This window comes from Oryx dammah, unplaced genomic scaffold, assembly GCF_014754425.2.
Source record: "Oryx dammah isolate SB20612 unplaced genomic scaffold, SCBI_Odam_1.1 HiC_scaffold_21, whole genome shotgun sequence".
NCBI lineage: Eukaryota > Metazoa > Chordata > Mammalia > Artiodactyla > Bovidae > Oryx > Oryx dammah.
In genome coordinates, this window is record NW_024070205.1 from 20,907,932 (window position 1) to 20,980,020 (window position 72,089).

Genomic DNA, 72,089 nt, shown 5'->3' on the forward strand with positions numbered 1-72,089 from the left:
GTTTTCATTCCAATCCCAAAGAAATGCAATGCCAAAGAATATTTAAACTACTGCACAACTGCACTCATCTCACACGTTAGTAAAGTAATGCTCAAAATTCTCCAAACCAGGCTTCAGCAATACGTGACCTGTGAACTTCCAGATGTTCAAGCTGGTTTTAGAAAAGGCAGAGGAACCAGAGATCAAATGGCCAACATCTGCTGGATCATGGAAAAAGCAAGAGAGTTCCAGAGAAACATCTGCTTCTGCTTTATTGACTATGCCAAAGCCTTTGACTGTGTGGATCACAATAAACTGTGGAAAATTCTGAAAGAGATGGGAATAACAGACCACCTGACCTGCCTTCCAAGAAATCTGTATGCAGGTCAGGAAGCAACACTTAGAACTGGACATGGAACAACAGACTGGTTTCCAATAGGAAAAGGAGTATGTCAAGGCTGTATATTGTCACCCTGCTTATTTAACTAATATGCAGAGTCCATCATGAGAAACACTGGGTTGGTAGAAGCACAAGCTGGAATCAAGATTGCCAGGAGAAATGTCAATAACCTCAGATATGCAGATGACACCACCCTTATGGCAGAAAGTGAAGAGGAACTAAAGAGCCTCTTGATGAAAGTGAAAGAGGAGAGGGAAAAAGTTGGCTTAAATCTCAACATCCAGAAAACTAAGATCATGGCATCCGGTCCCATCACTTCATGGGATATAGATGGGGAAACAATGGAAACAGTGTCAGACTTTATTTTTCTGGGCTCCAAAATCACTGCAGATGGTGATTGCAGCCATGAAATTAAAAGATGCTTACTCTTTGGAAGAAAAGTTATGACCAACCTACATAGCATATTGAAAAGCAGAGATATTATTTTGCCAACAAAGGTCCATCTAGTCAAGGCTATGGTTTTCCCAGTGGTCATGTATAGATGTGAGAGTTGGACTGTGAAGAAAGCTGAGTGCCGAAGAATTGATGCTTTTGAACTGTGGTGTTGGAGAAAACTCTTGAGAGTCCCTTGGACTGCAAGGAGACCCAACCAGTCCATTCTAAAGGAGATCAGTCCTGGGTGTTCACTGGAAGGACTGATGCTAAAGCTGAATCTCCAATACTTTGGCCACCTCATGCGAAGAGTTGACTGATTGGAAAAGACCCTGATGCTGGGAGGGATTGGGGGCAGGAGCAGAAGGGGACGACAGAGGATGAGATGGCTGGATGGCATCACCGACTCGATGGACGTGAATTTGAGTGAACTCCAGGAGTTGGTGACGGACAGGGAGGCCTGGCGTGCTGTGATTCATGGGGTCGCAAAGAGTCGGAGACGACTGAGCGACTGAACTGAACTGAACAATCACTTGGTTCTTCAGGGTCATTCTTGCACTCCTTGCTCTGGGGACTGCTATTATAAATAAGATTTTGCTAGAGCACTAAGAACAGTGATCTTGATGCATTCATGTTGCAGGATCTACAGGTGCTTCTGCTGGGTGAAGTGCCAGTAGGTGCATTTTTTCAAAAAGGACTCCCTGAAATAAAGAAATTCTGATTTGTAGTCTTTTGTATTTTTCAATTATGGTTGGTTTCAAGCTATCAGTGTGACATCACCAAACACAGTTGGGAAGAGAAACACAGCAGCACACCAGGTTATGGTATTTCTACCAAACAGGTACCCAAATAGTCTCGGAAGAACCAATATTATACTTTAGTTTTTAAAAATAAGTATAAGAAGAAAAAATAAAAATAAGTATAAGTAATTAGGAAGTGAGATGTTTTCAGCATTTATTACATTTGATTTTAAAATAAATTAATTGTGAGTTTATATACTTTAATTTGTAATAATGGTTGCTTTTAACACGTCAGCGTCACAAATTTCTGAAATTTAAGGATAACCTCTCATGACATGCTAGGAGCCAACTCCAGTATGTCACTGGTTCTGATTAACATAATTAAAAGCCAAGGAAAAATCAGTACCAGTACAAGAGGAAAAAAGTACCAATCAGTGGTCATTACTGAAAAGTCTGTGTTGGACTGAGCCCCAATGGCATTTTTTTTTTTTTTTAATTGAAAACCTCCTGGAAAGGAGTCACCTTTCCGTTTATTTATTTTTATAAATTCTTTTTTAAAAGTTTCTTAATCTATTTGATTGTGTTAGGTCTTAGCCGTAGCACGTGGGATCTTTGTTGCATCATGCAGGGTCTTCTGTTGTGGCGCAAAGACCCTCTAGTTGTGGCACGTGGACTTTACTGCCCTGTGGCCATGTGGGATCTTAGTTCCATGACCAGGGACCCAGCCCCTGTCACTTGCATTGCAGGACAGGTTCTTAACCACTGGATCACCAGGGAAGTCCCCCAACCCTGCCAATTTTGGGGAAAAGATCCTAATGTTTTAATGAGCTATCCAGCCATCTCAACAGGCCTATGATTTTAAGAGAACAGAGGATTTGCCTTTTGGTAAAAAATAGGATAATTTCTACTTTCAACCAATCCATCAGTCAGAACCTAGTGACAACTGTGACAAAGACAACAAACGGTTTGACATTTGACGTCAACTTGAATCTTGAGCATCCCTTGTGGCGCAGCTGGTAAAGAATCCACCTGCAATGCGGGTGACTTGGGTTCGATCCCTGGGTTGGGAAGATCCCCTGGAGAAGGGAAAGGCTATCCATTCCAGTATTCTGGCCTGGAGAACTCCATGGACTGTGTAGTCCATGGGGTTGCAAAGAGTCGGACACAACTGAGCAACTTTCACTTCAGTTGAGTCTTGAGCAGTTTGCTGTGTTTCAGGACATGGTGGCTGATTGGGCTGAGGATCAACTGTGCACCCAGAGGGGAGGAAAGAGAGGCCCAGCGAAGAAGGCGAGAGGGAGACCAGAGCGGAAGGCTGCAGCAGAGTCCGAATGGATCCCCTCCTATGCTCATCAGGCCAGAGGCCGAAAGCAAAGCGTCAGTAACCGCCCCAGAAAGAAAAACCTGGAAATGTTTTCATCTCATTTTCAAGGAGGACTTTTTACCCTAAAGACAGTCAGCAAATGGAGATGGTGGTATTAGAACAACAAACTAGCATTTTGTTCTTTTTAAAAAGAAACACGATTGTTTTGTCTCTGACTTACTCATGTGCAGTGCGGAAAGAGGTGTGTTTGGAGTCAGCACTTCCTCTGAGCAACTTTGCCAAGCCACCTAACCTCTGTTCCCTCCTGTGCAAAACCTGTGGGCTAAAGGGCGTTCTCTGTGTGTGTGAGGTCAGATGAGAGTGTGTGTGTGAAAGCCCCTTGTGCACTTTAAGGCACTTGCCTTTAAAACCACTATGCTGCCTTTGCAAACAGATTAAAAAAAATTGTGTGTGTTTTAAACATTTTTCCTGCAAGGGTGTAATGGATTATGGAAACAGAAACTTGCCTTTCAGTCCCTACTCTCCCCACTCTGTTAGCTCACTGCATGTCCTGCTAAGAACAGCCGTTTCTCTGAAATGCAGCTTTCTGAACACCGATATGGGAGGAGGACCGCTAACCTCTGTTAACATTCTAAAATCCCCTTCACTCTTTCTTTCAGCTCCTCTTACTACAGCCTTTATATATGATTTGACTTAAAAGGTAACTCAGTTCTTTCCATGTCTGCGAGGCCCCATTGCTTAGAAGAGGCCCTCTTCACAGGGGTAACATTTCTATCTTTGTTCTCAGACCTTGAGTGAGGACAAAGAGGGTGATTCTGTTTTCTCCCGTAAGTTTCTGAGTCAAACCAAGGAAAACAAACACAAAAGATCCCAAATCACAGTGGGTTGTAGATACCTTAATATGGTAAAGACCCTGAAAATGACCTGGGGTTCTTCCATCAGTTTGGTCTATTTGCTGAGTTCAAGGTTATTTTGGGTTCAGCAGAACGTCATGCTGTTTTTCCAGCCTTTGGACAGAGAGAGAATGCAAAGCACATTTTGTAGTTAGGTTTTACACACACAGAGTTCCAAGATAAATTCAATACATATGTTCTGATTCATTCACACTTTACTCACTAAATAACTATTTGATATCTAAGAAGCCTTTGGGGTGTTAATGAAAAATCTCTTCAAAGTATTCTTTCCTTTGAACTCAGCAGTTATATTTTCCTAAGAACAAGAATGAATAATAGCCAGTAGAGTTTGTGGGTATTTGAAACACTGCCAAAATCCCTCTTTTCTTAACTTCAGGGTTCTTTCAAGATGGATAGTGTATAATCATAATTTTTTAAAAATTCATGCACGTGGTATGCGTGTGTCAACTATGTGGGTATGTGCCAGAAATTTTGCTTAGCACTCTACACACATTGTCACTAATGTTTGAACAGTGTTTAAAGGTAGGTATTACTTCTCTTATTTATAGCCTCAGAAGATTTTACAGTTTCCTCAAGGCCAGAGCTGACAAGTCACTATGCCAAGATTCTATTGAACTCTCTCTGTTTGAATCTTCTTAGTTAATTTTGTTCCATTCAGCAAATATTTATCAAGTGCCTCTGTGTGCCAGGTGCTGTCCCAAGCCTAAGAGGAAAAACAAGGAAAGACCTTGAGATGCTCCCAGTGAAGGTCTTCTTACTTTTATCCATCAGCATGTGATTGGAGATGGAACGTCACTGGGGGCTTATGGGGTTATGTCAATTAGGATGTGTTTGTAAATAACAGGAAACTCCATCCAAACTGCTTTAAATAGTAAGGAAGACATACAATGGCTGAGAATGCTAGTTATCCCCAAAGATTCATCGCCCCCTTATACCAGGGGAAGAACTCACAACTTTTAGCCAGGCATATATGACCTCCCAAAACAAAGACATTTTTTCAGCCACATCTAAAACTAGTTATAGGTCACATAACTAAGTTCTGGCATCTAAACAGTGTTATATGTGTCTTCTGAGAACTGACTTTCACTTTACTCTTTCTTGCTGACTGGACTTGGGTGTGATGGCAGAGCTACCAGATGAAAGATATACTATCACAGGACTATCTCCTTGGACTTTTTTTAAACCTGAGAAAGAAATGACCCTTTAACTTGTTTGCTGCTAAGTCACTTCAGTCATGGCCAACTCTGTGCGACCCCATAGACGGCAGCCCACCAGGCTCCCCCGTCCCTGGGATTCTCCAGGCAAGAACACTGGAGTGGATTGCCATTTCCTTCTCCAATGCATGAAAGTGAAAAGTCAAAGTGAAGTCGCTCAGTCGTGTCCGACCCTCAACGACCCCATGGACTATAGCCTACCAGGCTCCTCCGTCCATGGGATTTTCCAGGCAGGAGTACTGGAGTGGGGTGCCATTGTTTATGCCACTGTTATTAGAGTTTACAGTTATTTGCAACTGAACCTAATCATAACTAATATTCCCATAGCTCAAAGTCCAGCATTAGGGTAGGCTTCAGTGTTAATCTGATTCAGCAGCTCCATGATAATCAAAGAATCAGTTTTGTTCTGGGCCTTTGTTTTGCCTTGGGTGTCAATTTCATCCTATGACTGAGGCAAGATGACTGCTAACAAAAAGACTGGTATGTGCTTCCTTATCAATTTTCAGAGAGAGAGAGAAAGACATCTGGAAGTATTCCGATAAAAACAATGAAGTTCCTTTCCCAGAAACCCTCTGATATCTTCTTGCTTTCCTTTGCCCTTAATTAGGTCAAATGCAGCCAGGGGAATGCTGAGTGAACTGATAGGCTTAGTTCTAATAAAACCAATCACTGTGGCAAGGGAGTGGGCTTACAATAATTGATTTAAACTAATTAGGGTCCACAGCTGGAGGTGGGGTAGTTTTCTTTTTAAATTCAGGATAACATTAATCTAGGGTCAGAACAGTTGATTCTTTGCATTGATGAATTTAACCTTCACAGTTTATACTGTCCTTGAAGGGACTCAATGGTCCATTGTGTAAGGAGTTTAGCATAACACCTTTCTTGTGTGGTTGCTAAGAGGAGTCAATGAAATATTGTTGTTCAGTAGCTAAGGTGTGTCTGACTCTTTGAGACCTCATGGACTACTGCACGCCAAGCTTCCCAGTCCCACTATCTCCTGGAGTTTGCTTAAATTCATGTCCATTGAGTCAATGTTGCCCAGGTCATGCTAGTGGCAAAGTATCCTGCTAATGCAGGAGACATAGGGGACTCAGGTTTGATTCCTGGGTTGGGAAGATCCTCTGGAGAAGGAAATGGCAACCCACTCCAGTATTCTTTCCTGGAGAATCCCATGGACAGAAGAGCCTATCGGGCTACAGTCTATAGGGTTGCAAAGAGTCACACATGACTGAAGCCACTTAGCACAAACCATCTCATCCTCTGTGGCCCCCTTCTCCTTTATTTCAGGAAATAGAGGCTGGTGAGGTAGAAGGAGCTGTCTTACTGCTAAGTCCAAACAATGGTACTAAGAAGTCCTCCACTCTGGACCTCTCCTCCAAAGCTACCTGTGCCTATAATTCCTGGACTTTGTATTCTTTGGGATGAAAATATCTTTCCAGAAGGTCCTCAGTTACCTAGGGGAAAGTAACATATTTAACCTCAACACAAATACACTGATTGATTAGAGTCTTATCCCTCCACCCCCAGCACTACCACTACCTCCTTTTATACCAGGGACACTGAGCCAAGGGGGCAGTTGGGGTGTTGTCATAGAAAAGAAAGAGTTCCCAGGTTCTAGTCAGAGAGAGCTCAGTGGGATATCAAAATGAGGGTCCTGTCCAGGGTAGGAGGCAGAGATAATAAGCATGATCAGGAATTGGAGATAGTGGGGAAACATCAAAGTCAATTTCAATGACTGAATAATTTAGCCCAGGGCTAGCCCTGTGCTATCTATTCTGAATGACAAAACAGCTATCGTTTGAGCCTGTGGCTGCTGAGAGACCACAGCTCTATTACTTCCCATCTTGGATGCCCCTGCGGTTGCCAGAATCTTTGAAGCTTTGTTTCTCCCTCAGCGCTCTGGCCTGAGGCATGCCCACACGGTTCATCAGACAGCCTTGTTAAAATGATGGGAATCCATTCCTCTCTCCCCAGACAGATGGAGGACATTCATTCAGTACAGAAATCTCGGCAGAGAAGAAGTGAAGCCAAGAAATACTGGCCTGGAAGTAGCATTAGAGGAAGCTAAGGTAGAGTGGAAAACAAAAGTCTTTCTCATTGTTTTCAACCAACTCTAAGAGCAATTCTACAATAAATATCTTTTTTTCTGGAGTGAATTCGTTTGAGCAACATATTCCAACTGAATATCAGCTCAATAGCTTATGTTAGTTTATCACTTAAAGCAAATAGATATCTGATTGTTGTCGTTTAGTCGATAAGTCATGTCCAACTGTAGTCCACCAGGCTCCTCTGTCCATGGTAATTTCTCAGGCAAGAATAGTGGAGTGGGTTGCCATTTCCTTCTCCAGGGGCAGGGGATCTTTCTGACCTAGGGATCAAACACATGTCTCCTGCATTGGCAGGTGGATTGATATTAATCCAAAACTGGCAGGACCTAACTTATTCTTCTGAGGAGCAATTCCTGAAGTTCTTCAGAAGTGTTTTATTTTACCCTTGAAAGTGAAAGTGAAGTCGCTCAGTCCAGTCCGACTCTTCTCGACCCCATGGACTGTAGCCCACCAAGCTCCTCCGTCCATGGGATTCTCCAGGCAAGAATACTGCAGTGGGTTGCCATTTCCTTCTCCAGGGGATCTTCCCGACCCAGGGATCGAACCCAGGTCTCCCACATTACAGGCAGACGCTTTAACCTCTGCACCACCAGGGAACATGAGTATTTCTCTAAGTGTCATCCTAGACCATTCATATGCAAATCATTCGGCAGGGGAAGGGTGGTGATGATGGGGGTTGAAGGATAAAAATGCAGATCTCCAAGTTCCACCCAGAATTTACTAAACTAGACTCTGGGAATAGAGCCTAGAAATGAGCATTTTAAACCAGTGAGTCATGTGATTTTAATATACTCTAGGGTTTAAGCATACTGATTCCTAGAGCATGCCAGTCATGATACCAGACAATTGATGGTGCTCTATGCTCTGCAAAGACTTTTGTATAATATCTCATTTGAGTCTCACCACAAGCCTCAGGGAAGAATATCAGAGCAGGTATTATCAGTTTCATTTAATGAAGATGAGCCCACAGTTCTGAGTGGTCAAATAACTTGCACATGGTCACATGCTTATAAGTGGGGTAGCCTGGACTGTAGATCAGTGTTCCTGCCATTACCCCGATGGTAACAACATTCCAATTGACTAAATGTGGAATTTCATCTTTGGCCACCGCCTAAAGGGAAGTAGTCTGAGCAGCCACAGGAAGGAGCATCATTTGTGGAAAGAAAAAATAAAACTGTAAAAACTTGGAAGATATCAACAACCAACATATCTAAGGTCGTTAATGGTCTAATCATAATGTTGAATTTTTTGAAATATAATAAATAATTATTTTAATTACATATTCAGGTGTGTTCTGGTTGACTCTATAATTGGTTTGAACAGGAACAATCACATTTTTATATAGTGATGAACCACATGATCGGAAATTCAAGTAAGCCACATTCGTTTACCTTTAGTGATAATGGTGTTGGAAGGTAGCTATGCTCACCACTATTCCACCGATACTGGTTTTTTTAGTGATAATTGTGCTGAACGAAAATCCATGTGACTCAAATCCGAGTCAAGGACGTTTGGGGAATTATTCATACCTATTTTCCTTTTGTTTGCAATCTACAATGTCACAGTTTCATTCTGAAATTTTAGTGGAATTAAATCTGAGGAACTCAAAAAACTTTATCATGAAGTTTGGTTCAATTACAATTATTAGCCAATCCAAGCCTGCTAATGAGACACACATGGGCAACTAGTTTCACAGCCATAGTGTTAGGCAGATGGGTAGTCCTTGCTGAACCCCTACATACATGGTGATGGGTAATTTTATGGGTCAACTTGACTGGGGCACTAGATATCTAGTTAAACATTATTTTGAGTGTGTCTGTAACAGTGTTTGCAGAAGAAATTAGTATTTGTATTAGTAAACTGAGTAGGCCTCCCTAACATAGGTGAGCGTCATCCATCCTGTTGAAGGCCTGAATAGAACAAAAAGGTAGAGGAAGGACCAGTTTGATCCCTGCCTGAACTTGTCTATTGGTACATTGATCTTCTCCTGTACTCAGATTGGGACTTACATCATTGACACTCCAGGTTCTTCAGACCTTCAGACTTGGACTGGAACTATATTAGTTTTTCTAGTTCTCTGACTTGCAAATAACTCATTGGGGGATTTCTCAGCCTCCATAATTGCATGAACCAATATCTTATAAGGTCAAAAATCTCTCTCTGGGGGGGGGGGGGCGGGGAGAGAGAAGTGTTGGTTTTGTTTTTCTGGAAAATCCTAATACTGTATGGTTTTTTTCACCTCGATGTCTCAGTGACTACACTGTGGGGTCATTTAGCTTTGACCCCTTGCCAGCCACTGAATTTCTAACATAATAAGAAGATCTGGGTTTTGTGTTGGGCCCATGTACGACTGAGCGACTTCACTTTCACCTTTCACTTTCATGCATTGGAGAAGGAAATGGCAACCCACTCCAGTGTTCTTGCCTGGAGAATCCCAGGGATGGGGGAGCCTGGAGGGCTGCTGTCTATGGGGTCGCACAGAGTTGGCCACGACTGAAGTGACTTAGCAGCAGCAGCAGCAGCAGCAGAACTGGTAGCTGAGCTTTGCCTCATGGCTTCAGGTTTGGCAGGCATTTCGTGGTGTGAGAGCATAAGTGGCTGGTTCATAGGATGGGAAAGCCCAGACCCCTTTCCAGCATCACTTCAAAAACATCCTTTGGCATGAGACACTGAAAAAACTGAGTAAGTCCTTTGTTAACTTGGAGTCTGCACGAATGTTTATGTCACATTTGGTGAAAAATGCAGATTACACTGCTAGGCTTACATCACTATAATTAAAACTTTTTGCTAACAGTCACTTATGGATTAATTATAGTCGATCCTGAGTTAGAATAAATCCAGGCCATTGGGGGCAATCTGGGTACACCATATGATTGTATTTCTCTAAGTGCCAGTTGGGTTGTATATTTTTCCATTACCCCTCGGTCTAATTTTCTTTTCTTTTCTTTTTTTTTTTTTTGGTATCCCAGAAATGTATCTGTCCTCTCCACTGGAAAAAATATATTAGTTTGTTTTCTAATTTTCAAAATAGTTTGTAGTCATTGTTTAATTATTCTTTGAATCACCTGGGTTTATCAAACCGTAGGATGTAACAGGTATGAACTGTTCCACGTACTTGAGGCGCAAGAAATATCATTTATTTTTCTAGCTCAGGATTTACTCTGTGATCCCAGTAGTAATTGTTTAGGAAAGGGAACTTTGTTCTCTCTTTTCCCTCCCTGAGTTTTACCAGATCCTCAGGACCTGCTCAGTCTAGGAGGATGGGAAAAGAGGCCTCTGTCATTAATCTACTTAGTCACCAGAGAAGATGCTCCTTGCCCAAGTGGGCACAGGCCTCCCCATGGTTGGGGGGCACTGTAGCTGTACTCTCTCCTTACCAGGCCAGATAGCAGGGGAGCTGTTCCCAAGCTGAGGGGCTGGTGACTGGCCTTGACAGCATTCCTGTAGCCATCCTCCACTCAAGGTCCCACCACCTTCTGGGCACTGTGTGTTCCCCTCTCCTTAGGGTCCTCAAACCAGAGAACAGACCACTCTCAGCCTGATGTCAAGCCTCTCTCCAGACACGTCATGACTCCCACCCCAACCTCTACCCCCTGCCTCTTCTTGCCTGGAAATCAGTGCTTCCAAACAAAGGCTTGATCCTAGAACGTAATATGTGTCCTTTGGGTGCTAGGAACACAAGAACACAAAGGTTGACTGCATTCTCTGAGAGGAGTAAGGGGAAAATTCCCTTTAGTCTTTGCTGATGAGTTCACAGTAGCAAAAAGAAAAAAAAAAAGCTTCCATAAAACCATAAACAACACACAAAAAAGGCAAGATACCAGATACTCTCAATATTTCACTCTCAGTATGACATATAAGTATATACAATTATTCTGTTTTTCCTATAATTTTGCTTAAATAATGTTTATCTACTGTTACAGTGCTTATTCTCCCCTCTCTCCCCCAATATATTTTGTCCCTAAGACTGAAGTTATTTCTGAAATATATTTTATTCAGTTAGTGATTTTTATCCCCTCTCACTGTTTTGATGTCAGTATCATACAATTTTCATAAAGATTTATTTGTTATATGTTGCAAATTTTACTTCAATAAATTAAAAAAAAAAGGATTATGATATCTTTGACTGCTTTTTCTTTTGGACTAATTTTACATTATTTGCCAAGCTGTATAAATTCATGCCCAACTCTGCAATCCCACAGACTGTAGTCACCAGGCTCCTCTGTCCATGGAAGTCTCTGTGGAGGAAGGCTGGAGTGGATTGCCATTCCCTTCTCTGGGGGATCTTCCCAACTCAGAGATCGAACCCAGGTATCCCTCATTGAAGGCAGATTCTTTACCAGTTGAGCCACCAGAGAAGCCCTAAATTGTCTTTGCTGCTGCTGCGGCTGAGTCGCTTTAGTCGTGTCCGACTCTGCGACCCCATAGATGGCAGCCCACCAGGCTCTGCCATCCCTGGGACTCTCCAGGCAAGAACACTGGAGTGGGTTGCCATTTCCTTCTCCAATGCATGAAAGTTAGTGAACTTTAATTGCCCTAACTTTGCACACTGATTTAAGATATATTATCTTTACTATATTCTCTTCTTAATCAGAAACAAGGAAAGGTTGCCATATTCTGGTCTCCCTTTACTTTTCCTATTATGGTGTTTTACATTTCTTTCAACATGATAAAATGTTTTTTATTCCAAGTTGAGTCAGCATTCAAGAATTTATGGTTTTTGTTACTCTTGTAGAATGGAATCTCTTTTTCTATGTGGACCACTACTATAAAGAATAACACCAGATTTTGTGGACTTGTCTTATACTCTGTAGCTCTTTGTCACTTCTCACCTCATGGGTTTTACAAGTATACAATAATAGCATCTCTCAATGATACTCTAATTGTTCCTTTCTTGTGTAGATGCTTCTGTTTCTTGCTCTTCTCAGAACATTATTGTCAGCCCTATAATATCATGTTGAGTGCAGTGATGGCAGAGAGCATTCCAACGCTGCTCTGGATTCTCCATTTTATATAATATTGGTTTGGAATTTTGGTTTCTTTAAGAAACTTTGACACAGAAACGCTCTTGTTAAGATATTTAGAGTTTTCAAAAGGGACAATTGTTGGTTTGAATTATTTCTTGGCATCTAGGGAGATGATGAAGTCATTTTACAAGTTTTTCCTATTAGCATGATGATATAAAACCTGTCCCTTGAACAAACTTATGGTCGCTGGGGGGAAGAATGGAAGGAAGGGATAGTTAGGAGTCTGGGATGGACATGTACACACTGCTACTTTTAAGATGGGTAAGCAACAAAGAGACCTACTGATAGCACAGAGAACTCTGCTCAAGGTTACATGGCAGCCTGGATGGGAGTGGAGTTTGAGAAAGAATGGATCTGTGTATGTGTATGGCTCAGTTCCTTCGCTATTTACCTGAAACTATCACAACATTGTTTTATCCCAATACAAAAATCATCTGACTCACAAAAATTCAGACAAAAATCCTGTCCCCTGAATGCATATGTGGACAATGCAGTCATATCTATATTTGGCTCATAACTCAAAGCTCAACAAACAAAGAAGCAAGCAAACAAGTAAACAGTAAACAAACCAACCAACCAACCCAGGAGCTCAGAAAGGCCTGCACTTCTTTATGAAGGAAGCACGGTTTATTTGGGAGCATTTATTCCCTGGAGACTGACCACTGTCAGTCCTTTGAAAGGTGCTCAGGTGATACCCAGATCACTTTTTGGCCCCTCTTGCTCACCCTTGCATTTAATTTTCCTGTGGATTGTGGTCAGGCCTCTGATGGACTTTGAGGATGTCCCTTTCTCATAGTCTTCAACTGAACTTTGCAACCACAGTGCATTCTTCTCAGTCATTCAGCCATAGAGATGAAAATTTTAGTTATTGCCTCATACAACAAACCATAGCAATTTTAGCCACACCATGAGTTTCATGGCCTACTATAAATAAAGTTGGGCTTTCATTGCTAGATATACACTGAAAATTAACAATAAATAGTTTTTAGTAAGTGTATATTGGGGTGAAGTTCTACAACTCTGAATTACATAATCTTGGTTAGAAGAGTTGTTTGATTATGTGATGTATTTTGGATTGTGACCAATAAATATACTCTAAATTGGTCAGTGATGGAAATTTTTTCTTTACAAGTATTTTGTTAAACAATCCTTTAAAAATACATATATCAAATTACCACAGACTGAAAAAATATTTAACCCATTATAAGTGAAGGTGAAGGTATTTGGCAATTCTGTCAAAATTGCAATTGTCCAACTCTTTGACACCTCATGGACTGTAGCCCACCAGGCTCCTCTGTCCATGGGATTCTCCAGGCAAGAATACTGGAGTGGGTTGCCATTTCCTTCTCCAGGGGATCTTCCTGACCCAGGGGTCGAACCCATGTTACCTGCATTGGCAGGCAGATTCTTTACCACTGAGCCAGCAGGGAAGCCCGGTAGTTATTGCTCATATGCAGTTAAATGTCTATGCAATGTATAAGGAAATAAACACAGTGTATTTAAATTTTATAATGTAAAAATATCTAGAAACATGTTAAATATGTCTTAAAATGGATTGATTAAATAAGTTGATCAATTCAATGGAATCCTGTGAAACTGCTAAAGAATAAGTAGTCACTACGGATGGTGACTGCAGTCATGAAATCAGAAAGCAATTGCTTCTTGGCAGAAAAGTGATGCCAAATCTAGACAGTGTGTTGAAAAGCGGAGACATAACTCTGCCGACAAATGTCCGTATAGTCAAGGCTATGGTCTTTCCAGTTGTCACGTACAGTTGTGAGAGCTGGATGGTCAAGAAGGCAGAACGCCAAAGAATTGATGTCTTCAAACTGTGGTGCTGGAGAAGACTCCTGAAAGTCCCTTGGACAGCAAGGAGATCCAACCAGTCAATCTTAAGGGAGATCAACCCTGAATATTTACTGGAAGGACTGATGCTGAAGCTAAAGTATATATTTTATATACTTTATATATTGTATATGTGTGTATGTATATATATATATATATAGAGAGAGAGAGAGAGAGAGAGAGACTATATAATTTTTATAATGGAAAGTTACTGTTTTCACTTAAAGGCAATACAATTCTGAGGTAGATATTTTAGAAGACATAGAAGGATATAAAGATAAAAATAAGAATTATCCAGGGACTTCCCTGGTGGCTCTATGAATAGGAATCTGCCTGCCAATGCAGGGGACATAGATTTGATCCCTGGTTCAGGAAAATCCCACATGCCTCAGAGTAACTAAGCCTGTGAGCCACATCTACTGAAGTCCTCGTACCTACAGCATGTGCTTTGCAATAAGACAAGCCACCACAATGAGAAGCCAGCCCACTGTATCAAAGAGTAGACTGTGCTCGCTGCAACTAGAGAAAGACTTTGTGCAAAGACCCAGTGCAGCCAAAAGTTAACTAATTACTTAAAACAAAAAATCATTAAAAAAAGAATTATCCAGATAAAAATAAAAAAATTACCCCAAAACAATTTGCTTTATTCCCTTTTGGTACTTTTTTCAGTTCATGTTTATACTTTTAAGAAGATTAGCACTACATGATCATATGGTATTATAGTTAACTTTTCTCCCAGTCAGTATCATATCATGAACATTTTTCCAAATCAGTAGTTAATACTGAAAATGTTTTCCCTGAATTATCCATTTCTTTATGTTCTAATGCAAGGTAGTTTTAGTTTGACCTGTTCATTGTGTGAAGCCTGCAACACTGAACAGAGAATGGACTTTAGAATTTGAAGATCTACTGCACAATAGCACTCATCTCACTCGCTAGTAAAGTAAGGCTCAAAATTCTCCAAGCCAGGCTTCAACAGTACGTGAACTGTGAAATTCCAGATGTTCAAGCTGGTTTTAGAAAAGGCAGAAGAACCAGAGATCAAATTGCCAACATCCGTTGGATCATCAAAAAAGCAAGAGAGTTCCAGAAAAACACCTATTTCTGCTTTATTGACTATGCCAAAGCCTTTGACTGTGTGGATCACAACAAAATGTGGAAAATTCTGAAAGAGATGGGAATACCAGACCATCTGACCTGCCTCTTGAGAAACCTGTATGCAGGTCAGGAAGCAACAGTTAGAACTGAACATGGAACAACAGACTGGTTCCAAATAGGAAAAGGAGTACGTCAAGGCTGTATATTGTCACCCTGCTTATTTAACTTCTATGCAGAGTACATCATGAGAAATGCTGGACTGGAAAAAGGACAAGCTGGAATCAAGATTGCCGGGAGAAATATCAATCACCTCAGATATGCAGATGACACCACCCTTATGGCAGAAAGTGAAGAGGAACTCAAAAGCCTCTTGATGAAAGTGAAAGTGGAGAGGGAAAAAGTTGGCTTAAAGCTCAACATTCAGAAAACTAAGATCATGCATTTGGTCCCGTCACTTCATGGCAAATAGATGGGGAAACAGTGGAAACAGTGACAGACTTTATTCTTGGGGGCTCCAAAATCACTGCAGATGGTGACTGTAGCCATGAAATTAAAAGACACTTACTCCCTGGAAGAAAAGTTATGACCAACCTAGACAGCATATTAAAAAGAGACATTACTTTGCCAACAAAGGTCCGTCTAGTCAAGGCTCTGGTTTTTCCAGTGGTCATGTATGGATGTGAGAGTTGGACTATAAATAAAGCTGAGTGCCAAAGAATTGATGCTTGTGAACTGTGATATTGGAGAAGACTCTTGAGAGTCCCTTGGACTACAAGGAGATCCAACCAGTCTATCCTAAAGGAAATCAGTTCTGAATATTCATTAGAAGGACTGATGCTGAAGCTGAAACTCCAATACTTTGGTCACTTCATGTGAAGAACTGACTCATTTGAAAAGACCCTGATGCTGGGAAACATTGAAGGTGGCAGGAGAAGGGGACAACAGAGGATAAGATGGTTGGACGGCATCACCAACTCAATGGACATGAGTCTGAGTAAACTCCGGGAGTTGGTGATGGACAGGGAGGCCTGGCGTGCTGCAGTCCACAGGGTCACAAAGAGTCAGACACGACTGAGCGACTGAGCTGAACTGAACATTCAAGTTATGCATCTGGTTAACTGTGTGATCTTAGGCAAGCTGCGTAACTGAATTGAAGCACATTTTCCTCTTCAGTAATGTGAATAAAATATAATAAAAGCCAGCCTTAGCTACATTATGATGATATTGTGAGGATTAGATGAGCTACCACAGTCAAATTGCTCTTTGAACTGTAAAGTCTGGTAGGAATCTACCTGTTACCCTAGTCAGACCCCCAGGACCTCTCTCCTGGTCTGCTCATACTGTTTCCTCCTTACTTTTGTGATTGAGATCTTCTCAGAGGAGTCCACCTCCTGAGTGGTGAAGACAACTCAGTCTGGCAAAGATTCTCACAATCTGGGTCAAACCCACATTTCTAGCCCCAGCCGCTGATCCCACCATCTTGACACCATTTTAGTTCCTTCCATTCACTTCTACATCGAATCATATTCTCCACAGTATCTTGCTGATATTGCCTTTACCCAGAATATCCCTTACTTTCTCTTGTGCCTGGAAAAATCCTACTTATCCTTCAAGGCTCAAGTTCAGTGTCAGTTTTCCTGTGAAGCCTTCCCAGATATCCAAGACTGAAATACTTGTTTCTTTCTCTGGCTCACTCAGCACTTGATCTAAACCCGTGTAACACAGGGTTCAGGAATCTTGACTCTTGGGGCAGAATTTTCACCTTTGGGGTGTCTGCCCATGCAATGATTCATCGCCAGTTTTTTAGACCCTCCCTTTCTGTGCAGCAGCCATAATTGGCCATAGCTGATGGGAACACTGGGAACTCCTTGGGCCAATAGAATTCTCTTTCCTAGGACTCTGGAATGGACATTTAGGATGCCAGTCAGTGTTGCCACAAGTGAAAACATGTACATTGAGGAGCTGAGCCTGCCTTTATGGAGTGGCCATTTGGGGCCCATCTGGCACATACAGGTAGAGAATGTTGTCTGCCAAGAAGATCCAGAAGCAATGAACAGACAGCAGAGGCCATATAACCCCAGTGAGACGGTGACTGAGAAGAAGTGCCTTGGTTCCAAGCAGCTTTCCAAATTCAGGGTCCCCATGATTGAGAGGCCAATCTACAGTATGAGCTGCTTTGGGCTCCATGAAGTAACCCTAAGGAAATAATCTCTCCCTTTTGCTTAAGGAAGATGGGTACATAAATCACCACAAAATAATGTGAATGTTCAGTAACAGAGGCACACCCAAGGTTTTATCGAGCACCAGGGAGTGAGGGAAGGTGCTGAGGTGATGCATCAGGCATGGGTTCCTGTAGAAGGTGATGCTGGGCCAATAAGGAGGGTGTTTCAGGTTCGGGAACAGATGAGCAATGGTGTGGTGGCGGGAATAAAGGCATGGAGATGCCAGGAGAGAGGCTGATGGGAGAGGTGGGCAAGGGCCCAGTCAAGAAAAGTCTTGGGTGCTGTGGGAAGGAGCTTGGACTTCATCCTGGTGGTCAGTGGTTCTCCACCCTTGCTGCACATCAGTTTCTAGGGAATCTCAAAAAGAAAGATGGATTCTTTGTTCCATCCTGTCAATCAAATCAGAATCTCTGGGGGTGGGAAGCTGGGCATTGACTTTTTTTTTTTTTTACCCTGCCCAGGTGACTCTAACATGCAAATAGTGTGGAGAGCCTGCCAGGAAAACTTGAAGGGTTTTAAGCTAGAAATAGATGTGGTTTTAAGCTAGAAATAGATGTGGTTTTAGAAAAATGGCCTTGGTAGTTGGGCTTAAGAGTATGAAAAGGTAGGCAGGGAGCCTGCCGGCAACTGTTAGAGTGAGCAGGTGAGGGCTGAAGAGAACCTGCGCACAGGCGTGTGAGTTCAGTCACGGCCAACTCTTTTCGAGCCCATGGACTGTAGCCCACCGGGTTCCTCTGTCCATGGGATCCTCCAGGCAAGAACCCTGGAGTGGGTTGCCATTTCCTCCTCCAGGGGATCTTCCCGACCCAGGGATTGAACCCAAATCTCTTGTGTCTCCTGCATTGGCAGACGGATTCTTTACCACTGTGCCACTTGGGAATCCCTGAAGAGAACAAGATGGAGAGCAAAGGCTGTGGGAATGGAGAGAAGTTTATGAACCCCTGTTCGGAGATAAAGTAGCTTGAACTTTATATCTAGTGACTGAAGAGGAGGAGGAGGTAGTCAGTGTTGACCTGAGGATTCTCACTTGGGAAACAGGATATGTCTCAGACAAGCAGACAGGAGGCAAGGGTCTGGGGGAAGCTGGTGAGTCCCACTTCAGACATGTGAAATGGGAGGTAGGATCTGAATGCCAGGTGGAGGTCAGGTCACTGGACAGACCAATCCAATGCTGGAGGCCCGACCAGGTAGAAACAATTTGCAGTTTGCTAGCTGATCGAGGGTCGCTTTATCTTTTTGTCATTTATTCAGAGTCACCTCCCCCAAAGTCACTTTTCTAGTTCTCAAAGGTGTTCTGGGTGTGAAGAACAAGGAGTGGGCCCCACCCCAGATCAGCTCCAGATATAGGGTGTGATGAGTATCTCATGAGTGCCTTGAAGTCAGGTGGCTTCTCAGAGTTCTAAAATTAGCAGAGCAGCTGTGCTTGGTGGGTGGCAATGCTGGGCTCACTCAGCCAAGACCTGGGCCTTCCTGTGATGGACTCTTTGTGTTAGTGGCTTGGGGTCAAGCAAGAACCTGTTTCTTTGAAGAATTCCCCCAGGAGCCCTGGGTCATGCCAGTGTGCTCTAAGGGGGACAGAAACGCCTTCTGTTGCCAAGTAGAAGGGAAAGGCAGGGAGAGATATACTAAAAGGAGACTCACAGAAGAGTGATTTTTCAAGAAAGTTCACTGCAGAAATGACACCCTTAAAAGCAAGTGAAGAGGCAGTTTGCATTGGAGGAATCAGAATTAGGTCTGAAACTGAAAACTTGCTGTGCTGCTCTGTGTTTTACACATCTGAGTGCTAGGCAAATGCTTCCTGGTTGTGGTTTTGACTCTGTGGAAGGGTTCAACTTGGCCTCTAGATTAGGGTTCTGCTGCCATTTCCATCAACTGGAGGATTTGCGGGGGCGGGGGTGGTGGTGGCCCAGGACGGGTGTGTGTGTGTGTGTGTATAAGATCTCAACTCTAGGTGGATAAATGGCTGGGGAGCCTCAGAGGGGAAGAGTAGTAAATGACAGAATATTTCACCCTGGTTCCATCATTTTGGATTTCTCCCTCCTTGAGCTTTGGTCTGTAGATGACATGCAGAGGAAGGAAGTCTGAGAAAATTAAAATTGACCCAGTAAAGGACTCACTACCTAACTGAAAAATGAATCAGTAACAAGCAGTAGGGAAATTATGAATCCAGAGGTATCAATTTATGTAGCATTATCTAGGGATGCTTTTTCTACAAGTACAGCCCTAATTCCAGATAATGCCAGAAGATATTTACTAGCAATATTGAAAAAGTAATCTCCACACATCCTTTGGGTTAATGTCCTTCATTTGCACAAGGAGTCTCCATTCCCTATCCAGAGTGGTGAGAATGCCAGGAGGGGCGGTGAGGAGGGAAGGGTACAAAAGGGGAAGGCAGGTGGGATGTGAAAGGAGAAATACATAAGAACCAAAATGGAGGATTTTTCTGCTGGGTCTCCTGGTTTAGGATAGAGTTGGAGAAAAGAAACTTCCCCAGAACTTCTGACTGTGTGTGCCCAGATGTATATTATCCTAGGCTGAGCTGTATCTGTGCTTTGATAACCCTTCCCATGGTTGGAATATTCCCTTCTGTAATCTTGGGTGTGTTTCTTTGAATGAATTTAGGGGGAGCTTCCAAAGCCAGGCGAGTAAGAGCGCGGCAAGCTCCTCCATGAGGGAAGGCAGAGAGAGGCCCAGTGGAGAGAACTGCAGGTGAAGGTGAGTTTGTAAGGTGAGGGCTTTGGGAGGAGGGAGCTGGAGGCATCGGGGGTTGGAGATGCCATACAAACCCTCCTTTCTCTTTATATTTTCCACCTTGGACTTTCTTAATTTTATTGAATACTCAATATTCAACTCATTTACTTTCCTTCTTATAGCTGGCAAAGACCTTTATAAATCTCCTCCAGGGGGCCAAGAGAAACCGCCTTGCTGGTGTATTCTGTGTCTCTGCCTCCCATTTAATGAAACAGGCCGGGGAACCCCCACCACCACTCCCCACACACACAGGCCCCAACCCCAGAGCCGGTGGCTCCCCTGCTTCCCAGTTTCCTCTCCTCCAGCCCCTGAGCTGGGGGCCTGGCGGCCACTCTCTCCCTTTCTGCAGCCCACTTCTCGCATAGCCAGGTTTCCAGGAGTGGTGTGTTTCCAGTGGTTGTTTACACGGCGAAGCTGCTCCAGGACAGCTTGAGCCAATCTCAGGCTACTTTCCAGGTAGAGGAGAGGAATTTCCAAACATGCAGCTGACTTCATGGATCATCTAAGGGAGCTACTTATTGTAGGGGGTAGGGGGCTCCACGGAGAACCTACTGCCCACCTTTCTCTGTGCTCACTTTTCATGCATTCCAATACGGAGGCTAAACCACAAAATCCAATATAACAGCGGATTGGAAAGCATTTCTTGCATAGATTACATACAACATTCCTTTTCCCTCTACCAACTGAGAGCAAATCTGCCCTTATTTGAGGACACAGGAATGGCTCAGGCAGTATGTGTCTTATGTGGTATTTCAGGCTCAGTTTATAAAGCTCATCAAAGTGGTGAAGCAGGATATTTGGGTGATGACTTGTTAAAGGAACACCTGAAATAACTATGATGAAGCCTGATGACCTAGACTCTGGGATCCCATCCCTTCTTGCTCCTGTTGATTGACCATATGGAGATGTTCTCAGGATCTTCCTTTGCTTCTGAATAAATGTTAAAGGAAACCACCAGTTAATGAGTAACCAGTTCTGTGTATAGTGCTAAATGCTTCATACAGATACATCTGTGTAATTTAATCCTTGAAACAAGTCTGTGAGAAAGGCAGCTATGATCCCACATTACAGATGAAAACTCTGAGTCACCATGAGGGGAAATAACTTGCCAGAAGTCTTAAGGCTTCTAATCCAGCTTCTCTGGTGTCAAGGTCTATATACTTTCTTGACGTTATGTTACCTCCCAGTAAAGAATTAAATCCCTCTTTTTATCTAGTTTGAAAGAATGAATAAGGAACTACATAAGACAGCTTTGATAACTGCAAATTCAAGTATCTGTAAGTCTTAGCTTCTTAAGTATGATGAAAAGAAAATGGAAAGGGATCAGTTAAAATCTCATGAATTCATAATGTGTTGCTGTGATTATCATAATGTATTTCCTCAAAATTAGAAATTGTAGATAAAAACAGGGATCTTAAGCCTTTTCATTCAGAGGTAAGAAGCTACTGTGGCTCAGTGTGACTACAGGTTCCAAACTGGTTAATATGTATGTTCACATCGACAGAACAACTTCCCAAGTTAGAAGAGCTTGAGGTCATCAAAAGATGAAGGGCTTATGATGACCACAGTTTTTTTTCCTAATTTTATTTATTTAGCTCTGGCTGTGCTGGGTCTTCACTGCTGTGCTGGCTTTTCCCTAATTGTGGAGATTGGGGGCTACTCTTTAGCTGCAGTACACAGGCTTCTCTTGCTATGGGGTATGGGCTCTAGGGTGAGCAGGCTTCAGTAGTTGCTACTGGTGGGCTCAGCAGTCATGGCTCCTGGGCTCTCGAGCACAGGCTCAGTGGTTGTGGCACATGGACTTTGCTGCTTCACCGCATGTGGGATCTTCCCGGATCAGGAATCAAACCCATGTCTCCTGCACTGGCAGGTGGATTCTTTACCACTGACCCCCCAGCGAAGCCTGATGACCACAATTTTAAAGAGGGCTATTAATAAAGGAAATATGGACCTCTGATAGATTAAAACAGATTTTTAAAAAGAATCCATGACCGCTTTACAAAGTGCCTGTGTGACGGACAAAGACAGCAACATTAATTCAAGTTAACCTAACAGTCCTCAGGATTTGGAGACCCTAAGTCATTCTCCAGATCTGAGCCAGTCCAATGTATAACATGTACAGGCTTAGATGTCTGAAGAAGGTCACATCATTCCAAAGGAAATGTGAACACCTCACACAGGCTCTGGGGATAATCCATGACACGGATTGCTTTGTAAAGAAAGCAAAACTCAGAAGTGGCCTTTGAGTTGTGATGCTCCTCCTAGCAGTGCAAGAACCTCAAATCAACCTAGGTTCTCTGAATAGATTGGTCTCAGTGTACTTGGTTCTGAAGTGCTTTAAATAAAGATATATTTCCCCTTTTATTCTAAAAATATATCTGGTCTACCAGAAGAGCCCTATAATGGAGGATGCCACCAAAACAGAGAAAATCCAATGTCTTCTTTTCATAGTCTAACTCTTTCAGATAAGATAATTTTCCTATTTGACTACATTTTTCATGATGGTTAACTCTAGTTGAAGAATATGTCAGAGCCCATTTGAGCACTTGGCTGAGAAGTTGGGTCTGTAAATAGAATATGTAGCCCCTTTCTGGGGGAGAGAGAGGGAGTATTCATAGAATCTGAGCTAGGAGGGGCCTTGGAGAGAATGTGTGGTAGGCAGCCACTAAAATAGTTCCAGTGAGCCCTGCCTCCTGTATTCACGCTCTTGCATACTCCCCTCCCTTGATTGTTGGGCTGGGTTTAGTGAGTCAATTCTACAGAACAGAATGTAACAAAGAGATGGGACATCACAAAGACTCTGATCCATTTTGCTAACCCTCTCTGGCTCATAACAGCCAGCCACCATGCTGTGAACTGTTCTGTGGAGAGACCTGTGCAGCAAGAGATGAAGGGAGGCCCCCAGCCAGCGACCAGAGAGGAACTGAGGCTTTTATTTTACCAGTGTGACTCTTAGTCTAGAAGGAATTGAATCCTGCCAACAACCTCTTGGGTGAGCTAGAAAGCAGATCCTCCCCACGTTGAACCCTGAGATGATGGCAGCCCCAGCTGACACTTAATTGCGGCTTCAGAGAGACCCTAAGTCAGAGGAGTTGACTACACAGTACGTGGACTCCTGACCCACAGAATCTGTGAAATAATAAGTTTATTGTCTTAGGCTGCTAAGGTTTGGGTTGAATTTGTATCATCTTGGATAACCTGATGGTTCAGTGAGTAAAGAATCCACCTGCAATGTTAGAGATGTAGGTTTGATTCCTGGGTTGGAAAGATCCCTTGGAGGAAGAAGTAGCAACCCACTCCATTATTCTTGTCTGGAAAATTCCATGGACAGAGAAACGTGGTGGACTATACAGTTCAAAGGGTCGCAAAAAGTCAGACATGACTGAGCAACTGAGCATGTATGCAGATAACTAATACTTCTTCTAATCCAACTTCTGTATTCTCAGTGAACTGATGGATATCTGGAGAGGTTTGGTACTTTGCCTAAACTTTCACAGACTCAGACCAAACCAGAAGTTATGCCCTTAAATTCTCAGGTGGGGTTCTCTTACAATTTACAATGCCTCTTTGCAATTTGGTGTTATGGAAATTTGCCTGGCATGGCCTTATGTAACCCTCCTTTAAATGAGCCCCCACTTTTTCCTAATAGGGTATTTCTGTTTCCAGCTGGCCAGTAAGAGAAAGGGGCAAAGTCTGGAAGCCAGATCTTGAAGCCAATTGGTCCCTTTTATGGCCCCTCAGCAGGCCTCCCTAGTCCCAGCCAAACCCTATTCCAGACACTGAGCTTTTCCATCCACAGTTGGCCCTTTGTATCTGCAGTTTCCACACCCACAGATTCAATCAAACTCATATAAAAAGTATTTGAAAAAAATTTCAGAAAAGTTCCAAAAGCAAAACTTGAATATGCTGCATGCTGGAAGCTATTTACATATCATCTACATTTTATTTACAACTATTTACATAAATCACATTGTATTAGATATTATAAATAATCTAGAGATGATTTAAGGTATATGAAGGGAGTGTGTGCATATCGTTGTACTGTTGTTGTTGCTTAATTGCTCAGTCATGTCCGACTCTTTGTGACCCCATGGACGGCAGCACTAGGCTTCCCTGTCCTTCACTAGCTCCCAGAGTTTGCTCAAACTCTTGTCCATTGAGTCAGTGATGCCACCATCCATCTTGTCCTCTGTTGTCCCCTTCTCCTGCCTTCAATCTTTCCCAGCATCAGGGTCTTTTCCAATGAGTCAGCTCTTTGCACCAGGTGGACAAAGTATTCGAGCTTCAGCTCAGTCCTTCCAATGAATATTCAGGGCTGATCTCCTTTAAAACTGACTGGTTTGATCTCCTTGCTGTCCAAGGGACTCTATACCATTCTATATAAGGGACTTGAACATCTGTGATTACTGGTATCCTGGGGGGTGAAGGTCCTAGAATCAATCTCCTGCAGATACCAAGGAGTGACTGTACTCTGAAAAACCTTGAAGTTTCCAAATCTTTCTAGATAATAGATTCAAGCATTTTACAGCCTTTCTCTCTCCTTCTACAATTTGGAACTATCTCATCTTGTTAATTCCTAGTGAAAGGAGGAGTCTCTCCTGGTCCCATTCCCCTCAAGTCACAGATTTATGTTGTGTGCGGCCTCTAACCCTGGGCCTTCTGAGGAGAGGAAGTGAGGTGTCTCTGGGAGGGCAGGGCAGTCCCGGCAGCACAGTTTGAGTGTCTGGATAGAGGATGGAGAAAATATGGTGGGGTGAGCCTGGGTGAGCCTGGAGCAGAGGGTACGGCTGGGCCAGGGGCATCTGGGCCAAGGCAGAGGTGGAGACAGACAGACAGTCTGTGTCGGGTAAGGGGTCAATCGGGGTTGTGAGCAACGGTCTAATGGTCAGAACCAGACTCAGGGTCAGGAGGAGCTCATAGCCTCAGAGACAGGATAGCTAAGAGCCAATAAAGGGCAAGGCCAGGCAGGGGATCAGGCACTTAGGCCTCAAATGCAGGTATCAGCATCAAGTAGACCTGGATGATACTCCATCCTGGGCCTTCATGTGAAAACAGCTGTCTGCCCAGGTGGCTCCCAATTACAGCAGAGACCAACCCCCCTGGGCATGAATATCCTTCATCTTCAGTGACTTTCCACCTCATACCAAGTGCCCTCAAGCTCAGAGAAAGGAGGAAGCAGGGTCAGGGCCATGACCCTTCCATGCTGCACACGTTCCTCCCCAGTGGCTCTTGGGGTGGGGATGGGGTGCCAGGCAGCGGTGGAGGTGGATTGTGGCAGGGCGGGCTGTGTGTTTTCTGGCTTATCTGTGTCCAATAATGATAGGGAAAGAGAGAGGTAGTCTCCTCAGTGTTTTGTTGCTTTAAGATTTGGGGAGCAGTGGTTGGTGAGGCCAAGGGGACAGCTGCTTTTTATTTTTTGATTTTTATTTTATTAAAAAGAATTTTTTTTTTAATGTAGACTATTTGAATCTGTTACAATATTGCTTCTGTTTTAAGTTCTGGTTTTGCAGCTACAAGGCATGTGGGATTTTAGCTCCCTGACCAGGGTCTGAACCTGTAGCCCCTGCATTGGAAGCACAGGGGCTTAACCACTGGACCACCAGCAAAATCCCACAGCTTTTTTTAAGATTCAGATGCATCAACCCTGGAAAGGTTGGCAAGCAGGAAAAATCGTCTGCTTCTTCCTGCCACCTGGTGGATGCTCCAGCTATTTTATAGACCATTTCTAAGCACCTTGCTCCTGAAATGACCTTTGTAAAGAATGGAGCAGGGGTCACAAAATGGCAGCCTGCTGAGTCCTACCCTTAGTTAAATTTTATTTGATTCAGCTCAGTACTTTAACGGAGAAGGCAATGGCACCCAACTCCAGTACTCTTGCCTGGAAAATCTCATGGATGGAGGAGCCTGGTAGGCTGCAGTCCATGGGGTCGCTAAGAGTCAGACAGGACTGAGTGACTTCACTTTCCCTTTTCACTTTCATGCATTGGAGCAGGAAATGGCAACCCCCTCCAGTGTTCTTGCCTGGAGAATCCCAGGGACAGGGGAGCCTGGTGGGCTGCCGTCTATGGGGTTGCACAGAGTCAGACACGACTGAAGCGACTTAGCAGCAGCAGCAGCAGCAGTACTTTAAAAAAAAAAATTAGAGCCACTTAAAAATCAGGAAACTTGGACTTCCCTAGTGGTCCAGTGATTGAGAGTCTGCCTGTTGGTGTAGGGGACACAGTTTTGTTAGGTAAGTAGAACAGGGAAAAGGAGTCCAAAATGGTGGTGGCTACAAGACAAGGAAGGGAAAAGCCTGCGAAATGAAAGAAAAGAAGGTCCGTGGACTGGAGTGAGGACCTCAGGTAAAACAAACAACACTCCTGGCTGGCCCAATTTACATGGGACAGGCCCAGGGAGAGATAAACATATAAATAGAGGAGCCAAAGCTAGCTCGCTCTCTCTCTCTCTCCCACGTGCTGGGGCGCTCTTATCCTCAAGTCTTTGGATGGATGTGCCCTCACACCTCGAAGATGGATTTTCCTGCTATCTTCTAAATAAAATAGAGCTGTAACACTGAGCTGTAACACTGATTTGTCTAAGAGCTATAACATGGCCCATTCGAAACCTGAGAGCTATAACACGGTCTATCCAAGACCTGAGAGCTGTGACACGCCAAGGGGGCTTTAATGTCCATCACTCCAAATCTTTGCTGTGATGAGACAAAGAACCGAGGAGCATACACTCACGTGACAGGTTTGATCCCTGGTCTGGGAAGACTTCACATGTCGTAGGGCAACTAAGCCCATGTACCACGACTACTGAAGCCTGCACGCCTTAGAGCCCGTGCTCTGCAACAGGAGAAGCCACTGCAATGAGAAGGCCACGCACTGCTTCTAAAGAGTAGCCCCCACTCGCTGCACACGGAGCAATGAAGACCCAACACAGCCTAAATAAATAAATAAATATTTTTTTAAAAAGGACACTTCACTCAAGTCCAGACCAAGCCTCATTCTTTTACACTGGATGTCATGGCAAGGAGGCTGCTAGCCTCCTTCAGAGGGAACAAGCACTCTCTTGGGGTTCTTGGCTTCTCTGGGCCTCACGTGACACAGATGCAGTACATGAATCCTGTCTGTTTTACTCATTTCCCTTGTCTTCCTGGCCCACATACACATCTGAGATTTTACACCATGAAGGGAGTAATTTGGTCCAGAAAAGGATGCAGGCATCATAAAACAAAGATCAAAATTCCTATACCTCAAATATATTTTTGATACCTCGGAGAGGATTTCCATCATCTCCCTAATTACATGTCTGCTCTATTTCATTCTTTCTTCTGTGTTGTACTTTCAAGGGCTCTCATAATAGAAATTGTCTGAAAGAGCCAACTGCACTTATATAATTAGCATAATATTAATATTGGTCAAAGATAAATTAGCTCTGCACAAACATGAGATGAATAGACAGAACCAGTTCCCATTAACTGAAAGAGGTCAGTGGAGAACATATTCAGAGATGCTAGCTTGGTCGAAAGTAATCTGCTCTGATTAAGATAGAAAGTAGCTGAATTGTAATAACAGAGCAGCTGCTAAATTCACTGTTGATTTCATCAGGCAATTGGGGATGACTGATGATGATTCCTGAGACTCATCCAAAAAGAGGCACAATGGAGTAATTTTCCTATCTAGTGTCAAATTATTAGCTATTCAAATGAATATTCCTAGTTAATTTTAATAGATAAATTGGATTATTTGCTTCTGCTGCACTGCTTTTAATGTGCATCTTACATGATCGCACTTAACTACGGCCACACAAAACACATCCCTACACTCCACTACTCAACATATTCTAATTTAATTTGAAAATGTGCCCCTCAAAATGATTACTCTGAATGAATGGATTCTAGTTTCTAGTTTGGCTTAATTGCTATTGTGCTCTATAATATTGAACAGGTGATTTTTCTCCTGCCCTCCCCCCGTTTTCTCCCACATCTCTCTCTCTAGGAGTCACGGACAGAGAGAGAGGGTTTGGGTTTGAGGTCTGTAACAAAGGCCTTTTGTATGAAGGCTAAGGAAGCAGAAGAGAGACTGAGAGGGTTTGTGGCCTGGAAGGCCTTTTAAAAGTATTGAGGACTTCCCTGATGATACAGTGGTTAAGAATCTACCTGCCAATGCAGGGGACACAGGTTCGATCCCTGCTCTGGGGAGGTTCCACATGCCATGGGGCAACTAAGCCCATGTGCCACAAATACTGAACTTGAACTTGTGCTCTAGAGCCCATGCTCCACAAAAGAGAAACCACCACAGCGAGAAGCCTGTGCATCAGAACCAGAGAGGACTCCCTGCTGGAGGCCATGAGAGAAAGCCTGAGTGCAGCCAAAATAAATTAATTAATTTAAAATAAATAAATAAAAACAAAAAGTTGATCAAGCTTATAAAACTACATGTCAAGCAGCCCAATCAAAAATCAGGCAGAAGACCTAAACAGACATGTCTCCAAAGAAGACATGCAGATGGCCAAAAGGCACATGAAATGATGCTCAACATCCCTAATTATTAGAAAATACAAATCAAAACTACAGTGAGATATCACACTTCACACCAGTCAAAATGGCCATCATCAGAAAGTCTGCAAGTAACAAATGCTGGAGACGGTGTGTAACTCTCTTACACTATTGGTGGGGATGTAAATTGGTACAGCCATTATGGAGAACAATATGGAGGCTCCTTAAAAAACTGAAAATAAAGCTACCATGATCCTACAATTCCACCCCTGGGCACATATCTGGAGGACACCATAACTCAAAAAGATACATGCACCCCAATGTTGATAGCAGCAGTGTTTATAATAGCCAAGACATGGAAGAAACCTAAATGTCCATTGACAGAGGAATGGATAAAGGAGATGTGGTATTTATACACAACAGAATACTACTCAGCCATAAATAAGAATGAAATAATGCCATTTACAGCAATTTGGATGGACCTAGAGATTATTATACAAAGTAAACCAGATAGAGGTAAATACACATAGCTGGTTCTCTGTGCTATATACCTGAAACTAAGTTATAAATCAACTATACTTCAATAAAAACAAAACCAAAAAAACTGTATGTATCACAGTATAAGGAAAGAACATAAATTGATGCAGTGTTTCCAATCAGAAGGAGGAATTAGGTCTAAAAAGGATTCAACTGAGAAACTAGGACTTATTTTGCTCCTCAAACATATACCCTATAGCGCTCTCTATCGGTAGGCAACTGGTTCTATGGCACGATTACCACCTAACAAGTGCCCCTAAGGAAAGGAATAAAATCCATTTCCACTTGCTATTCGGGTGCCCTACATTAGTTTAATCAAAAGGCATGTACAGAGCCTCCACAATACAGAGTGAGTGAGTGGGTGAGTGAAGTCGCTCAGTCGTGTCTGACTCTTTGCGACCCCATGGACTGTAGCCTACCAGGCTCCTTGGTCCATGGAGTTCTCCACAATACAGAAGACCCTGACTAATAAATATTGATAACTGAACAACGTCCCACTCTCAGTTTGAATTTTCCTCTATTTAATGTGTCTCTTACCTGCCTACCATAGGGACTGAAATCTTATTAGAGATGCATTTCAAGCTGTATATATGTGTGAGGTTGGCAAGCACACCGAAAACCGAACATCTCTACTTGTGTAAAGACCACCAACACGATGATACAGAGCTCCTGTTTATACGCATGTGTACATCACACTCTCCTTTTGCGGTTGAGCAATAATTTTCTCTCTAAACTCACCCGGGAACATTTCATGCAAAGATGGGCTCGATAAAGGACAAAAATGGTAGGGATCTAAAAGAAGCAGAAGACATTAAGAAGAGGTGGCAAGAATACACTGAAGAACTGTACAAAAAAGATCTTCACGACCCAGATAATCATGATGGTGTGATCACTCACCTAGAGCCAGACATCCTGGAATGTGAAGTCAAGTGGGCCTTAGGAAGCAGCACTACCAACAAAGCTAGTGGAGGTGATGGAATTCCAGTGGAGCTGTTTCAAATCCTGAAAGATGATGCTGTGAAAGTGCTGCACTCAATATGCCAGCAAATGTGGAAAACTCAGCAGTGGCCACAGGGCTAGAAAATGTCAGTTTTCATTCCAGTCCCAAAGAAAGGCAATGCCAAAGAATGTTCAAACTACCGCACAATTACACTCATCTCACACACTAGTAAAGTAATGCTCAAAATTCTCCAAGCCAGGCTTCAGCAATACGTGAACTGTGAACTTCCAGATGTTCAAGCTGGTTTTAGAAAAGGCAGAGGAACCAGAGATCAAATGGCCAACATCCGCTGGATCATGGAAAAAGCAAGAGAGTTCCAGAAAAACACCTATTTCTGCTTTATTGACTATGCCAAAGCCTTTGACTGTGTGGATCACAATAAACTGTGGAAAATTCTGAAAGAGATGGGAATACCAGACCACCTGACCTGCCTCTTGAGAAACCTGTATGCAGGCCAGGAAGCAACAGTTAGAACTGGACATGGAACAACAGACTGGTTCCAAATAGGAAAAGGAGTACATCAGGGCTGTATATTGTCACCCTGCTTATTTAACTTCTATGCAGAGTACATCGTGAGAAATGCTGGGCTGCAACAAGCACAGGCTGGAATCAAGATTGCTGGGAGAAATATCAATAACCTCAGATATGCAGATGACATCACCCTTATGGCAGAAAGTGAAGAGGAACAAAAAAGCCTCTTGATGAAAGTGAAAGAGGAGAGGGGAAAAGTAGGCTTAAAGCTCAACATTCAGAAAACAAAGATCATGGCATTTGGTCCCATCACTTCATGGCAAATAGATGGGGAAACAGTGGAAATAGTGTCAGACTTTATTTTTTTGGGCTCCAAAATCACTGCAGATGGTGACTGCAGCCATGAAATTAAAAGACCCTTACTCCTTGGGAGGAAAGTTATGACCAACCTAGATAGCATATTAAAAAGCAGAGACATTACTTTGCCAACAAAGTTCTGTCTAGTCAAGGCTATGGTTTTTCCAGTGATCATGTATAGATGTGAGAGTTGGACTGTGAAGAAAGCTGAACACCGAAGAATTGATGCTTTTGAACTGTGGTATTGGAGAAGACTCTTGAGAGTCCCTTGGACTACAAGGAGATCCAACCAATCCATCCTAAAGGAGACCAGTCCTGGGTTTTGATTGGAAGGACTGATACTGAGGCTGAAACTCCAATACTTTGGCCACCTCATGCGAAGAGTTGACTCATTGGAAAAGACTCTGATGCTGAGAGGGATTGGGGGCAGGAGGAGAAGGGGACGACAGAGGATAAGATGGCTGGATGTCATCACCTACTCAATACACATGAGTTTGGGTGAACTCCGGGAGTTGGTGATGGACAGGGAGGCCTGGCATGCTGCAATTCATGGGGTTGCAAAGAGTCAGACACGACTGAGCGACTGAACTGAACTGAACCTCACCCCAAGCATCTGATTTTAAAATTTCGTTTCATTTTGAATGTGACATAAACTTAAGATTCTTTTCCTTCAGAAGATATCAGAGGCTATCTGCCTCATGTGATATGGAGATGTTAAAATCCCACTATTTATCCCTATAATTCCTGTTATCTTCTCCCACCCCAAGCATAAATATTTACCTCCAATTTAAGCCTAAGTCAAAATGTTCAGTTCTTTATTATTTTTTTAAAATAACTTATACTTGGCGAAGTGTGCAGTTTTTTGGGGAAAAAAGGAACTCAAACAAGAGGAAGATTGTTTTTTTATAGACTTGCTAGTGTGGGACAGTTGTGCTGGAGTGAAATGCTGAGAAGAGTGCCTGGACCACTATGCAATGTCTGCTAGCCTGCCTCACACCCTCGAAGTGAAAGTGAAAGTCACTCAGTTGTATCTGACTCTTTGGGACCCCATGGACTATACAGTCCATGGAATTCTCCAGGCCAGAATACTGGAGAGGGTAGCCTTTCCCTTCTCCAAGGGATCTTCCCAATCGAGGGATCGAACTCAGGTCTCCCGCATTACAGGCAGATTCTTTACCAGCTGAGCCACATGGGAAGCCCAAGAATACTGGAGTGGGTAGCCTATCCCTTCTCCAGCGGACGTTCCCAACCCAGGAATAATTCTTTACCAACCGAGCTATCAGGGAAGAACCCCCCAGGAGCTGAGTGCAAATACAAATCTTAGCTGAAGAAAAAGGGGATGCTTCTTCTTCTTCCTTCTTTCCTCCTTAAAACAACATTTTCCTGACCAAGGACTCAGAGACGGTGCGACGCTTTTGTCTCTTTTGGTTAGAAACACACACTCTGCATCTCTATCTTCTTTCTGGTCCATCAAGCCTCCCTTTTCTGCTTTGCTCAAGAGAGGAAGGAGCTGCTCCACCTCATGTCCTGGATCATCAGAATCCCACATACCCAGTTCAGCTTCTAGGATAACCAGCCCCACCCCCAGGCCTTGGTAGGGAAACCCCCTCCGTTTAAAGCCTGGGATCTTGACTACTGCGGAGCCCCCAGGACTTGCTCTTTATCACTCCAGGGGCATTTTCTTTGAATGCAATCCAGTCTCTCAGATTCCCACGTCCCAAGGATCTGCTCTCTGTCCAGTGGAACATTCTGTTGCTGTTCGTTGTAAAGCAGTCTTATTTTGTTCTTTTCATTAGGGAATGTTTCCATGAGGGGCCTGAGCCTCGAAAAGGCTCCGTGCTCAGAGACAGGGGGGCTCTGTAACCCCCTCCCCTTTCTTGACCTCTGTCAGGAGTTCCCTGAGGCTCCAGACAAGACAGAACAGGGAGAAATGCTTAGAGCTGTGCTGATGAAATTGCAAGATTTGCAAAGAAACCACTACCCATGATGCCTGGATATATTAAAATGTCATCTCTGTCTTTTGGACATGACTAGATTGTTTAGTTAATGCTAGAGGGAAAAATAGAGTTTTTCTCCAGGGAGAGAAGCAGAAGGAGAAAACAGGCATATGGACAGCCGACAGCATTCCAGCCACTTTGTCACAAAGAGCTAAATCCACCCTTATTAGATTCAAAAAATCATCGGCTGATTTGAGACTCCTGGGAATGAGGCTGGGGCTCTAGCATAGGTGGCCAGAGCCCCCTCAGTTTGGAGGCAGATAAATTCTATTCTATTTACTCAGGTTCTCAGGAAGGAAAGCAGATCTCCTAAACCTTTGTTATTATTTATAACAATAAAAATTGTAATTACTATTGTTGGGCACTGGACATATGCTTTTAGGTATGCTATTTAATTTAATCCTCCCAGCGACTTGGAAACTAGCTATTATTACTACTGTGTATCTTTGATTTTGATTAATTTTTATTTACATTTGCATCACTCACGCCCTTACTTGCTCAGGTCACAGCGCTGGGTCTTCTTGCAGCAAACTAGGGCAGCCCTAGTTTCAGTGAGGGGGCTTCTTTGCCCCATGGTGTGTGGAATCTTAGTTCCCCAACCAGGGATCAAACCCAAGGGCCCTGCATTGAAAGGCAGATTCTTAACCACTGGATCACCAGGAAAGTCCCTCAAATATCTTCTTGAACAAGCCTTTCCTGACCAGTCCATAACCACGGCACCTGATGTGCATGCACGCTAAGTTGCTTCAGTCGTTTCAGTCATTTCTGACCCATTGTGACCCTATGGGCTGTAGCCCGCCAGGCTCCTCTGTCCATGGGATTCTCCAGGCAAGAATGCTGGAGCAGGTTGCTGTGCCCTCCTCAAGGGATTTTCCCAACCCAGGGATCAAACTTGAGTCTCTTAGTCTATTCACATTAGCAGGTGGGTTCTTTATCACTAGCGCCACCTGGAAAGCCCATAGCACCTGGCACTCTCTACCTCATTCGTGCAACCCCTTTGAAGCTGTTACATTCTGGATGAATTCCTCCCAATTCCAATTTAATTCTCTCTTCAGCTATGTTTAGTTTAAAATTTATTCTACTGAGTTTACAATTTTTTCAATGATCATATTTTCATAATTTCTAATCTTTATTTCATTTCTGCCTGTTTCAATACAGAATAGATCAGTGGCATATGCGTAATGTCTTCATGTAGCTCTTTAAGGATTCTAAATGTATATATTTCCAAGCCTTTTTTCAGACATTTTTGTTATCTTTTTTTCTGGAAAAAAAAAAAAAACACAACTCATATTCCAAGTATTGATTTTATTGGTTGTCTTTTCTTGGTATAAGAGTCCTTCATGCATTTAAAGGTTGGGTTTACAGGGTCATCAACATGTGCAATGCTTTCTTTTTCTCTATGTATCACCCTTCTGGGGTTTGAGTTTGAGCCTAGTTCCAAAGGCACTAGACTACATGCCAGGCAGTGCTAGGCAGCAGGTTTTCAGGCTCATTTCACAGGCCAGGGTAGCCCTGCCCTGGCTTCTAGTTGTGAGCTCTGAGCATGATTCTGGTTCCCATGCCTCCCGTAGAGCACGTTTCTCCTGTGGTGTACCTGCAGAAGCCAAACACAGTTCCTACTACCTCCTTCCAGATCCAAAGCCTGCCAAGCCCTCAGATCAGCCTTAACTCATCACTTTACATTTCAGTTCCAGGACCATGGACATGTGTATCTCATTTTTTAGTGTGATTACAACTTTTTAAATTCTCTTGGAAATGTTATCTATCATTGCTATGTGTTGGAGCAGAGGGGACTTCAAAACATTTACCTGCAAGGCCGCTGAATTCAGTGGATGGAAATAGAAACTGAGAAAAATAGAGGCATAGAACTGGGAGGTGGAAAATGGGCAATTGTATACGGGTTGGAAGAGTAGAGAACCTGACAAAATGATGAGTTCATGTATCACTGGTGAGCTGATGTGCAGGAACCCCAGTTATTAAAAAGGAAAGAAAAGTCACACAATTCAGAGTTGAGTTAAATGGCCATGACTTCCCAGGTCCTCCCTCCCTCTCCTTACTTTTTTTTTTAAGTACTTATTTTTCTATGTTTGTTTATTTGGCTGCATAGGGTCTTCATTGCAGCATGCAGGATCTTTGGTTGTAGCATGTGGGGTCTATTTCCCTGAGTGGGGATTGAACCCAAGCCCCCTTCACTGGCAGTGTGGAGTCTTAGCCACTGGGCCACCAGGGAAGTCCCATCCCTCTCCTTTCTTCTCAAACTCCCTCTCCCTCATGAATCATTTCATGTTGGTGACAACTCCTAACATGAGCAACAATTTTGGTTCGCCTAGGACTGTCCTGGTTTCAGCGTTCAAAGTCCTGCTCTCTAGGAAAGCCTTAATCCTAGGCCATCTGGGATGGCCCATCACCTGAACTCCCTACCTTTCACCTTGTGAGCCCAAAGAGAAGACTTATATCAAAATTAATTTTACTAAAGGATGAGCTTGTGAGACAGTAATGGTAGGGGAAGAAATAGGAGCTGGCAATGGGCCTTGGCAGTCTTTGCTTGGGTGGAGGAAGCCACAACCCAATAAATACCTTTCACTTCAAATTGTGTAGAAATGCAGACTGGAAAGGGCTCTTTGAAGTATGTGATTCTCAGAATTTGCTTGCTTGAGAAATTTAAGCAACCAGTGCAAATGGGGTTTATAATTCCCTATATATTGGGTTCTGAAATTACTTGCTTTAAGAAAGGGAGGTTGTACAAACATTATTTGATTTGATGTCTCTATAGACTTCTTGAGTTCAACAAGTCAGGCTGTCATATTTAAGTATGTAATATTAGATAATATTCAGTTCCACTGACTCCATATTCATTATGAGTGATTAAAATCATATATCATCTCATTATATTCAAAGTACCTCTATCTTAGGAAAATACTGGTAAGTTTTATAGTTATCATCACCACAGCCAAAAATAGGCTGCCAAGGTTGCTCTTGACTGTCAGCAATCATTGCTAACACAACACTGATTTTGTCTGAATGATGACGGAGGTCAGTGGTGTGCAGCAGCAATGTACCTTGACTCAGGGAATAAATTAAGATCAATAAGTTCAGTCTAGTCATGACTGTATAACACTTTTTCTCTTTGAAAAACCCTTTCCCATTCTTCCTTGCTGCTAGGACTGAAATGTTACCAACTGGGACCAATGAAACATAGAAGTTTGCCAGGAAATTTTGCTTTTCTAGTCAAAGAGACAAACTTGAAGGAAAGCTTGCTGTCATCCCTTTTTGCTTTCCTATCTGGGATGTGGAAGTGATGCCTGGAGCAGAGGTAGCCACATTAAGTCTAGAATAAGCATAATGATGACAAGCAAGGTGCCTAGTAAGTCAGAGTGAGAAAGAGAGAAAGATCCTGATAACACAGTTGAGCTCTCAGGCCACCCCTAAGACCATACCTCTGGACTTCTTGTTTAATAAAAACAAATGCCCTTTTCATTTAAGTCACTGTTGCTATATCTCTCTCTTTGCTGCTGCTGCTGCTGCTAAGTCGCTTCAGTCATGTCCAACTCTGTGCGACCCCATAGACAGCAGTCCACCAGGCTCCCCCATCCCTGGGATTCTCCAGGCAAGAACACTGGAGTGGGTTGCCATTTCCTTCTCCAATGCATAAAAGTGAAAAGTGAAAGTGAAGTTGCTCAGTCGTGTCTGACTCTTCGCGACCTCATGGACTGCAGCCTACCAAGCTCCTCCGTCCATGGGATTTTCCAGGCAAGAATACTGGAGTGGGTTGCCATTGCCTTCTCTGATCGCTCTATTTACTTACAACTAAAAACAATTTCACACTGAAAGCAAGGTGAATAATGCATAGTAATGACATATGGCTATTGCCATGGCTTTTGGTGGATTTTTTTTTCATTCCATACCTCCTTATGCTAATTAGGAAAGGAAAGACACTCTTTTTTCTTCCCTCAGTGCTCAATAATTATCAAGTATCAGTACAAAGAAAACACGCTACAATGTGCTCTCACTGTAGTGGCTATTAAGGGCTGAGACTTGTAAGTCTATAGGTAGATAATGTCATGTTAAAATCCTTCTGTGCATATTGGAAATATAATCTCATCAGTGCTATATTGTTTCAGGGCAAAAGGAAATAGGCTGAGGTCCAGCAGATCTTTCAGGGCAATTTTTTTTTTTTTTTTTACTGTTAATCTGGATTAAATCCACTGCAAGAACAAGACATTTACCTGTAGCAGGCTGGGAGTTGAACCCATGAACCTGTGCCATCTGTCAATATAAAATAAGAAAAGGATTCAGCCAGTGCCCAAGTAGACAATGAGCCCAACCCAAGGCATTCCAAATAGCCTCTTTGTTGGCGGGAGGATACATCTTACCTTGGTCAAGGATGAGTAAAGAGGTCAAAAATGAATTATGTGGGGGAAATACTGTAGAACAAGGTACAGGGAACATCACTGAAAAGGCTCAGAGGAAGAACAAGCTTCTGAAAATGGTTTACTGCAGGAACGAGATTTGGGGAAACGTGTGGCATCCTTAATAGTCAGAAAAAAATGTAAGGAGGAAGAAAAAACACTAATAGAACTCCCCCACCCCCCGCCAAAAAAAACAAACATGTTAAGAATGAACCATAAGAGTTATGAGTACCATTAACTTCTAAGGACCTACTGTGGGCCAGCACTGCTCCAGGAGCTGGGGCTCAGAGATAACATAAACATAACCCTTGACCATCAGGGACTCACAGTGGAGTGATCTCGTTCAAACCGAAGACCTTATTCCAAGTTGAATCCTAATAGTAGACTATGATATCATAGGATCCTACTGTATTTGCAAGTGTTTATTTTCAGGGCACAGTCACTCTATTTTGGAAAGAAATGAAATTACCATGCCTAAGTAAATGCAGCAGGGAATGCACAGAGGAATGGAAACCAGGGAATGTTTTGTTGAGCTCTGGTTGTTCCAAGAAAGACACTTAGAAAATCCACCATACTTTAGAAGATATATTTCTCCTTTCTTCACAAGGAAGTGATGAAAGGTGCCTGGGAAGAACGGTCAGGTAGCGAGAACAACAAAAGCTACTGCCTCTATCCAACTAGCATTTAGCCTTTGGGTTGAACTGTAAGCCCTTGGAGAACTTAGATGACTTTTGCACTAGCACAGGGACATGTCCAGGAATTTCACTCACTGCTCCTGATATTGACAACTGTCCATTCAATTTCTGGCCACCCTTCTACCTCCAGCCTCCCCTGCCCTCTTCTGAAAACAGAAATTAAGCCAACACACTCAGAACTTCCTATCCTCTCTTCCTCACCTCTGAGGAAATATCAGTTCATAGCAGAAGAGTGCAGGGGAAGAGGATAACCATTCCCCAACCCATTAATCAAGCTCTTTTCACAGGACCTTGCCTGCTGGTTCACACTGATGGACCTAAGGGTGGGAGTGGGCCACAAGCTGGGCCAGTCAGAGAGCATGTCTTGCCCTGGGTGACTGCATGGTGGACAGACAGCTGAACCAATGGGGCCAACAGCAGTGTACCTTGGAACTTATGACCTAAGGACCACCAAGTACGATGCTCATTTTCCCTCTGTGGTGGAGACTAGCAGCTCAGAACTCATCAAGATGGTGGTGTTTCCTGCTGTGGGGAGGAAGCTGGCTTGTGGTAGAATGAATGATATCAACACCCCAAGATGTCACGTGACAGAGGCATTCACAGCTGTTCCCAAGGCACAGCAACACCTCCACCTTCCTATAGTTATATCAGCCTTCCAGACACATCTCCCTTTGAATTTAAAGGAGTTCACACTGGGTTTTGACATTTACAACCGAAAGCAAACAACAACAAAAATCCACGGATTATTATACCCTTTGTATAGTCTGGGTTTCCAAAAGAAATTTTTTCCTGATTATAAAATGAGATTCATAAAATTCAAACAATGTTGAAATATATATTTTAAAAATTACTATAATTCTACCATCCAGATACAACCACTCACTGTCTTTTAATACTCTTGCAAGCATTTCTTTTTTAATATTTATTTTTGTTTATTTGGCTGTACCAGGGCTTAGCTGTGGCATCTTTAGTTCCAGCATGCAAACGCTTAGTTGCAGCATGTGGGACTGAGTTCTCCCACCAGGGATCAAACCCAAGTCCCCTGCACTGGGAGCATGAAGTCTTAGCTGCTGGACCACCAGGGAATTTTTTCCTTTTGAGATATAGATAAATAGACAATTTTACAAGACTGAGATTTTATAATATACCATTTCACCTAAAATATGTTTTTGCTATTTTTATAGAATAATACTTCTAAATATACATTTTAAAAAGTGGGTACATAGTATTTTATTACATTAAATCAACTTAATGTACCCAGACCCTTTTGAAGGACATGTAGGTTATCTCAAAAGCTTCACTGTTGTAAAGAACACAACAATGGATCTTTGTAAGTACATTTTGGAGCACTTGATTACCTCTTTAGGATATATTTCTCACTTCTCAATACTGTTACTTGTTTTACAGAACTCAACAAGCTTTTCCAACTCTTCCTGTGGCCTGATTTATCAGTTTCATGTTCACTCCTCATGTATTCATACTGTCAATAAATATTTACTGAGTATATATTATGTACCAGCCACTATACTAGACTTTAGGGAAACAAATGGGGGTAAACTTCGGGCTTTATCTTTCGATCCTTGAAACCAGCATCTATTGAAATCTGACTCTGTGCTAAACACTGTACAGGATTCTTTATCTCATTTATTCTTCATTTAAAAAACAAAACACCAACCCCATGCAGCAATACTATCTCTATTATATAAATGAGGAAAAGAAAGGTCAGAAAAGTTGAGTAGCTTGTCCAAGATCCTACAGTTAGTAAGTCTAAAGCTGGAATTCGAACCCAGGTCTATCTGATTTCTTTCTGTCATACATAGTTTAAGGAGAGAGATATAAAAACAAATGACAAAAGTAAACTGTAAGAGCTTTGTAAAATCTGAACAGAAGGATGCATTTATGTTAATCAACCATGATGACAGTAAAGTCAGACCTTAGTCAAGTCTTGCAGGTGGCTTTTTCATAGTCCAGGTTAAAGGGCCAAAACCCAACCTTCAGTGATTTGCCCTACTCCACCCAGCTCCAAGAGGCCCTTGGTAAGCCAAAATACTTGCCAGCTGGGACAATGGGGAGAGAAGCAGGCTGTTTCCAAACAGCTCCTATTTAGAGAAGCTTAAACCAGAAGGTTGTAATGCAGGTTCCTAGAAAGATCAGAAGCACAGTGAGAGAGGAGACAGTCTTATCAAAGAAGAGCTTGGAGAAAAGGGACAAATGGCTGGGAAGCCTCAGGGCTCAGGTGGTAGGGGTGACACCCTGAGTGGGCTCACCCTATGAAAAGGTGATGCCTCAGCCATAAGCCAACCCTCAGGATAAGCAGGTGCTTCACTGGAGACTGGGCACTGGAGAAGGCTGCAAACATGCTTACAAGGCATGAGGCTGCAATAGCTGATTGAGCTTGGATGGTTTGTGACTCAGAGTCTGCTGAGGGCATTAGATTTGTCTGGACAAGATCCGACAAAGCTGACCAGGCAGCACCCCATGGTGTGGAGCCAGGAAATACTTCCCCAGACCGACAGGCTTCAGCTCTGTCTCCCTCCCTAAGGGTAGTCTTGAGGGGCCGAGCATGCACATGTGGGAGTCTGCCTCTGGAGCTGCTATCTTCATCCCTCCCTTTCTTGCATGTGTTCCACATGGGCGCCTTGTCCTGCAGCTGAGCCCCCACTGGAAGGATCATGGCAGAGCTCAGTGAATTTCCAACCTAAACCAAACCCCTTTTTTTAATACATAAAATCTTGACTGGAACACCAACAGAGAAAGCAAATGAAATTGGAGTTACTCCCATCTGAGTGGGGTTTGGGGATGCCAGAGTCCCCTTCCTCTCCCAGGATGTTCTGTTGGGCACACGGTTTAAAAACCACCACTGTAGGGTTGCAAGATCTCTGAATTTAAAGTTAGAACACCCAGGTTCTAATCCGGGCTCTGCCACGTAGAAAGAGTGGGGCATTCAAGAAGTCATTTAACCTCTCTTAAAGCGAAGTCGCCCAGTCATGTCTGACTCGTTGCAACCCCATGGACTGTAGCCTACCACGCTCCTTTGTCCATGGGATTTTCCAGGCAAGAATACTGGAATAGGTTGCCATTTCCTTCTCCAGGAGATCTTCCTGACCCAGGGATTGAACCGAGGTCTCCTGCATTGTAGGCAGATGCTTTACCATCTGAGCCACTGGGGAAGTTTCCATCTGTGAAATGAAGATAGTAATCCTTGTTCCCTTCAGCAGTTGCTGTGAGCATCAGGCGTAACCATGTGGGTAAAAGCAGCTGTAAAATGCCATGGAAGTGTGAGACGTTCCCTTCCTTGGCTTCTCCACACATGCCTAGCCCACGACAGCTCCACATCCTTGGATAGGGGACAAAGCCACATCTCTCGGGACCCAAAAAGTGTCATTTACTTACTTGTAAGGTTTCCAAAGAGAAATAATCATCTCCAAGGTAATATCTCTAAGGTTTTCCTCCCCTCCGTGTTGTTATTTGTGGATGGCCCTCTTCACCTTTTTTCTGACTGACAGACCTACGTCTATGCCTCAGTCCCACACCAGGACGCCCAAACCAGCTTGCCCTCAGACGCTCTCACCTGGACCCCAGAGTCTGCCACAGCAGGGCTCCATGAGTGCTGGCTGATTTCATTACTTGGCTTTATGACTGTCCGGGAAGACCCTTTTAGCAGGGAACAGCCAGGCCATCTCCTCTCCCCTCTAAGCAGACCCCAGGTCCATACAAAGCAAAAAGGCTGAGTCTCCTCAGAGTGTGCCAGAGAAACTGTGGTGCCTGATCTTCCCATTGCTCAGCGCTGTCTCTGGCGGCACTACACGTGGCAAAAGGCAGCCTGAGGTGTGATAACACACCCACTCCAGGCCCTCCCACCTGCAGAGCCAGAGATCAGAGGAATGAGGGTGGTGGTGGTGGGAACCCTGCTTCATCAGAAGGGACCATGTCAGCTCCTTAAAGTCATGGGCTGATTTAAATCCTGGTTTGATCTGGACGGTGGTTTAGTAGAAGATGGTGCTCACGCTTGTTCTCTGCTGCCTGTCAGCTTTCCCACACTGCTAGGGGTCTCCTTCTTTCGTGTGATACTCAGAGTGGGTGGCCTGAGTTGTAATCGTACATTCCCAGATAGTCACAGGGCTTCCCCGGTGGCTCAGCTGGTAAAGAATCTGCCTGCAATGCAGGAGACCTGGGTTTGATCTCTGGGTCAGGAATGTCCCCTGGAGAACAGAATGGCAACAGTATTCTTGCCTGGAGAATTCCACGGACAGAGGAGACTGGTGAGCTACTGTCCACAGGGTCGCAAGGAGTCAGACACGACTGAGTGGCTAACACAGACAGTCGCCAGCTCTATACCAAAGGTATATGCATGTTCGTTATATTAAACTGGATTGACTGTTTCCTGGGTGGGACCTCAGCCAATGGCACGGATTCTACTAGTAGAACGGTAGAGTGGTTTCAGGCCAGTGATGCCAACGTTGCCTCTGAAGAGAGAGAAAGTTGACTTTCTTAAAAGGCTAGTGGTTTGGATGGCCCATTATGGGCAAGGTAGATATTGGATTTCAAATGGGGGCAATAATTTTACCTTGCATCCCACAGGCGAATAGAGCCTAATGGAGCAGTTACGCAGAAGAGATTTACTTCCTCCTTTTGCACCTGTTTTGACATTTCCTTTAGTTTTATAGCCCACTTGACTTTAGTGGAACCACAGAGAGTTTTTCTGGAATTACAAAGCCAAACCTTGCATGTTCTTTTTCCTTTTTTTCTTTTTCTTAAACCTTGGTCCCTCATTTTAAAAGGTTTTACTGACATATAGTTGATGTGCCATATTATATGAGTTACAGGTATACAATATAATAATTCACATTTTCAAAGTTTATACTTGATATATAGTTATCCTAGAATATTGGCTATATTCCGTGTTGTATGACATATCCTTGTAGCTTATATATTTTCTACACAGTAGTTTGTACCTTCGGAGAAGGCAATGGCACCCCACTCCAGTACTCTCGCCTGGAAAATCCCATGGAAGGAGGAGCCTGGAAGGCTGCAGTCCATGGGGTCACTAAGAGTCAGACACGACTGAGTGACTTCACTTTCACTTTTCATTTTCATGCATTGGAGAAGGAAATGACAACACACTCCAGTGTTCTTGCCTGGAGAATCTCAGGGACGGGGAGCCTGGTGGGCTGCCGTCTATGGGGTCACACAGAGTCGGACACAATTGAAGCGACATAGCAGCAGCAGCAGCAGCAGCAGCAGCAGTAGCAGCAGCAGCAGTCTGTACCTTTTAATCCTCTACCCCATCTTGTCCCTATCTCTTCCCGCTCCCCAACGGTAATCAGCAGTTTGTTCTCTGTATCTGTGAGCCTGCTTCTTTTTTTATATTCACTAGTCTGTTGTATGTTTTAGATTCCACAAGTGAGTGATACCATGCAGTGTTTGTCTCTTTTATTTCACTAAGCATTGCATTTGAGTGGCAGAGTCCCATGAAGAGGAAGAATAAATACTATGAAAGGAGTGAGGTCACTGGCAGAGAATTCTAAGCCTTGAGATGCCTGGCAGCAAGATCCACTCTGCTTGCCAGAGCGGCACTTGAGGCTTTCACTGTTTGGCCTCTTTACACTGCTCAGATCTGCTCCTGATGTTCCTCTGAAATGTGGTCACCCCTCAGGGCCAGGCTTTAGGACCTAGGTGTTCTCCCAGAGAATGATGTGGGAAGAGACGTTTCTTTGCCTCTTCCACCCTCTCCACTCCCACAGCCCATCCTTGTGTCTTTCCATGGAGCCCACGAGACATCACCCCTACTCCCTGTGGCTACTACCCAGCTATCTTCACAAGCGGGGCTTCCTGCCATTCAGCCTGCAGGTCGGTTGTGAATGTGGTATCACCTCTGGGTCCCAAGCTGAAGACCAGAGAACCCATTGGAGAATGGGTGTAATGTGTTTGGTTCCTACACTCAAGATTTAATTCTATGTATCACAAAGGGATAGGGAGTGGATGCAGCAATTGAAATCTCAGTCGGTTCATTGGTATTAAATTCCTTCCCCACCAGATCTTTTACCAGAGCTATTAATTTCTCCTCCATTTTTCTCCTTTCATTTTCTCTGCTTAGGGAGCTAATCAACCATGACAAGAACAAGACACCAGCATCCAGGGGAAGAGGAAAACAGGAGCCTGGATCCTCTGCAGTCTGGACCATGGGGTCCTGACCTGACTGTATCCCATCTCACAGGGGTGAGTCATCTTCCCATCTTCCTTCTTGCTTATAACTCAAGCCCTCCACAAGGGCCCTGTCTCCATGGGGTCCACTAACCAGGATGCAAGTCAGTCAGTCATGTCCAACTCTTTGCAACCCCATGGACTGTAATCCACCAGGCTCCTTTGTCCGTGGAATTCTCCAAGCAAGAACACTGGAGAAGGCTGTCATTTCCTTCTCCAGGAGATCTTCCTGACCCAGGGCAGAAATACAGAAACTGTGACATTGCTTCTAGGATAGAAGGGGAGGAAGGAGCCGACTGTTGCCAAGGGAATAAGGAGTCCTATGTGAGTCTAAGATGTTCTTGGCCTGGGACCTGGGGGGTGAGCATGGAGATATGCCACAGCCTCCAGTGCAGGATGTAAAACAGAAGTGGCCCTGGACAAGGTTGATGGGGCAGCTGGTGACCCACTTAGCATGTGCTCCCGGGAGGCTAAAGTTAGTTCTGGCTCACACCAGGTGGAAGGGCTTGATTTAGCTCTTCCCCACCACCGTGCTGGGGGCTCGCTACACTTTAGCTACAATAGGCTCTGCCACCCGTTCAGAGTCATAGATGGGTCTCCACGTCATCACTGTGTCCGTGTAAAGTCAGGGGAAATCACAGCTATTCCTTCCCCTTCCCTCAGGGCTGGACATCATCGATGTAAAGTCTGGCTGAAATGGACCAAAGGACTGTTGAGTGTTGCCTAGTTATCCTAAGGCCATCATGTCCTTCTCTCTTTTCACTCCACCCCAAACCTAAAATATCACCAGATTCCACAAGAGAGGCCCAGCCTGGCATTGCTAACAGACTTCACCAGATCCATTTCCATTCACCTGTCTATTAGGGCTTCCCAGGTGGCGCTAGTGGCAAAGAACCCAACTCCAGTGCAGAAGACACAAGAGACCCAGGTTCGATCCTTGGTCTCGATCCCTGATCTCCGTTGGGTTGGGAAGATCCCCTGGAGAAGGACATAGCGACTCTCACCAGTGTTCTTGCCTGGAGAATCCCATGGACAGAGGAGCCTGGCGGGCTACAGTTCAGAGGCTTACCAAAGAGTCGGACACGACTGAAGTGACTTAGCAGGCATGCGTGTCTCCTATAACATTACTCCCTGTGCTTGTCACCCTTCTGACCTTTGACCCCAAGATGGCCTTCCTTTCTGTGGTCCAGCCTCATTTCCTTATACCCAATGCTCAGCTTCTCGGGCCTTCAATTTTCTTCCTTCCTTCACTATGGTTTGCATTTCCTTTGCAGTGAGTCGCCTTGAGCCATGCAGGCCCCCAGCTGTGCAGGACCCAGGAGGAAGGCACCCCGAGCAGGGTACCTGGAGGAGGGGAAGGGGTGTTGACCTAAGAGCCCATGGGAAGAAGAGGTCTGTGGGCTGTGTGTCTCAGCTGTGAGATCTGAACAGACCCCTAAAGTCTCGGCCGGGAAACAAGGGCCCTGTTGGCCATACCCTAGGGGCACCCATGTTGTGCAAGAGGCATGGTGCCCCCAACTGTGTTTTTGAAAGACTCCACATTAGAGAGGATTTTTTTTTTTTCTTTTTAAAAAGGAGTGGGGACAGGGAGGAAAGGGTGGTGGTCTTAGGATGTGAGACATCCTCTCAGCTGCCTCGAATCAGAGGTTGTCAGGGCTGGATGAAGTCCTGTCCACCGCGCTCTCCGTGACCCTGTGGGAGTGTGGTAGGGAGGAGGGCCAGATGGAGGAGAGATGGAGAAGCGTTCAGAACCCCTACCTCGGGCATCCTGCCCGGCCAAGTGAGTGAGAGAACATCCCCTTTTTTGGTCTTGGAGACTAAGGGCAGCTATCTTGTCAGGAAAAAGTTATAGACTCTAATGCTTCCAAAACCAAGAGGCTGGTTGGTGCCTGGATGCTGATCACTAGAACAACAGGCGAGCAAGAGGAAAAGCTGAGGGGGACTGGGGCGGCGTTTAGGAAACTTGTCACCCATAACACCACCTGACCTGTATTTGAACATAGTCATTTTCCCTAGCTCGCTGACAGTGTGGCCGCCACAGAGCAGGCCACCTGCTGGCGTGCTGGGTGCTGCACAGTGACCCCAAAAGACACGAAAAGCTGTGTTCCCAAGGAGCTAAACAGCTGTGGGGGAGGCGAGACAGGACCCAGGAGCACCCAGCAGGGTCTGTGCGAACAAATATAAGAACTCCTCGAGGACAGACAGCAGCAGGGCAGATGGTCCCCAGCAGTGCTACAGACACACAGACAAACACAACCACGTGGGCCTTGAGATCAACCTTAGAGACTGACCCAGATTCCTCAGATTGGTTTGAAGCTCTCAAATAGTGTTTCCAGTGGTTTATTCCAGAAGAGACGTCAGCTCCTCTTGGAATCACTTTGGAGCACGTTCCCTCTACAGACCAGTTATAAACATCAGGGACCAGGTCCCCACAGAGCAAAGTCACTCTGTGTAGATGGTGGATCAGGCCCCAGTAGAAGAGGCTTAGAAGCCAATAGAAGAGGATCAGAAGCCAATAGAAGAGGATCAGAAATAAGGGAGCCTCAAAAATAGTGAAATGGGTGCAAACTCCCACTCTTAAATCAAGCCAGTCATGTTAACAGACCTCACACCTGAGGGATGATTTTGCTTGTTTGCCCATTTCTCCCACATGGAAGGAAACAGGTGCTAAGAAAGGTAAGTTATAAAAGAAAACTCCTGGGACTTCCCTGGTGGTCCAGTGGTTAAGATTCTGTGCTTCCAATGCAGGGGGCACGGGTTCAACCCCTGGTTGGAAAACTAAGATCTGATGTACTGCAGGGCAAGGAAGCCCACCCACCACAACTGCTGAGTCAACACACTCTGGAGCCCGTGAGCCACAACGAGAGTTCGTGGGCCACAACGCAAGACCCTACTTTCCCAGCGAAAGTGCCACAGCTAAGCCCCAAGGCAGCCAAATAAATTAAAAAAAAATAAAAATTCGCTATACTATTTTCAGGGTTCAATGCAAAAGGAAAATGTGAGACTCCTTGTTTAAAAAGAAAAATAAACCTGAAAGGTACTAAAAATTAAAAAATAAATAAATAAAAGAAAACTACTGCCTTATCCTGATTAACTGGGAACAAACACAGAGATGACTTCTTTCCTATAAAAGTGAAAACTGTAGGGAATGGAACCAGGGGTTCTCAACCAGGGCGCTCTTGGTATTACGGCCTGGAGAGTTTCTTTGCTATGAGGGACTGTCCTATGCACTGTAGGGTATTCAGCAGGGCTCTGTTCACTGGGCCCTGGCTCCGTGTGCGACAACCAAAAATGTCTCCCGACGCTGTCAAAGGTCCCCTGGGGGCAAAGTCACGTGCAATGGAGTCTCACTGCGACAGATGAAGGGGTTGGGGTCCCAGGCTGCACTAGGGACAAGCCTCCCGCTCATTTGGAAAGAGCTTGACTTCCAAAACGGAAACAGAATCACAGGAGGGTCAGTGAAGTTCACAGGGCTCAACATGATCAAATTCAAATAACGTGTGGTGCCTTCTCGAGAAAAAAACGTTTGAGGATTTCCAGGGTCTATATAAATTACTTTTATAGCGTCGTTAGTTAGATATGTACAGACATGAAACCAGGCATGCATCCCACAGGCTTGTAAATTCTACAACTATAAAGTCAAAACAGCTTCATGATTGTGACAACCCAACAGCAAACAATAAATCTTAAGTTAACAGCATTCCTTTAATGAGACAGATGGCATGATTTTGTGGAGTAAACTGCCCCTGGCTTTGTCACTGGGTGCCAAGTCCTCTTGGGGGTAGGGCATCGTCCCCTGACTCACATCTCACACAACACAGTCTCTTCAAACTTCCATGAAAACTCTGGCTGTGAGCTTCCCATGAGGTCACTTGGCAAACGCAGACACTACTCATGAGGGCCACCTGTGCGTTCACCTGACCGGCCTGAGACAATCGAAGCAGCACCTCTGGGCCCTAGTGTGATCATAACCATGAGTGATGCTGGCTCTGTCAGCTTTAAGGTGGACTTACAGAGGACCCAGATGACGTGCGTGTTCTTTAGAGTCTCATCCAAATGGGAAGAATTTCTTATTTTTAAAGAATTAAAGTTCCCACAGAGAACTCCCAAGAATACACCAGGAGACTCTCAGAGGAGTTCTAACTGGGTCTGATCCTCTTTACAGATGAGGTTCAAGACCCTGAAAACTGCCCTGGGAAACGAGTGCTGAGGCTCAGGGCTGGCTGGAAAGGGGCCTGGGCTCTGGCAGCCAACGCCCTTTCCTCTCCATCCCTGCACCACATTAGAGAATTCTTACGTGAGACTATGCATAAGATTTAGCTTATTGTTTTAAATGTTCATTCAACTGAACACATCCGTTTTTTAAAGTAACTAAATTGATCTAGGGGGTTTCTTTTTTCAAATCTCAATCTTTAATATTTGTTTGTGCATACTTAGTGCAGGTGTGTGTGAAATACAAAATACACATTTACATAAAAGTTCATTAAACATTAATATCCAGTTTAGGGACTGGCCTGGTGGTCCAGCAGCTAAGACTTTGAGTTTGCAATGCAGGGGGCCTGGGTTTGATCCCTAGTCAGGGAGCTAGACCCCACAAGTCATAGCTAACGATTTCTACATGTTGCAATGAAAGATTCCACAGGCTGCAACTAAACATCCCATGGTCCACAACAAAGATCAAAGATCCCGCATGCTGTGACCAAGACCTAGTGGAGTCAAATAAATAAATATTTTTTAAAACATCTTGAAAAATATCTAGTTTAGTGAAAAATTGTGAAGCAAAAACTCATGAAACAAAACATTTCCAGTGCCCAGAAGTCCTGAGTATATTTTGCAATCACAATCCTTCCTTTCCTCCAAAAGTAATTACCATTAAAGGAAACTATAAGCAAGGTGAAAAGACAGCCTTCAGAATGGGATAAAATAACAGCAAATGAAGCAACTGACAAAGAATTAATCTCAAAAATATATAAGCAACTCCTGCAGCTCAATTCCAGAAAAATAAATGACCCAGTCAAAAAATGGGTGAAAGAACTAAACAGACATTTCCCCAAAGAAGACATACAGATGGCTAACAAACACATGAAAAGATGCTCAACATCACTCATTATCAGAGAAATGCAAATCAAAACCACAATGAGGTACCATTTCACGCCAGTCAGAATGGCTGCAATCCAAAAGTCTACAAGCAATAAATGCTGGAGAGGGTGTGGAGAAAAGGGAACCCTCTTACACTGTTGGTGGGAATGCAAACTAGTACAGCCACTATGGAGAACAGTGTGGAGATTCCTTAAAAAACTGGAAACAGGACTGTCTTATAACCCAGCAATCCCACTGCTTGGCATACACGCTGAGGAAACCAGAATTGAAAGAGACACGTGTACCCCAGTGTTCATCACAGCACTGTTTATAATAGCCAGGACATGGAAGCAACCTAGATGTCCATCAGCAGATGAATGGATAAGAAAGCTGGGGTACATATACACAATGGAGTATTACTCAGCCATTAAAAAGAATACATTTGAGTCAGTTCTAATGAGGTGGATTAAACTGGAGCCTATTATACAGAGTGAAGTAAGCCAGAAAGAAAAACACCAATACAGTATAATAACGCATATATATGGAATTTAGAAAGATGGTAACGATAAACCTGTATGCGAGACAGCAAAAGAGACACAGATGTATAGAACAGTCTTATGGGCTCTGTGGGAGAGGGTGAGGGTAGGATGATTTGGGAGAATGGCATTGAAACATGTATAATATCATATATGAAACGAAATGCCAGTCCAGGTTCGATGCACGATACAGGATGCTCGGGGCTGGTGCACTGGGATGACCCAGAGGGATGGTTCAGGGAGGAAGGTGGGAGGGGGGTTCAGGATGAGGAACACGTGTACACCTGTGGCAGATTCATGTTGATGTATGGCAAAACCAATACAATATTGTAAAGTAATTAGCCTCCAATTAAAATAAATAAATTTATATTTTTAAAAATAGAAGAAAAGAAAACTCAAACAAAACAAAACAAAAGTAATTGCCATCCTAACCTTACTTCTTATAATGATTCCCTGGCTTTTCTTTATAGTGTTGCCCTCTCTATATGCATCCCTGAACAACAGACTGAGTTCTGCCTGTTTTTTTAAGAGCTTCTACCAATTGCGTCTTGCTTCTTTTGCTTGACATTCTGTCTGTGGAATTCATCCCTGCTATTGTAAATGGCTCTGGCTCTCACTTATCCTTTCTAAGTCCGGCAGACATTTGGGTTGTTTCCAGCTTGGGGCTATTAGGAACAATGCTTCTCTAAACACTCTTGTATATACCCTGATCCACAGGAAATACATACACATCTCACTCCAGGGCATTTTCCCACAGTGGCATTTCTTCACTCGTCAACAGGGTGTGTGAATTTTCAACTCAGTAGCCAATAACTATTTTCCAAAGTCATTACTTCAGTTGAAAGTCCCACTAGCAGTACTTCCCATTATTCTCTGTCCTCATTAGCACTTATTATTGTCAAACTTTAAAACTGTAACTGTCGGGCGGGTGTGTAGAGATATCTCATTATGTGTTAATTTGCTGGTTAATTTCCCTGGTTACGAAGGGAAAAAAAAAAAAAAGGTATCTCTTGCTTCAGTCATTGGGCACATGAATTTCTTCCTATGGGATGTGCCTGTTTAAATGTTTTACCATCTTTCTATTGTCAAATTAAAATTTTCTTCTTAAATCAATGTTATCTTCATCAAAATTTTGTTTGACACAAATGTATGCCCGTCTTTCAAGGTACCTCTGCTTACCTGAGGACTGTATACAGCTAGAGGCAAAATGTCTAAGATCTGCAAGTTTGGAAGTAATTTTTTTCTACTCCAAGTCATTAAAAAGATAACAATAGAGATTCACAGAGGAAATACCTATCCAGATCTTTTTTCTTGCCTTAATTTTCCAAATTCAACATCCTTTTATTGAGTTTGCTCCCTCCTGCTTCCCTATATTTTCCTAGAGAACAAACATACCCTTATATATCACCATACTTTGTTAAAATCACCAAAAACAGCCACTGTATTTGAGCTGTATACTCTGTATTTCTCAGCGCGGTGTGTTGTATGCACTGTTATGAGTTAGCTAAATGTCTATAGTGAAGTGGTTGAATATATATGATAATGTAGCTGAAATTTTAAATAAAATATGCATACACGACTCTAATAGTTATGATATCTAATAAAAAATAAACAGCTCAAGCCTCAGCTCTAGCTTTTGCTCCCCTTATCTCCTTTAGACATTTGGGGATGAGCTCATTGGCAAAGAGCGAAGCCCATATAATCTACCATTAAATAAATTATTCAGTAATCTGTGATGCCCTTGTAACGTGAGAATCCCCTATTAAAAAAATAAATAGCTGCTCTGCTTATGGAGGCATGTGCCTACTGTATATAGTCTTTGTAAATGTTGCTTTGCTAGTGAACCCAATTAGGCCTCCCTGGTCATCTACAGAATTCATGTTTGTTGCAGGGTTTTTATACTCAACCATTTATCACATGCATATGTATGGGTATGTGATACGTATACACACACCCAGAGGAAATCCCTATCCAGAGAACCATCAGAGAAAGTCCAGCATGTATGAGCTATTTGTTAGAGCTGTCTCTTTTTTCCCATAACACTTTGGACCCTCAAATAGGGACAAAGTGAGTTTGGGACATTCTATAATAGTTATAGGAGTTTCTGGCTGTATCCAAGCAACTGGGTCTCTACTTTTTTTAAAGTAAACATTTAAGTTGTCTGCTAAAAGCATCAATTTCCCTCCAGACAAATAAAAACATGGACACCAAGTTTCCCCTCTTACCTCTCATTTTCCCCCAGGGGTGAGTAGAAGGCCTGAAAGCTGGGGTGGGATCCGGGCTGCATGGAGTTGAGGAACTGAGGAGGCAGCTTACAGATCAGAACTGGGCAGAGGGCCCAAATGCATTCTCATTCTGGAAGGGCTGGAAAAGAAATAGGTATCTATTTTTCATAGTTTAATTTTTTGATTAGAAAAATATCTTATGAACGTAGAAACATAGTTGGTATGTGGACTAAGCAATTCCCTTTATTGTAGGCCCATGACGGCCAGAATAGCTCATTAACTACATTATCCATGCACTATTTGTCACTTTTGAGTTGGCAATTACTGAAAATGTTTCAACACTGCATCAAGTCATGTCTCAAAAGCAGACACTGATAGAATACAAAGCATGTCGGGAAAAATGTAGATTGATGAGTGGAATGGAATTATGTGAATACTAGTGGAAATTAGGTGGAAATTTTGAAATTTTCCAACACTTCACACAGTTGTTTAGTAAAGAAGCTTCTGAAAAAACAGTACATGAGACAGAGAAAGACAAATACTGTATAATATCACTTATCTGTGGAATCTAAAAAAACACAACAAACTAGTGAAAATAACAAAAAAGAAGCAGACTCACAGATATAGGGAACAAACTAGTGGTTACCAGTGGTGAGAGGGAAGGTAGGAGAGGCAATATAGGAGTATGAGATTAAGAGGTACAGACGACTATGTATAAAAATAAACTACAAGGATATATTGTACAACTAAGGAAATATTAGCAACATATAGACAATAATAGCTATAAATGAAATATAACCTTTAAAATTGTAAACCTCTATATTGCATACCTATAACTTACTAATACTGTACAACTATAGCTCAGTTTTTAAAAAGTAAAAAACAATAAGATAATGTAGTAGAAAAAGCAATGCATGAAAGTTGCACAAATGAGCTTACAATTAAAAGCTGAAATATAAAAAGACTTCAGAACTTAAATTACCACAGTGAGGTTCTACTACACACCCATCAGAATGACTATAATATGAAGTAGTAATGATATCAATTATTGGCAAGGATGCACAAAAAATGAATCACTCATACTTTGCTGGTGGAGAACATTTTGATAGTTTCCTATAAAACTAAATAAACATGCAGTATCCACATGATCTAGCAACTGCACTCGGGCAATTATCCCAGAAAATAAAAACTTACGTTTTATCTTTATAGAAAAATCTATATATGAACGTTCATAGAAGTTTTATCCATAATTGCCCCAAACTGAAAACAACCCAGATGTCCTTCAGTGGATGAATGGTTAAATTAACTATGGTACATCTATACGTTGGAATACAGCCCAGCATAAAAAGAAACAGATTAACACGTGCAAAAACTCGGTCGGATCTCAAGGGAATCGTTGCTGCTAACTTGTGTCCGACCCTTTGCAACTCCATGGACTGCAGTGCACCAGGCTTCCCTGTCCTCCACTATGTCCCAGAGTTTGCTCAAACTCATGTTCATTGAGTCAGTGATGCTATCCAGCCATCTCATCCTCTACTGCCCTCTTCTCCTCCTGCCTTCAATCTTTCCCAGCATCAGGGTCACTTTTGAGGGAATTAAATTGAGTCAAAAAAGCCAGTCCTGAAGGTTTCACAGGTTTTGATTTCATTTATATAACATTCTTTTTAATATGTTATTTGTTTATTTTTGGCTGCACTGGGTCTTCACTGCTGCACTCAGGCTTTCTCTAGTTGTGGCTTGTGGGCTTCCCATTGCAGTGGTCTCTCTTGATGTAGCACATGGGGTCCAGGATCCGAAGGCTCAGCAGTCATGGCTCACAGGCTCTAGAGTCCAGGCTCAGTAGAGTGGTGGATGGGCTTAGTTGCTCTGCCGCATCTTCCTGGAATCTTCCTGGAACAGGGATGAAACCTGTGTCTCCTGCATTCGCAGCTGGGTTCCTCACCACTGGACCACCAGGGACGTCTTATATAACATTCTTGAAACAACAAAAATATAGTAATAGAGAACAGGTTGTCAGGGGTTCGGGCTGGGGGTAGTGAGGAGGGAGCAAGACGAGGATGTGTGGCGTTAGACAAAGGTAACACAAGAGATAGTGACTGATAAATGAAACTCCACGTGATAAAATAACAAAGAACTAAATACACACACAGACGACAAGGGAAATACGAATAAGATCTGGGGATTAGACCCGTGTCAATATCCTGACTCTGATATTGTACCACAGTTTTACAAGATGTTTACCATTGGGGAAAATTGGGCAAAGAACTTACAGTGTCTCCCTGTATTATCTCTTAGCAATCACTGTGCATGAATCTACCTCAAAATAAAGTGTTCAATTAAATTTTAAAAATTAAATGCAATCTGGTATTCTCATGATGAGCCTTTGTTAACCTTGTTATAGAAAGAAAGAATTCAGGTATGAGGCTACAGAAAGACCAGTGGGGAATCCCGAGAAGCCCAGAAAATGTTCAAAGTGGAGGACAAAAGCAGAGGCTGGAGTTATTCCTGCCCCTGTGCATGCACATGGGTGAAGGAGGTTTTTGGGGCGCCAGGGCAGAGTAAGCAGGGAGCTCTTAGCAACAGGGATCTGCTATGTGCTAGTGAGGAAGCTTCCAGAGGCCCAGGAAGGGAACACATAGCAGCTCCCAATGGGGGCCCAATTTCCAGCCATGAGTTTTCTTTAACTTCGTTAAGTCAAACATCCTTGTTCTTGTTCAGTTGCTCAATTATTTCTGACTCTTTGCGATCCCACGGACTGCAGCACCCCAGGCTTCTCTGTCCTTCACCATCTTCTGGAGTTTGCTCACACTCATGTCCATTGAGTCAGTGATGCCATCCAGAAGACAGAACGAATCCACAAGCTGCTGAAACCCAATCATGTGTATGTGATGGATTCAAACCACAGAGAACATGGATGATCTTTGGGTGGTCATGCATGAGACACCACAGCTTCGACTGTGCTTCTGTTTGGTTATCAAACTGCAATTCCACTGATGCCCTCTCCAGGCGTGTATTCTCTGCGAGCAATGTGAGAAGGTGCTTGGGTTGAATTGAAAATTTGCCCTGAGTTTGCAATTATATGACCTTCTTTATTCAGACCTCGATTAACTCAGCTTTTGGATAATCTATGGTGAAGAAAAAGAATTGACCAAGAATGAAAAGAAATGGATAAGTCAATGCAGGAACTGGAAGTCTGTTCCCAGAGACCGTGGGTGGGCTCAGTGGAACCTTAAAACCTTAAGGCCTCACCCCATCTCAGAGCCAGATGTGAGTGGAAGAGGCTGATAATAACTTAATGACTGACTGGAGTGGGGGTAGGAGTCCAGGAGATTAGTGAGAAAAACAAAACAGGCCACTTACTTAGCATTCTGTTCAAAATTGCAAACTTCAATACTGATTTCTAAATAACAATTCACAGCCTATACTTTACTGATTCCTTAATCCCACTTCAGAAAAAGCATGTTCTACAGCATTTGTTTAATAGCTCTAGTTCTGATTATCTGTCACCTTGGTTCATTTGCTGTCCTTCAGGCACTCATTGTTGTTCTGTGTTTAAAAGACAGTTGATGTCCTTTATTTAGGTATCTTAATGAACCTCTACCAGGCATTTTCAGCTTGAACAGTGAGATCTATATTTTTCACTCTCTTGATGGCCCACCAGAGTAAAACAGATAGCTTGGGGTAAATACAGAAAAAAAGATGAACTTTGGAGGCAGACAGAACTGCATTTGCCAACTGTGTGACCTCATCAACTTATTTAACTTCTCTGAATCTATCTAGCAAAATACTTAAAGGTACAGGATTTAGGAAGATGTGTTACATATATTCAATGGAATATTACTCCAATATTGAAAAAGATGAAATAATGCTATTTGTAGCAATATGGATGAACCTACAAATTGTCATATTGAGTGAAATAAGTCAGACAGAGAAAGATAAATATCATTTGATGTTGCTTATACCTGAAATCTTAAAAAAAAAAAACTTATTTATAAAACAGAAATAGACTCACATACTTAGACAATGAACTTATGATTACCAGAAGGGGATGGAGGGGAGAAGACAGAGTTAGGGAATTTGGGACTGACATGCACACACTGCTATATTTAAAGTGGATAACCAACAAGGACCTACTGTATAGAACAGGGAACTCTGCTCAATATTATGTAACAACCTTAATGGAAAAATAATTTTTAAAAGAATAGATACATGTATATGTATAACTGAATCACTTTGCTGTACACCTGAAACTAACCCAACATTGCTAATCAACTATGATCCAACAAAAAACAAAGTTTAAAAAATTTTTTTAAAACAAAACAAGAGTATAATATGCACTGAGAGGAGATAAATTTTGTGAACTTTGTGTATTTCCACCCAGAAAAGAACAGCAATACATTGTCATTTTACCAATGGGATTTGGTTATATAAAATAAAATGTACTCTATAAGTATATATAAAAGTATAGGCTTTTGGATCAGACCACGTGATTTGAATCCTAGTACCACTACATACTGCCTGAGTGTCCTTGAATAAATTACTAAACGTATTTAAACCTTAGTGTCTTCACCTGTCAAATACATGTCACAGATAGTTTCTCTCCTTCCTTAAAAATACATTTGGCTTTTAGCTGTGCCCATGGCCTTCTAAATAAAGGCCACATTTTTCAACCTCCCAGGTAGCTAGGTGTGGCTATGTGACTACGTTCTAAGATATCATGTGCAATTTCTGGGAAGTATACTTAAAGGAAGGGTGTGTGCTCGTCTTCATCTCTTCTTTCATCTTGTCTCCTGGAACACAGATATGATGGCAGGAGCTAAGCAGTTATCTTAGACCACGACAGTGACAGCCATACTCTAAGGGCTGGCAGAGCTGAAAGCTGAAAGAAGCTGCTCTCTCTGAATAGTCTGAACTTTCATTTAAATTCTAATGTGAGCAAATACAACTTGTGTATTTAAATCACTGTTAACTCATGTTTTTTGTCACGTTATCTGAACTTAATCCTAACTGCTAGAATAAAGATCAAAATAGCTACCAAGGGACATGAATGAAAAAGGACCTTCAGAAGTTCTTTCCTCCATAAAAGCAATGAGAAAACTTGCCAAAATGATCAGAATCAACTTTTTTTTAAACTCTGAAAATTAGCAAAAGACTTTTTGGTTAGCCTATTCATTCAATTCGTAGGTATATATTCAAGAAGAACCACTAGATCTCAGTAAGAACAGCAAGGTTTGTGGCATTTTAATATGACCCTTTTCCAGCTCTATGGTGACCTTGAAAATAAAAGCTTCCAATTGTGCTGAAAATTAGAAACCTTCCAGCCACTGGAGGGGGCAAAACAGGATTGAAGCACCTTTAAAAACCTCATTCCCAGAGAATGGTTGTTATTTGACTTGTCTGGTGATCTTGTGAAAGACCCCACTGGTATCTTTATTTGACCTATGTTGGAGCTCACTCACATGGCAGGCCTTTTACTCTGGTATTTCTGTTGACAAAAATTCAAGGCAATTATTTGATTTTATAGCTGCCTAAAGTGGTAGGTAACAGTTGGGGCAAACAATAAGCTAACCAAAAAGTTCAAAAGGAAAAACTGTGGAATGAAATGTTTATAGGAACTTTGAAAAACCCTGACACTTTCTTGGGAATCTACAAGGACGTACTCATTTGCAGGGCTGTGTACATATTCAGAAAATACCTGAGAAAGCCCTAAATTCTCACCCTGAAGCTCTGAAAAGGGAGGAAATAAAGGTTAAGACAGAGTTGTCAACTGCCTGGCTAAGAATTGAAAATGTGCTTCAACACTCTCCTCAGCAAAGACTAGGAGACTTATTAGTTCTAGGTATTTAAAGAAATCTCTGTGCAATCATTAGCTGACCACTAAGATAATTAAACAGAGACTTCAGCAGTCAACCTAACACAGAAAACAGATTTAGTTAAAAAAAACACTAAATAAATAACAACAGCAAAACAAACCTGGGAAGGGTAGAAAATCTGATTTCCAAAGTTGTCGCAACATATTTAAAATATTTAAGGTTTAAAAGTATTACCAGACAAGCTGGTAAGCAAGAAAATACAGCTCATACACAGGAAAAAGCAATCAATAGAAACTGTCCCTGAAGAAGTCCAGACATTAGATTTACTAGGTGAAGACCTTAAGTCAGCTGTTTTAAACTTATTCAAAGAACTAAAATAAATCATGTCTAAAGAAATAAAGTATAAGAATTATATATCACCAGAGAATATTAATAGAAAGATAGAAATGTCACATACACATATACACATATAAAGAACCAAATAGAAACTCTGATGTTGAAATGGAAAATTCACTAGGGGAGCTCAAAAGAAGATGGGAGCTGGCAGAAGAAAGAATTAGCAAACTTGAAAGATAGGTCAATTGCAAGTATCCAGTCTCAGGAACATAAAGAGAAAAGGAAGAAGGAAAATGGATAGAACCTCAAAGATTTGTGTGGGACAGCATAAATGTACCAACGTATGCATAATTGGAGTTTCAAAAGGAAAAGAGAAAAGGCAAAAGGACATTTGAAGAAATAATGGCTTAAAAAGTCCCAAATTTGATGAAAAGCATCAATCTACCACTCAAGATACTCAGCAAACTCCAGGTAGCATAAACTCGAAAGATCCACATCTGGACACATCAAAATCAAACTGTCAAAAGCCAAGGCAAAAAGAGAAACTTGCAAATTGCAGGAGGGAATCAACCTATCATATACAAAAAGTTTTCAGTAAAATGAACTCTTACTCCAATTAAAAGGCAGATATTGGCAGAATGGATAAAAATAAACCAATACAATAGAACTGTATGCTTTCTATAAGAGACATGCTTTAGACACAAATAAATTGAAAGTAAAACAATGGAAAGAATATCATGTAAACAGTCACCAAAAGAGAGCTGGAGTAACTATGCAGATATCAGATAAAACATTATACAAATTAATTACATGTTATACTAACATATGACCAAATTGTTGCTAGAGAAAAAGAAGAAAATTTTATAATAAAAGGGTCAATCTAGCAAAAAAGTCAAAACAATTACAAACATATGTACTTATCAAAGTCCCAAAGGACATGAAGCAAAAATAACAGAATTGAAAGGAGAAATACTAATTCAGCAATAACACTTGGAAACTTCAAAACCTTGCTTTCAATAATAAATGTAAAAATGAGACAGAAGATCAACAAGAAAACAGAAGACCTGAACAGCACTATAAACCAGCTAAACCTGACAGAATGTTCCATACAACAGCCGAATACACATTCTTCTAAAGTGCATATGGACCTTTCTCTAGCCCTATGCTTGGCTACAACAACTCTGAATAATATTAAAATCATGCAAAGTACATTCTTCAACCACAAACTGTAAACCAATAACAGAAGAGAATTTGGGAAATTTGCAAATATGTAGAAATTACACAACATATTTCTAAATAACCAATGGATAAAAAGAAAGGAAAATTAGAATAAAGACATGTGAATGTCTCCTGCACTGCCGGTGGATTCTTTACCAGCTGAGTTACCAAGGAAGCCCCCGTAAATGAAAACACAACATATTAAGTCTTGCGGGCTTAAAACATGCTTAAGCCAAAACATGGCTTCTAAGCCAAAATCGTACTTAGAAGGAAATTTGTAACTGTTAATATTTTAAAAGAAGAAAGATCTCATATCAATACATAATCTTCCACCTTAAGAAACTGAAAAAGAAGAGCAAACAAAACTCAAAACAAGCAGAAGAAAGCAATGAAGATGAAAGTAAAAATAAAGTACAAAGAGGGGAAAAAATAGAGAACATTAACACAACAAAGGTCAAGTTTTTTAAAAAAAGATTAGAAAATTGACAAACCATTAGCTACACTGACCAGGAAATAAGAGAGAAGGGTCAAATTATTAAAATGAGGAATGACAGGGATTACACTGACCTTAGAGAAATTAAATAATAAGGGAATACTAATGAATAGTTGTATTCTAACAAATTAGATAACCTTGATGAAAGGGAAAGATAATGTCAAAACTACTCAAGTCACCTTTGAGAGCTGGCAACTTTCACACCTTTCACTTCTCCCTGAAACTCTCATCCATAGTTCTTTCATTTTACCTATTGAAGCCACATGAAATAATGCTAATCTGAAACCACAGTGCTCAGAATTAAGACAGACCTGGTTGAGATTCCACTTTAATTGCTCCCCAGCTGAATGATTTGAGACACATTCCCCTCTCTGAACCTCAGTTCATTCATCTTATATAAAATAGCAATGATTTATATACAATTTTCTCACCAAAACAAAAAGCCCTGAACCACAGGACTTTACTGGTGAATTCTACCAAAAGTTTATAGGAAAATCAATACCAGTGTTTCACAAACTCTTCCAAAATATAGAAGAGGCAGGAACATTTCCTAACTTTCTATGAGGACAGTTGTACCTTGATTACAAAACCAGACAGAGACATCACAAGAAAGAAAAAAAACAAACAAACTAGGAAACTGAATTAGCAATATATTAAAATATTTATTATGCTTTATAATATATATTAAATGACATGGTAAATATAAAAGGCAAACACATGGAACTCTATCCAATTCATTTCTTTCCTGTTTTCCCCTGAGTATAACAGAATCACCACTCTTTCCATTCTGATTTCCCTCTTCTATGTATAGTTAATCCTCACTTTTTGTGAGTTCTGTATTTGCAAATTCACCTATTTACTAAAATTTATTTATAATCCCCAGATCAATACTCATGTTGCTTTCGAGCTCATTCATGGATGTGTACAGAGTGTTAGCACATTTGAGTTGTCTGACACACAGGTTCCCAGCTGAGGCAAAACAAGTCTTCTTTTTTTCTTATATCCTTTGGGGGTTTTGTATAGTGATTTTTTTTTTCCTCACATTTTTGTGCTTTTTTTTTTTTTGTTGGTGGTAATTTCACTGCTTAAATGATCCCCAAGTGTAATGCTGAAGTGCTATCTAGCGTTCTAAGGAATAGTGTCTGTGACATGCCTTATGCAGGAAATACATTGTATTAGATGAGCACCCTTCAGGCATGAGTTACAATGCTATTGGCCATGAGTTCAATGTTAATGAGTCAACAATGTATTTTAAGTAGTAAAAGTGTTAGTCACTCAGTCATATCCAATTTTTTGTAACCCCCATGAGCCGTAGCCCACCAGGCTCCTTTGTTTGTGGCATTTTCCAAGCAAGAATACTGGAATTCGTAGCCATTCCTTTCTCCAGGGGATCTTCCCAATGCAGAGATCGAACCCGGACTCCTGCACTGCAGGCAGATTCTTTGCCATCTGAGCCATCTACAAAGCCCTATATTTTAAGTAAGGTGTCTTTAAATAGTTACACACATAAAACAACATTATTACTGATCAGTTGATAAAACTATTGTATGCAGAGGCTCATAGGAACTTAACTTGTATTTCCCAAAGGAGCAATGGCTCACTATTTTCTATTTGCAATGACTTTATAGAACATAACTACCATAAGTAACAAGAATCAGCTGTTCATGTACCCTGCTATAATAGATTAAAACACATGGCGACAATATGTGAAGCTGTTTCCATCAACAGACTATTTCCCCATACTTTGAATCTTGGCTGGCCTTGTTCTGTTGGTCACTTGACCAACAGAATGTGGCAGAAGGGTTATGCAAGTTCTGGAGCCTACATTCAAGAGAGCTTGAAGTTTTTGCCTTTTTCATCATGGACCACTGTCCTGAGACTATCATGTCAGGAAGTCAGCTGAGTCTACTGGAGGAGGAGAAGTCACATGAAGAACTGAGGCACCCCAGCCCACAGCCAGCACCAACTTCCAGAAATGTGAATGAGGACATCTAAAATTTTTCAGCCCAGTCAATCCAACCAAGCATAGCTGTGTAAGTAAGCTCAGGAAAAGCCAGCATAGAAGCTGCCCATTCAACTCACAGAATTCCACAAAATTATAAAGCATTGTTGAAAGCATAAGTTTGCAGTATTGTGTTTATAACAGGAGCCAATATCTGATTCACCTGCCTGCTCAGAGTTCAGTGTGGCCATGGGACTTGCTTTTGCAAATTAAATTTGACACATGTCACCTCCAGGTGGAAGCATTTATTTGCTCTTCCTTGTTTTCTCTCTGCTGTGGTTATCAGGGAAATATGTGTGGATAAGGGAGAGCCTTCAGACTGAATGGAACTCAGAGTCAGCATGGGAGGACAGTTGCTCTGGATAAATGTTCAGACCTCAGATATGGTCTGAGCAACAAAATTTTGTTACACAAATCCTAAGATGTGAAGGCTGTTTTTTACTATAGCCTACCTAGCCTCTTCTGATCAACACAGTTGACATAGCACAAATGGAGATTTAAACAGACATTTTCTATACAAGGTATTTTTCCCACCCACCCAAGAATTTCTAGACCCCTTTAGAAAGAGGAGTTTAGGCTGATAGTTCAAAGCAAAGTTGGCTATCTGGGATTAATTACAAATATTAATCAGTTTCTTTGAATCCATTCATTCCACACACATCTGTTGGTATCTTTACTGGTTAACTGTACAAAAGACATTCCTGGGCCACCCTGGTGCTAATGTTATAATTCTTCGGAGAACAAAGAGCTGATCCTGAATTAGGTCAGTAGATACAGCATGCAGAGAACAGAACACCGGTCAACTGACCTTGCTGTCTTTGCTGAGCTGTGTCCCATTATCATAGTCAAGTTCACCTTACAGCTCAACTAGCTTGCAACAATTTTCTCATGTGTCAAGTAAAATGAGAAGTAAAATGTGCCCTGGAATATAAATGGCTGATAAAAAACAATGGTCCTTAAAAAGAGATATAGTCATTTAAGATCTGGTTACATTCCCTATCTTTGATATGTTAATGTACTACATGGTTATATATGTGAATATGGATAAGTATTTGCATCTTTATTTTTTTTAATGCACACCAAAATCTCTAGTTATCTCTATAGGTGAGGCCCTGCATAGTGGCAGACACTAGTTAGGTTTGCAAATTGTAGCACTGCTGTAGTCTCAATGTTTGAGTCCCCTGAAATTCAGGTTAAATCCTGAAACCCAAAGTAATATTAAAAGGTGGGGCCTTCAGGAGGTGACTAGGTCAGGAGGTCAGAGTCCTCATAATGGGATTAGTGCTCTTTTAATAAGAGAGGCCCCAGAGAGATAACTAAGCCCCTTCTGCCATGTGAGGATACAATGAGAAATCTGACCCAGAGGAGGGTCCTTACCTGACCATGCTGGCTCCCTAATCTGAGGCTTCCAGCCTCTAGAACTATGAGAAATATATTTCTGTTGTTTATATGCCACCCAGTCTGTGGTACTTTGTTATAGCAGTTTAATGGACTGAGACAAGCACTCGGTGGCTTCCTACACAAAACACCCATAGTTCAACAAGGTGGAACTGTGTTAACAAACAAAGAAGATCCTCATTATGGGGCAAGTTAAACATGGGCTATCTCTGGCCATCACACAGAGAGATAGAAGATGGATTTACCTGTGGGAAAATCCCCTGGAGGAGGAAATGGTAAGTCACTCCAGTATTCTTTCCGGGGAAATCCCAAGGACAGAGGAGCCTGGCGGGCTATAGTCCACGGTGTTGCAAGAGTTGGGCACGACTGAGCATGCATGCTATGCTGCACTAACGACATCAAATAGTGCTTGACAAACTGTGGATGCACTTGGGCTAGTAACGAGTGCCATTTTTCCACATTGTGGTTAGCGTCTTCGGCTGCTTTAGATTGGTGTCCCTTAAATTAGAATGTAAACCACTGGAAGGGGCTCCCCAGATGGCTCAGTGGTAAAGAATTCACAGGCCAACACAGAAGATGTGGGTTCGATCCCTGGGTCAGTAAGATCCCCTGCAGGAGGAAGGGGCAACCCACTCCAGAGGAGCCTGGTGGGCTACAGTCCATGGGTTTGCAAAAGAGTCAGACACAACTGAGCGACTGATCACACACACCACGGGAAGGGCCAAGAATTTCTGAATTTTCTAATAATTTGTTTTACTGCGTGGGAATTATTCACTATCTTTCCTGCAGAATAATATTAGCTCCTTCCTGTGGTTATAATCCTACCTCTGTCATTCATTTTCCACAGCAGCTTAGCCCACAGTTTCCATTGATTCTGACCAGAGCCTTCTTTCTTTCCCAGCTACCTTTTTCCCTACAGTTCTGAGTGTTGTAAGCCAAAGTTTGGGACACTGGCAAGGATTCAGTTTGAGCCAAACCAGAAGAAATGGATTTGAATTTGAGTTAAAGGAGGAATGATTTGGAATAGGTGTAAAGGAAAAATTCTTGATAAACACTTATCTTCAGATTTGGAAACCGATGCCCTGATGAGTTAAGCCAGCCCCAGACCCCTTCTATGATGAAACTCCAAGTGTAATCTGCATTACATGACCAGGCACAGTCCAGGCACAACTGGACTGCTCCGCTTCCCCTTGTTGACTTAAAAAATGCACAAATGAAAGTTGCGAGTTAAGGTTTATTCAGGGCAAAATGAGGACTGCATCCCAGGAGAAAGCACCTCTGGAGCTCTGAGAAACTGCCCCAAAGAGGCAGAGGGAAGGCCAGTATATAAGTGATTTTTGTGAAGGGGGAGTACATGCAATCAATCACATATTTTTCCAGAAGGTTTCTGCTGGTCTCATAAAGGTTTTGCTAGTCATGAAGAACAGTCATCACCACGAAGGATTTTAATGCTTTTCTAGATATAAGGAGATACAGGAATTGGGCTCATTAAATCGACTCCTGAAAAGTCTCTAACTATCTGAAGGCCTGTCCTGACAGGTTTCCCTCTGAGCACCAAGCCTCAATTCTGCTCTCCACCTTGAGCTCCTTTCAAGGAGTGTTGAAGGTCACCAGCTGCAACAGCACATGCTTTAACCCTTGTAGAGGTAGATGGCAAGTGCCCATGGCAAGTGCCGATGTGTTGTTGACATTCTCATGCCCAAGCAGTCCCATCCCACTTCTGCCACACACACCCCCTCCTGTATTAACTCCAAAAGCACCAACTAGTACCAAGGATCTGCTTAAGCCTTCATGGGGAAATAGAGAAGGGCACACAAACTTCACGCAGTCGCCTTCCATCCCCTTTAGCATCCCTGCCCTCTCTCTGAAGTTCCTCTCCCAACCTCTGTTTCTGCCTCTCCCTCCCATGCTCACTCCACTCCCATCCCCCAGATCACCTCTCAGAACCCCAGCACCTTGCACCACCCCCTGAAGAAAAATAGAAACCAACACAACAACATTCAGCACCATAAAAGGTCTGCAGGTCCCCAGTCTGCCCCATCAAGCCTCTGGGGATGGAGGTAGAGAGTTAGGCTCAGGAGCCCCAAACATGAGGTTGAGCTGAGGGAAAACTCGTGCCATTCTTCAGCTCTGAAGCAGGTCACAGCACCCCAGGGCTCCCTCAACCAGTGAGAAAACAATGGTTCAGGTCTCCCTTGAGTTCAAAGCAGGAGTTTGGCCATGTGGTCTCGGGTTGTCCCTACTGGATGTGTGGTTCTGCAATTGACTTTCTTTGTGAGGCAAAAAATCATGCTACCAAGAATATAACCACTTGCTAGAAGCCTGGACACTTTCCCTAGAGATCGAAGTTCCTGGGAAAATCAAGAATAAAGAGAATAGGGACAAGTGAAAGTGATGGCAGCAACGTTCAATAGAAAATACTTGGAACTAGACAACACAGTTTCTCATTTGATCTGACCTCAGACTGGCTGCTTGGGGCCCTGGGAAAAATCACTCAGGGTTTTTTCTTATCCCCTGCTTCCTCCACTGTAAAAATGGGGATGCCCTTCCTACCTCACAGGGGTCATTGGGAGGCTAAATTGAGACAATGCGTAGGAAAGGATGTTGAGGGAAAAAAGGCTTAGCAGTGAAACAAACAAGTTAACTTGCATTTCTTTTTAGCTTGAATATAGAGACTCCAGGATATAGTCAGACCAGCTTTTCCCACGTGAGTTGTTATGGCTCCTGACGTGTTGGTGCTTGTGCAGAGCTTACTCATTGTTTCAGAAGAAAGCTCCTTTTATTGTGAAATTGTGAAATCATTGCCCTAGCAAACTATTATAGGATCCCTGATACGATGGTCAGAATTCCCCATGACAGAGTGTCAAGACGAGGTTATTTCAAGAGATAGGTGAGCTTGAAGAAGCATATGGGGTTGGGGCCAGAATCAAAGAGATGCTTGCTAGAAACACAGCTGGAACCAAGTCCAAAAAGGCTTGAGAAAGAAGCCAGAGTGTCTCAAGAAGGATGGTGGGTAGGGCTGAAGGAAAAGAGAGGAGTACGAACAAGAGCCCTTCACCTTGGAGGGCACACAAGTGTATTAAAAGTGTTTGCCTGTTCAGCCGCACAGTCACGTCTGACTGCAATCCCATGGACTGTAGCCCACCTAACTCTTCTGGCCATGGGATTCTCCAGGCAAGAATACTGGAGTGGGTTGCCATTTCCTCCTCCAGGGGATCTTCCTGGCCCAGGGATCGAACCTGCATGTCCTGCCTTTTCAGGCAGATTCTTCACCACTGAAACACCAGGGAAGCCCTATTAAAAGTGCTTAAGCATCTGTTATGTCACTGACTTCTCTAAATGACCTTATGCGGTGTGCGTTCCCACTGACCCTCAGGAAACTGTCACACCAGCTCAGAGAGGTTAAGCAGCTTTCACAAGATCACACGGCGAGTGGCAGGGCATGGGAGAGACGTGAGGTGGGGTAGTTCGGGAAGTGAGGATATTTGAATACTTTCCACCACGACTTCTCCAGGACTTCCCTTTCCACTGTCGCATGTTACTAAAGACAGATATCAGTCTCAAGGAAGGAGTAAATGTTAATGGCATTTGGAGGTCCAGCAGGGCCAGAATTTCAGTGGAAAGGCAAACAAAGCAGAAGGTGCCTTTTTTAAAAAAGAAAATCCCTAACTCCTTGTTTATCACTGAAACAAACTCAGTTCATGTGTCTCCCAGGTTTACTTGGCCTCTCAACCCCCCTACCCTGCCCCTCACACGCCCCCCCACGCACTTCCTTCCACATCCCCCGGTCCTCTGGCTTCAGCAGTTGCTCCTAATAACCCTTAAGTAACACTGAGCTTTTGCATGATGCCTGGAGAATTCCATGGACAGAAGAGTCTGGCTGGCTACAGTCCATGAGGTTGCAAAGAGTCAAACATGACTGAGTGACTGACACACCAACACAACAAAGAAGATAAACAGCCTATGCCCGCGTGTCACAACTGCTAAGCCCATGCTCTAGAGACTCTGAGCCACAACTACCAGGCCCATGCGCTGCAACTGCTGAAGCCTCTGCACCCAGAGCCTGTGCTGCACAACAAGGGAAGCCACCACAATGCCACAGTGAGAAGCCTACACACCGCAATGAAGTGTAAACCCTCTGCCCCCCAACACACACCCCACCGGGGCAACTAGAGAAAGCTCGCATGCAGCGACGAAGACCTGGCACAGCCAAAAAAAAACCTTTACACATATATGTGACAATCCGTTACATATATGAAAAAAAAAGTCCCAGGTTCACAAAGCTCACGGAGTCAAGGCATTTTTAAATCCCCCAGAAGAAGCGGGTTCTGGAAACATCAGGTGCCGTTGTTCTCACTAGGTGGGGTTGGGACATAAAAGACAAGCCTTTGGGATCAGTCATGGTTTCCACTTGCTGTCCCCTTCCAGGAATCTGTCACACTTCACATTTGGTAACTTTATCAGGCAGGGCCACGGAGAGGCCGTGTTTGAGGCCAGGGTGCAGCTGTAACCTGAGTGTTCCAGGGAGTGGCCCTGGCTGGTCCCCAGAGAGAGCTGCTGTCAGGGAGCAGGGCCAGCTGGAGCCAGGAGGAGGGAGCTGGGCGGCCCAGGCCCCTCCCTACACGTGTCAGAGCACGCCCTGCTGGAGAGGTGGGCGCTGGCCTGGACACGGACCAGGGATGATAGACCGCCTCCCACCCATCTTCCTTTCCTCTGCCTTCAGTCCAAACCCACTCTGCCCCTGAAGCCCATCTCCTTCCCTTCCTCTCTCTGTGGCTGCCTTTGCCTGATGGTCTCAGGCATCTCTCATGCACAACGCAAGCTCCACACTGACCTTCTGACCTCCAGCTTTGCTTTCCTCTCATCTGGGTCCCACCGTGAGTGCATCAGAATCAGGAAGGTGGAGATGAGCGGGGGGCACATATAGGAGTTCAGGGCAGATTCTCAGGCCCTGCCCTGACCTAGTGAATGACACTTTTCCAGGTAGGGCCCAGGAGTCTGTATTCTTAACAAGTGCTCCAGAAGATTCTGCAGCAGGCGAAGTCATCCTGTCCTTGGCTGTCAGTCAAAACTTATTTAAACACACATTTTCTCATCTCAGCCCCTAGGTATGGATACCATGGTAGGGATGGGATGGGGGTGGGTGTGTCTAGAAATGCCAGGTGAACTGCTGGGATTGGCCCACCCACAGTCTCTTTACCTGAGGGATCAAGGTGCTGCTGTCCTGGGAAATAACTCATCTCAAGAAAGGAGGCAGTGGAGGAGGAAATGGCAACCCACTCCAGTACTCTTGCCTGGAAGATTCCATGGACAGAGGAGCCTGGTGGGCTGCAGTCCGTGGGGGTCACATGACTGAGCATACTTGCATGAGGGGGGCTGGAGGAGGATGAGTTGATAGCAATAAACAAGTAGAACTGAAAAAAAAAAGAAAGGAGGCAGGACAACCTTGACTACATAAGGAATACAAGCTTCAGTGAAGGCTGAGGAAAGGCTGGTGTTTCACACCAAAGCAATGTCTGGTCCTAACCCACGGACCTAGGGAGAAAGGGAGCTGTAAGTAGAAGCTGGTAGAACCATTGCACTAAACTTTAACACACACACACACAGCAGCAACAGCACTTTTATTTTTTTTTAATCTTTTGGCCTCAATGCAAGGCATGTGGTATCTTAGTTCCCTGACCAGGGATTGAACCTGAGTCCCCAGCATCGGCGGCACAGAATCTTAACCAGTGGACCACTAGGGCAGTCTCAGCAGCAGCATTTTTTAGAGGCCCTTTGGGGAGAGCATTTCTCCAACTCCACCAAAGGGTGACTGTAGTGCCACAGGGCATGGCATGGGCAATGATGCCCGATTAGAGAATGTGAGGACAGCCGGAATGGCAGCAGCACCCATGAAGGGACACCAGACCTCCTGCTTTAAGATGAAGGTCCCCCCGCTCTCACATCCAACCTCCCATTTTAGGTTCATCAGCTTCTTCCCGAAGTAGGCACCCTGACCTTAATGGTTTCAAATTTAACCTCCACGCTCTGCATGTGGTTAGGCTGTGACTTCTGCCGTAGGTCTGACAACTGGTGATTGAGGAACTTAAACCCTTACCAGAAAAACTGAGAGCTGAGGGTCAAAGCGAGAGAGAAGCTACAAAAATCTTGGTAAATAAATACTTAGCATTCACTACACAGAAGAACTGTACAAAAAAAAAAGAAGAACTGTACAAAAAAGATCTTCACGACCAAGATAATCACAATGGTGTGATCACTCACCTAGAGCCAGACATCCTGGAATGTGAAGTCAAGTGGGTCTTAGGAAGCATCACTACCAACAAAGCTAGTGGAGGTGATGGAATTCCAGTAGAGCTATTTCAAATCCTGAAAGATGATGCTGTGAAATTGCTGCACTCAATATGCCAGCAAATTTGGAAAACTCAGCAGTGGCCATAGGACTGGAAAAGGTCAGTTTTCATTCCAATCCCAAAGAAAGGCAATGCCAAAGAATGCTCAAATTACCGCACAATTGCACTCATCTCACACACTAGTAAAGTAATGCTCAAAATTCTCCAAGCCAGGCTTCAGTAATATGTGAACCGTGAACTTCCATATGTTCAAGCTGGTTTTAGAAAAGGCAGAGGAACCAGAGATCAAATGGTCAACATCCGCTGGATCACCAAAAAAGCAAGAGAGTTCCAGATAAACATATATTTCTGCTTTTTTGACTATGCCAAAGCCTTTGACTGTGTGGATCACAAAAAACTGTGGAAAATTCTGAAAGAGATGGGAATACCAGACCACCTGACCTGCCTCTTGAGAAACCAGTATGCAGGTCAGGAAGCAGCAGTTAGAACTGGACATGGAATAACAGACTGGTTCCAAATAGGAAAAGGAGTACGTCAAGGCTGTATATTGTCACCCTGCTTATTTAACGTCTATGCAGAGTACATCATGAGAAACGCTGGGCTGGAAGAAGCACAAGCTGGAATCAAGATTGCCGGGAGAAATATCAATAACCTCAGATATGCAGATGACACCACCCTTATGGCAGAAAGTGAAGAGGAACTCAAAAGCCTCTTGATGAAAGTGAAAGTGGAGAGGGAAAAAGTTGGCTTAAAGCTCAACATTCAGAAAACGAAGATCATGGCATCTGGTCCCATCACTTCATGGGAAATAGATGGGGAAACAGTGGAAATAGTGTCAGACTTTATTTTTTTGGGCTCCAAAATCACTGCAGATGGTGACTGCAGCCATGAAATTAAAAGATGCTTACTCCTCGGAAGGAAAGTTATGACCAACCTAGATAGCGTATTCAAGAGCAGGGATATTACTTTGCCAACAAAGGTCCGTCTAGTCAAGGCTATGGTTTTTCCAGTGATCATGTATGGATGTGAGAGTTGGACTGTCAAGAAAGATGAACACTGAAGAATTGATGCTTTTGAACTGTGGTGTTGGAGAAAACTCTTGAGAGTCCATTGGACTACAAGGAGATCCAACTAGTCCATCTTAAAGGAGATCAGTCCTGGGTGTTCTTTGGAAGGACTGATGCTAAAGCTGAAACTCCAAAACTTTGGCCACCTCATGTGAAGAGTTGACTTCCTGGAAAAGACCCTGATTCTGGGAGGGATTGGGGGCAGGAAGAGAAGGGGACAACAGAGGATGAGATGGCTGGATGGCATCACCAACTCGATGGACATGAGTTTGGGTGAACTCCAGGAGCTGGTGATGGACAGAGAGGCCTGGTGTGCTGCGATTCATGGGTTCGCAAAGAGTTGGACACGACTGAGTGACTGAACTGAACTGAACAATAAAATTAATAGGATGTCACACAGAATAATAACAATATTTGTGACATTTTTGCTTATCTTTGTTAATTTCCATTAGAATATATAGGAAAATGTCAGGATCTTTTTTTGTTATATATACATGTATTTTTAAAATTTTTTATTTTTTGGCCACGTCGAGTGGCATATGGGATCTTAGTTCCTCGATGAGGGACTGACCCTGTACCCCCTGCACAGGGAGCTCAGTCTTAACCCCTGGACCGCCAGGAAAGTCCCCTCTCTATATTTTAAAGGAAATCCTTGTGAATTAATTATGCTTTGCCCCCTATGCTATACATACTGAGGCACTGCCCTTGCATCCTTGCTTCTTGGTTTAAATACCATCCTGGGTTTTTTTTAACTCAGAATTGTGAGCTGTTAGCTGCAGGACTGCTCATAGGGCCCCCAGCTGCAGTATCACCTAGGGAAATGAGTAACTTGGATGTCTGGACAGAAAACACGCAGTTGTCCTCTTGCCAGGGTCAGAGAGTCCTCTCTGCTTGAGATCTTTGAGCCAAAGCTCATGCATCTCTGCTTCCCTCTTCTTGGATCCCACTCACATTCAAGGCCAAGGTCGGTCTCCCTCTCTGTTTTCTTCCACTCCTCCCTGGCCATCTGCTTTCCATCTCTAACCTCCATATCTTTCTTAGAACTCCTTCAGCTAAAAGTTCGGGAATCAGAGGAAGAGCTGGAGGAGGTCAGGCAGCACTGGGACCCCAGAGAAGGCAGGTATTCTCATCCTTCTCTTAGCTCTTTGTCACTTTCTCTGGCTTCTCCAAAGGGTGGAAGTTGTGGCTCAACACCAAAGACAGGAGAGAGAATCTGCCATTCTCACTTCCACAGAAACATCCCATGGACAGGCCTCCAGGCCCCAGCAGGGTCACAGACCCACTCCTGCACTCACCTCTAGGGGAGAAGATGGATGCTATGACTGGTCACTCTCTTTACGCACCACCTTACTCTCATCTTCCT